Source organism: Coregonus clupeaformis, chromosome 29 (genome assembly GCF_020615455.1).
Source record: "Coregonus clupeaformis isolate EN_2021a chromosome 29, ASM2061545v1, whole genome shotgun sequence".
In the NCBI taxonomy this organism is placed as follows: Eukaryota; Metazoa; Chordata; class Actinopteri; order Salmoniformes; family Salmonidae; genus Coregonus; species Coregonus clupeaformis.
Window position 1 is genome coordinate 35,005,416 of NC_059220.1, and position 72,089 is coordinate 35,077,504.

Here is a 72,089-nt window from a genome sequence, read left to right on the forward strand (position 1 = left end):
CTAAAATAACACATCCTGAATGAATGAAATAATCTTATTAAATACTTTTTTCTTTACATAGTTGAATGTGCTGACACATCTGTTTCTGACCGTTTGAGCAGACACATGCACATTTGTGGCCTGCTGGAGGTCATTTTGCAGGGCTCTGGCAGTGCTCCTCCTGCTCCTCCTTGCACAAAGGCGGAGGTAGCAGTCCTGCTGCTGGGTTGTTGCCCTCCTACGGCCTCCTCCACGTCTCCTGATGTACTGGCCTGTCTCCTGGTAGCGCCTTCATGCTCTGGACACTACACTGACAGACACAGGAAACCTTCTTGCCACAGCTCGCATTGATGTGCCATCCTGGATGAGCTGCACTACCTGAGCCACTTGTGTGGGTTGTAGACTCCGTCTCATGCTACCACTAGAGTGAAAGCACCGCCAGCATTCAAAAGTGACCAAAACATCAGCCAGGAAGCATAGGAACTGAGAAGTGGTTTGTGGTCACCACCTGCAAAACCAGTCCTTTATTGGGGGTGTCTCGCTAATTGCCTATAATTTCCACCTGTTGTCTATTCCATTTGCACAACAGCATGTGAAATGTATTGTCAATCAGTGTTGCTTCCTAAGTGGACAGTTTGATTTCACAGAAGTGTGATTGACTTGGAGTTACATTGTGTTGTTTAAGTGTTCCCTTTATTTTTTTGAGCAGTGTGTGTTATATATATATATATATATATATATATATATATATATATATATATATACAGTGGGGGAAAAAAAAGTATTTAGTCAGCCACCAATTGTGCAAGTTCTCCCACTTAAAAAGATGAGAGAGGCCTGTAATTTTCATCATAGGTACACGTCAACTATGACAGACAAAATGAGAAAAAAAATCCGGAAAATCACATTGTAGGATTTTTTAATGAATTTATTTCCAAATTATGGTGGAAAATAAGTATTTGGTCACCTACAAACAAGCAAGATTTCTGGCTCTCACAGACCTGTAACTTCTTCTTTAAGAGGCTCCTCTGTCCTCCACTCGTTACCTGTATTAATGGCACCTGTTTGAACTTGTTTTCAGTATAAAAGACACCTGTCCACAACCTCAAACAGTCACACTCCAAACTCCACTATGGCCAAGACCAAAGAGCTGTCAAAGGACACCAGAAACAAAATTGTAGACCTGCACCAGGCTGGGAAGACTGAATCTGCAATAGGTAAGCAGCTTGGTTTGAAGAAATCAACTGTGGGAGCAATTATTAGGAAATGGAAGACATACAAGACCACTGATAATCTACCTCGATCTGGGGCTCCACGCAAGTTCTCACCCCGTGGGGTCAAAATGATCACAAGAACGGTGAGCAAAAATCCCAGAACCACACAGGGGGACCTAGTGAATGACCTGCAGAGAGCTGGGACCAAAGTAACAAAGCCTACCATAAGTAACACACTACGCCGCCAGGGACTCAAATCCTGCAGTACAAAACGTGTCCCCCTGCTTAAGCCAGTACATGTCCAGGCCCGTCTGAAGTTTGCTAGAGTGCATTTGGATGATCCAGAAGAGGATTGGGAGAATGTCATATGGTCAGATGAAACCAAAATAGAACTTTTAGGTAAAAACTCGTCGTGTTTGGAGGACAAAGAATGCTGAGTTGCATCCAAAGAACACCATACCTACTGTGAAGCATGGGGGTGGAAACATCATGCTTTGGGGCTGTTTTTCTGCAAAGGGACCAGGACGACTGATCCATGTAAAGGAAAGAATGAATGGGGCCATGTATCGTGAGATTTTCAGTGAAAACCTCCTTCCATCAGCAAGGGCATTGAAGTAGAAACGTGGCTGGGTCTTTCAGCATGTCAATGATCCCAAACACACCGCCCGGGCAAAGAAGGAGTGGCTTCGTAAGAAGCATTTCAAGGTCCTGGAGTGGCCTAGCCATTCTCCAGATCTCAACCCCATAGAAAATCTTTGGAGGGAGTTGAAAGTCTGTGTTGCCCAGCGACAGCCCCAAAACATCACTGCTCTAGAGGAGATCTGCATGGAGGAATGGGCCAAAATACCAGCAACAGTGTGTGAAACCCTCGTGAAGACTTACAGAAAACGTTTGACCTGTGTCATTGCCAACAAAGGGTATATAACAAAGTATTGAGAAACTTTTGTTATTGACCAAATACTAATTTTCCACCATAATTTGCAAATAAATTCATAAAAAATCCTACAATGTGATTTTCTGGATTTTTTTCTTCTCATTTTGTCTGTCATAGTTGACGTGTACCTATGATGAATATTACAGGCCTCTCTCATCTTTTTAAGTGGGAGAACTTGCACAATTGGTGGCTGACTAAATACTTGTTTTCCCCACTGTATATATTTGTGAGAAAAAAAAAACATATGGGGGTTTGGAAGTGATGCAGACAATTACATTGATGGAAGTTACAATCTATCTGAAATATTAAAGCTGATCTAGCCCCCAAAAAATATATATACAGTGGGGAGAACAAGTATTTGATACACTGCCGATTTTGCAGGTTTTCCTACTTACAAAGCATGTAGAGGTCTGTATTTTTATCATAGGTACACTTCAATTGTGAGAGACGGAATCTAAAACAAAAATCCAGAAAATCACATTGTATGATTTTTAAGTAATTAATATGCATTTTATTGCATGACATAAGTATTTGATACATCAGAAAAGCAGAACTTAATATTTGGTACAGAAACCTTTGTTTGCAATTACAGAGATCATACGTTTCCTGCAGGTCTTGACCAGGTTTGCACACACTGCAGCAGGGATTTTGGCCCACTCCTCCATACAAACCTTCTCCAGATCCTTCAGGTTTCGGGGCTGTCGCTGGGCAATATGGACTTTTAGCTCCCTCCAGGACCTTGAGATGCTTCTTACGGAGTCACTCCTTAGTTGCCCTGGCTGTGTGTTTTGGGTCGTTGTCATGCTGGAAGACCCAGCCACGACCCATTTTCAATGCTCTTACTGAGGGAAGGAGGTTGTTGGCCAAGATCTCGCGATACATGGCCCCATCCATCCTCCCCTCAATACGGTGCAGTCGTCCTGTCCCCTTTGCAGAAAAGCATCCCCAAAGAATGATGTTTCCACCTCCATGCTTCACGGTTGGGATGGTGTTCTTGGGGTTGTACTCATCCTTCTTCTTCCTCCAAACACGGCGAGTGGAGTTTAGACCAAAAAGCTCTATTTTTGTCTCATCAGACCACATGACCTTCTCCCATTCCTCCTCTGGATCATCCAGGTTGTCATTGGTAAACTTCAGACGGGCCTGGACATGCGCTGGCTTGAGCAGGGGGACCTTGCGTGCGCTGCAGGATTTTAATCCTTGACGGTGTAGTGTGTTACTAATGGTTTTCTTTGAGACTGTGGTCCCAGCTCTCTTCAGGTCATTGACCAGATCCTGCCGTGTAGTTCTGGGCTGATCCCTCACCTTCCTCATGATCATTGATGCCCCACGAGGTGAGATATTGCATGGAGCCCCAGACCGAGGGTGATTGACCGTCATCTTGAACTTCTTCCATTTTCTAATAATTGCGCCAACAGTTGTTGCTTGCCTATTGTCCTGTAGCCCATCCCAGCCTTGTGCAGGTCTACAATTTTATCCCTGATGTCCTTACACAGCTCTCTGGTCTTGGCCATTGTGGAGAGGTTGGAGTCTGTTTGATTGAGTGTGTGGACAGGTGTCTTTTATACAGGTAACGAGTTCAAAGAGGTGCAGTTAATACAGGTAATGAGTGGAGAACAGGAGGGCTTCTTAAAGAAAAACTAACAGGTCTGTGAGAGCCGGAATTCTTACTGGTTGGTAGGTGATCAAATACTTATGCCATGCAATAAAATGCAAATGAATTACTTAAAAATCATACAATGTGATTTTCTGGATTTTCGTTTTAGATTCCGTCTCCCACAGTTGAAGTGTACCTATGATAAAAATTACAGACCTCTACATGCTTTGTAAGAAGGAAAACCTGCAAAATCGTCAGTGTATCAAATACTTGTTCTCCCCACTGTATATATACAAAAATAAAGAGTGGTCTTGAGGTTTGACACTCTGTCCTTCAGAATGCCTCTCCCACATACAGTACAATAGAGCCATAGATGCGGTAAAGACGTCAATGGAATGCAGACCGTGGGGGATAGAAGAAGGACGCCGGATTGGGGCACGTTCAACAAATATTAGTCAAATCCGTCATGATTGATGTATTGTAACAGGCCCACAATGTGGTTACTTACCAATTTGTAAGTCGCTCTGGATAAGAGCGTCTGCTAAATGATGTAAATGTAAATGTTACTAAAGTCCGATTTGGATATATTTGGCTATTTTCGCTGCCATATCATTTAGAAGTTGTTCCTTTTCAGGTATAGAAGAAGTGACTGATAAATGATAACTCCCTTTCGTATAAGCTGGTACCATAGCTAGCATACAGAAATCGGTGGTGGTAGTCAAAGTCGTTTTTAACTGCAATGCAGTTGATTGGTGATGATGACATGAACATGTATTGGGGTTGACATCCATAAATGTAGGCACATTTTACTAGGGGGCAATGAGGAGATTCGAGATCTTTCCCCCACGCGTTTCCATGGCATTTCCATTTTTTGGGTCAAGTTCCATTGACCTCTTTACCGCGTCTAATTAAGTGCATCTTGACATTTTAACATTGCAAACAACAGAATGCTGAATAACAGTTTCTATGCAATCTGTGTCATGTAATTCTATTGAGGGTGAGGGAGAACAGACCAGAGCGGTTGGCCTGTCTGGTGTTGTTGTTATTGTGATCAGAGCTCAGAGCAGAGACCAGTCTGTATCTCAGCATCAGTCATTGGTAAAGGATGACTCCTCACCTCATCTCCTAATACTAGCCATGTCCTCTTTTCAACCAGGATGATGTCAGCTAACCAACCCTCTACCTTGAGACTGTCATGCACACACAGAACTAGAATGAGATATCTCTATGCATGCACACTCAAATTTATCCAAAATACTCTAGAATCTAGATCATGGCAGGAGTACTTTCCCTGAGCTACACGTCCACTCTTTTGTTCTCTCACACATTCTGTTGTTGTGGACCATATGATCTTTCATCTCACTGCTTTCTGCTGCCAGTTGGAAAGAATTAGGAAATATTCAATGTGACTGCTGGATACTCTGACATATGATTTGGGTTATGTTATTGTGATATTAACAGTGGAGAGATACTAGTGGGACAGAGAGAGAGAGAGAGAGCGAGAGAGAGAGAGAGAGTCTGGATCTGATGGTGTGCTGCTCAGAGACACTTGGAGGACATTATGGCTGCAGCCCTACTGCACTTTTCTGTGTTAGCTATCTGAGAGGAGAGGAAACAGGATCAAAGACCTGTCTGTGTGCCTGTCTGCGTGCCTGTCAGTCTGTCTGTCAGAGTCTATCCACAGCAGCTAAGGAGACACCTGAGGATTCAATGCATTTAATGAGTTTTGAATGGCAAGAGTGATGGAATTCTAGAACTCAATACATTGCTCTGGAATGCAATGCTCTGTCTAGAATGTTATGAAAGATAATATGACGATAATACGGGATTCTACGCTATGACGAATCTGACTCATAACAACAGGGCATGCCACACAATACATTCCTGAGTGCATTATTGTCTCAGCGTATATCATGTGATATCTTTATACAAAACATTGGATATGTAAGGAAATAATGAACGACGTGGAAGGTGTGTTCAACGACGCGCTAGCGGAGTGGAACTGAGTTACATTATTTTCCAGAGAACACATAGAATCCGGAGTTGATGATCCCTTTTATACCATGGCTATAATTTAACACATTTGCTGCTATAAATGTGTTCATCTGCCGGTATAAATGTGTTCAACATCTACTGAAGTAGCTAGCAAGTTTACTAGATTGTTACAGTAGTTGCCGTGGTAACCAAACAAACAGACTTGCTAGTTTAGCTAACTAAACCATCAGTCCGGCTGCGTTTCAAACTCAAAGTAGACAGCCCTCGGCCCTAAACCCTCAGCCCTTGAATGACGTTTTACATCGTCACATTCGAGTGTACCAAATGCCCCTTGCCTAAGCGAGGGAGAGTGGTGATCGGAGAGGCAACGTCCTTGGTGGAAATCTGGAAGTTGAGCTTAAAAACAACCAACCTAAAGCTATTCATGTACCTAGTAAGCTAACATATCTAGCTAGCACTCCTGTCCGGTAGCTAGCTACAGTTACCCATAGCGGGCTAGCTAGTTTTATAGTTTGGTCATTTATTCCAATGAATTTCTGAATTCCCAAAAATGTGTTTATGAATCTAGTTACGTTTTATAGGCTCCTCACTACGAGGCTAACTAATTTGCCAACGATAAAATCAATGTATATATATATATATATATTTAGCAAGCTAGCTTCATAGTTTGACATGTGACTACATACATCATTTTTTGTCATTTTTAGCAGACGCTCTTATTCAGAGCGACTTTCAGTTAGTGAGTGCATACATTTGTTGTTGTTTTGTTTTCTTCTTTTTTCATACTGGCCCGCCATGGGAAACGAACCCACAACCCTGACATTTGCGTTCAATTGTGGGTCATATCAATCCCGCAAGTAACCAAAGTTCTTCACTCGCTAAATCGAGGTCCGAGGGGGCAACGTAAGTGAATTGAACCTCCACTTAAGGTGGCAATCAAACTGCATCTGGTTTCGACGGGTATTCCCCGGAGGGAAAGTGGCTAACGCCAGCTTAATTTTTTAATTTTGTATTATTATTTATTGCAACAATAATAACAATATTACACATCAGTACAGGGACATTCCTGTGAGTACAATGAAAAAAGAAAATAATAACCCCCCCATTATTAATAGTTATGATCGGAATTACAAGGAGAAGCATAATGCCATTTAACATCATCAAAGGTAAACATAGGTAATTCTGGAGATTTTATACACAACCATTCATGAATTTCAATCCATAGTTTACTAGAATGGCGACATGAAAAAAATAAAACCCCTCTATAGATTCTGAATCAGAGGAACAAAAAACACAAGGCATTTTGTCAAAATTGAATATTTTCTGCAAGAAATCATTAACAGGGTACATGGAAGAAAATATTTTAAAATGAGTTTCTTTAACTTTTGGGATAACTGGACAATTAAGGTAAAAGGTAGTCACTTTTGACCATAGTATGGGTTGGTCACTTCCATAGCAATGTAATTATAATCACCAAAAATTACTTCATTTACTGCCAATCGTATCCACTTATTGTTCAATTTTTTTATCCAAATGTTTCAAGTCATTAATTTGTAAACTTGGAAAAGTGGGAACAACCTCATAATATAACAAAGTGTTCTTAATAAGTACAAGTAAAGGAAGTGGAATTGCTTTGCAATCCTTCATATATTCTCTCTGAGTAATAGAACCATGAAATTTACCAATGAACTCATCAAACGGCAGAAACTCCCCAGTGTTGTCTAACAAATCACATACAAAATTAATACCCCTGTCAAACCAAAGGCCTTTCAAAATGGCTAGTGCAAGAGCTGAGGGGCTAAAAATAACATGTTTGGACTGCAGTCCTAGCTTGCCATTATGAAAATCGAATTCAACAATGTCAATAATGTTTTCAATTCGACTTTTGCTTTCATAAGCAGCTCAAACATAGAACATGTAAGAATTAACTATAGCCATTGAATTCTACTGTACAAATATATACTGTGCTTTATATGGAATTATAAACTGGGTGGTTTGAGCCCTGAATGCTGATTGGTTGAAAGCTGTGGTATATTTAAGCAATAAGGCCAGAGGGGGTGTGGTATATGGCCAATATACCACGGCTAAGGGCTGTTCTTATGCACGACGCAATGCAGAGTGCCTGGACACAGCCCTTAGCCGTGGTATATTGGCCATATAGCACAAACCCCTGAGGTGCCTTATTGCTATTATGAACTGGTTACCAACGTAATTAGAGCAGTAGAAATAAATGTTTTGTCATACCCTTGGTATACGGTCTGCTATACCACGGCTGTCAGCCAATCAGCATTCAGGGCTCGAACCACCTAGTTTAAAACAGACTGCATACCATGGGTATGATAAAACATTGAATTTTACTGCTCTAATTTGGTTGGTAACCAGTTTATAATAGCAATAAGACACCTCGGGGGTTTGTTGTATATGGCCAATATACCACAGCTAAGGGCTTTATCCAGGCACTCTGCATTTCGTCGCGCTAAGAACAGCCCTTAGCAATGGTAGATTGGCCATATACCACACCCCCTCAGGCATTATTGCTTAAATAATGCAAGCTCTAGAATGCCCTTCAAGCCAATCAGAAACAAGTATTCAACAATGCCATGGTATAAATACAGATACAGTTGAAGTCGGAAGGTTACATACACCTTAGCCAAATACATTTAAACTCAGTTTTTCACAATTCCTGACATTTAATCTTAGTAAAAATTCCCTGTCTTAGGTCAGTTAGGATCACCACTTTATTTTAAGAATGTGAAATGTCAGAATAATAGTAGAGAGAATGATGTATTTCAGCTTTTATTTCTTTCATCACATTCCCAGTGGGTCAGAAGTTTACATACACTCAATTAGTATTTGGTAGCATTGCCTTTAAAGTGTTTAACTTGGGTCAAACGTTTCTGGTAGCCTTCCACAAGCTTCCCACAATAAGTTGGGTGAATTTTGGCCCATTCATCCTGACAGAGCTGGTATAACTGAGTCAGGTTTGTAGGCCTCCTTGCTCGCACACGCTTTTTCAGTTCTGCCCACAAATGTTCTATAGGATTGATGTCAGGGCTTTGTGATGGCCACTCCAATACCTTGACTTTGTTGTCCAAGCTTTAACTTCCTGACTGATGTCTTGAGATGTTGTTTCAATATATCCACAGAATTTTCCTTCCTCATGATGCCATCTATTTTGTGAAGTGCACCAGTCCCTCCTGCAGCAAAGCACCCCCACAGCATGATGCTGCCACCCCCGTGCTTCACGGTTGGGATGGTGTTCTTTGGCTTGCAAGCGACCCCCTTTTTCCTCCAAACATAACGATGGTCATTATGGCCAAACAGTTCTATTTTTGATTCATCAGACCAGAGGACATTTCTCCAAAAAGTACCATCTTTGTCCCCATGTGCAGTTGCAAACTGTAGTCTGGCTTTTTTATGGCGGTTTTGGAGCAGTGGCTTCTTCCTTGCTGAGCGGCCTTTCAGGTTATGTCGATATAGGACTCGTTTTACTGTGGATATAGATACTTTTGTACCTGTTTCCTCCAGCATCTTCACAAGGTCCTTTGCTGTTGTTCTGGGATTGATTTGCACTTTTCGCACCAAAGTACATTAATCTCTAGGAGACAGAATGCGTCTCCTTCCTGAGCGGTGTGACGGCTGCGTGGTCCCATGGTGTTTATACTTGCGTACTATTGTTTGTACAGATGAACGTGGTACCTTCAGGCGTTTGGAAATTTCTCCCAAGGATGAACAAGACTTGTGGAGGTCTACAAACTTGTCTGATTTCTTTTGATTTCCCCATGATGTCAAGCAAAGAGGCACCGAGTTTGAAGGTAGGCCTTGAAATGCATCCACAGGTACACCTCCAATTGACTCAAATGATGTCAATTAACCTATCAGAAGCTTCTAAAGCCATGACATCATTTTCTGGAATTCTCCAAGCTGTTTAAAGGCACAGTCAACTTAGGGTATGTACATTTCTGATCCACTGGAATTGTGATACAGTGAATTATAAGTGAAATAATCTGTCTGTAAACAATTGTTGGAAAAATTACTTGTGTCATGCACAAAGTAGATGTCCTAACCGACTTGCCAAAACTCTAGTTTGTTATCAAGAAATTTGTGGAGTGGTTGAAAAACGAGTTTTAATGACTCCAACCTAAGTGTATGTAAACGTCCGACTTCAACTGTAACTGCCTAAATAAAGGAAACACCAACATACAGTGTCTTAATAAGGCGTTGGGCCACCACGAGCCGCCAGAACAGCTTCAATGTGCCTTGGCATAGATTCTACAAGTGTCTGGATGCGACACCATTCTTCCACGAGAAATTACATAATTTGGTGTTTTGTTGATGGTGGTGGAAAACGCTGTCTCAGGCGCCGCTCCAGAATCTCCCAGGAGTGGTTGAGATCTGGTGACTGAGACGCACACACCATAAGATCTCTTCTTCTAGCCATGGTAGCCAAAATAATGGGCAACTGGGCATTTTTATACATGACCCTAAGCATGATGGGATGTTTTTAATTGCTTAATTAACTCAGGAACCAGACATGCGAAGAAGCACAAGCTTTCAATATACTTTGTATCCCAGAGCCCTGCATATTTATAGTGCACAAGCTGTTAAAAAGAGTTTTTACGAGGTGTGGGTTATAAAGGTTAGTCATTTCCCCTCTCTCCAGCATGGCAGTTCCGCACAGATGCAGAAGCTTGACAAAACAAACCTTTTGGACAGCAGGAAGCTGGCAAAGCAAAATCTTTTCACACGTGGTAATGGAAAGATACCCTGATGGAGAGGACTGGGGAGAGGGTGGGGGGCAGTGGGAGAGAGGGGACAGGGAGAGAGAGGCTAGCTCAGGAGGGCCATGTGGTTTCTTCACAGGGAGAGGAACAGCTAGAAATAGACCCATCCACAGGAGGGACAGCAGAGCAGAGATCAGCCAAGCACACAGAGCCCTGACCTTCATTACAGCAACACACAAACAGTGCATACACTACCACACACACATGACACTTACCCTCTACATCAGGGATGGGCAACTTGCTTTTTGTAGGCCCACGGACCAATACAAAAATGAGTTCCGTTTTTTTGTGGCCCCCACCCCCATCAAAGTTGCCCATCCCTACTATACATGATAATCAATAGCTTCCCAACAGAGACGGACATGGTTCACTGTAACATCATTTGGGAACTGCATTCTCCCAGGACGAGTTGTATTTTAATGATGCGTAGCTAAATCATGCTGGAATGAAGGCATGTGCAACACGGTGCAGATTACATGGTTGTCTAGCCCTCCTCTTCGACATGTGGAAAAACCTTCTACTGCAGGCTACTGGTGAAATGGCTCTCATTTAAAAAGTGAAATGTCACCATTCACCGCAGGAGCTTAAAAAACAGCTCTTACCCAATGTTCCCTCTCTCATCAGAACCTGCAGCACTGTTAATAGTTTACTACAATGGCATCTCAGCGCAGAAGAAAGGGACTAATCACAGAAACACAATAATGAGTCATTGATTACCATTACAGAAAATGTTTTATTCAGCAACCTTTGATAAATTACTACCTGCGTTGTTCACACACACTGCTCAGCTAGGCTTGGTCTCTGTTGTCCATTCATACAGGGTTAATTTCACAGCGGCCATAATGTCTTTACCACACAGAGGAATAAAAAGGTAAAAGGAAAAAATGTATTTAGTCAACCACCAATTGTGCAAGTTCTCCCACTTAAAAAGATGAGAGAGGCCTGTAATTTTCATCATAGGTACACATCAACTATGACAGACAAATTGAGAAACATTTTTCCAGAAAATCACATTGTAGGATTTTTAATGAATTTATTTGCAAATTATGGTGGAAAATAAGTATTTGGTCACCTACAAACAAGCAAGATTTCTGGCTCTCACAGACCTGTAACTTCTTCTTTAAGAGGCTCCTCTGTCCTCCACTCGTTACCTGTATTAATGACACCTGTTTGAACTTGTTATCAGTATAAAATACACCTGTCCACAACCTCAAACAGTCACACTCCAAACTCCACTATGGCCAAGACCAAAGAGCTGTCAAAGGACACCAGAAACAAAATTGTAGACCTGCACCAGGCTGGGAAGACTGAATCTGCAATAGGTAAGCAGCTTGGTTTGAAGAAATCAACTGTGGGAGCAATTATTAGGAAATGGAAGACATACAAGACCACTGATAATCTCCCTCGATCTGGGGCTCCACGCAAGATCTCACCCCGTGGGGTCAAAATGATCACAAGAACGGTGAGCAAAAATCCCAGAACCACACGGGGGGACCTAGTGAATGACCTGCAAAGAGCTGGGACCAAAGTAACAAAGCCTACCATCAGTAACACACTACGCCGCCAGGGACTCAAATCCTGCAGTGCCAGACGTGTCCCCCTGCTTAAGCCAGTACATGTCCAGGCCCGTCTGAAGTTTGCTAGAGTGCATTTGGATGATCCAGAAGAGGATTGGGAGAATGTCATATGGTCAGATGAAACCAAAATAGAACTTTTTTGGTAAAAACTCAACTCGTCGTGTTTGGAGGACAAAGAATGCTGAGTTGCATCCAAAGAACACCATAACTACTGTGAAGCATGGGGGTGGAAACATCATGCTTTGGGGCTGTTTTTCTGCAAAGGGACCAGGACGACTGATCCGTGTAAAGGAAAGAATGAATGGGGCCATGTATCGTGAGATTTTGAGTGAAAACCTCCTTCCATCAGCAAGGGCATTGAAGATGAAACGTGGCTGGGTCTTTCAGCATGACAATGATCCCAAACACACCGCCCGGGCAACGAAGGAGTGGCTTCGTAAGAAGCATTTCAAGATCCTGGTGTGGCCTAGCCATTCTCCAGATCTCAACCCCATAGAAAATCTTTGGAGGGAGTTGAAAGTCTGTGTTGCCCAGCGACAGCCCCAAAACATCACTGCTCTAGAGGAGATCTGCATGGAGGAATGGGCCAAAATACCAGCAACAGTGTGTGAAAACCTTGTGAAGACTTACAGAAAACGTTTGACCTGTGTCATTGCCAACAAAGGGTATATAACAAAGTATTGAGAAACTTTTGTTATTGACCAAATACGTATTTTCCACCATAATTTGCAAATAAATTCATTAAAAATCCTACAATGTGATTTTCTGGATTTTTTTTTCTCATTTTGTCTGTCATAGTTGACGTGTACCTATGATGAATATTACAGGCCTCTCATCTTTTTAAGTGGGAGAACTTGCACAATTGGTGGCTGACTAAATACTTTTTTCCCCCACTGTATATGTTTTAATTAGTTATTCTATGGAATATTATTATCTTGTATCTTATGGTATAGTGTATTTACAACAGACTGTACAGTAGACATGTTGACTTTTATAAAGCTATAACTACAGGTGACCTTCAACTTGAAAGATAACCTTTCCTGAACGAGGATTCGGAATAGTCCATTGGTGCAGTAGGACTGCTTCTGGGGATGGTAATGTGTTAGGGCTAGAATAAATAGATCTGTAGTATACTGTAGTCCAGGAGGTCAGAGGGGTGATGGGGGCTGTAGTTTTTATTAGCGGCGTTGGTCTTTATCCAGTATGTCCTTAGCCTCATTGATCTTGGCGGCCATGTATGGAGATCCACCTGGAGAGAGAATACACATCCGCTTCTCATCAATACCGGTCTGTTTCACCCCCCCCCCTCCATCCCTCACACCCCTCTATCTATTCCATGTGAAAACAATATAACGCAGTCTACACATGACATGCAAGCTGTTTCCCAGACATTCAGTCACACCAACCCAATGCCCTCTCAAAACCCCCTCAGTGACATCTACTGACTGACACAACCAGTCTATGTAGAGGTCAGGTGTAGAGGACTACAGTAGGCTCAGTCATTACCCGTCTCAGTCACATCCAATCACCTTCTATAGCTGCTTGGCCTGCCGGCACTGTGCATTAACACACGGTGGAACACTAATCACTATAGAGCACAGGGAATAGGTGTATGCTGAGCTAGCACAAACTGAGGTTGGGTTGCATCCTAATAGTCTAAAGTGACTTCCTCTCCTCGTCTCTTACCCTTCACCACACTGCTCTGAAAACACATGCTAGAGGTGTGTGTGTCCTGAGGCAGAGTGGTCTGCTCAGCTCACAGGGTCAATGAGTACAGCATCCTGGGAGTAGTAGTCTGCTGTGTGACACTACCAAGACAGCCTGAAGGGCACAGGTGTGTGTGTGTGGCACAACACTTCCTTAGTAGCCATGTGTGTATACTGCCCTCTCTAGGTGGTGTGTAGTGTGTCAGCAGAAGCAGTACTGTGTGTGTGTGTGTTTAGGGTAATAAATGAGACTGTTAGGGAGTGTTTGCAGTGACAGAGAGCAGGGCCTGATGAAGGCCTCAACTAGTCTGCTAATCAGTCACTGACACACAGAGCCGGCCCGGTACGGCCTTCAGCACTCACAAGGAAAGAAAGATACTAAAAACAGGGCTAGAGGGCCTAGAGAGGCAGAAATAGAGAGCAGTCTGTCGAATCACTTCCTGAAATCTCGTCATCTTGCTCACTGAACCTTATTGGCTCACAGACAGGAACTAATGAGAGGTAATTAGCCAAATCATTCCAACACATTACTCTGACCAGGAATCAGTCAACTCTTTCCTGCCCAGACCCAGCTGACTGACAGACCATCTGTGGGTTATTACCCTCTCTCCTCTATCGATGTCCCAGTAACCAAACACATGCAAATTAACTATAATTTAAACTGTGCTACCTCCTACTGAAACAGAACACAAAAATCCATATCCAAGGATGACAGTATTGATGGATGTGACTACAGGTGACCCTACAGAGCTTATAGCCCCATATTTCATCCCCCTATTTATTATTTGTCCCCATCTTCCGCTTTCTCTCTAACTCCTCCCTCGCTCTGTCACCTCAGCTCTTATCGCCCAGTCAGAGAGGAATCCCACAGGCCATTTCTCATTTCACACAGAGTAAAACTACCCGCTGTGTGTGTGTGTGTGTTCCTCTCAGGAGAGGGAAAAACACAGTGTGGACAAGTGTGTAAAACTAACTGCTGTGTATGTGCGTGACTTTGTATGTGTGTGTGTGTGTACACCTCTCAGGAGAGGGAGACTGAGGGAGGCCATTAACCTTGATAGAGGAGAGAGGGGCCGAGTGCACAAGCCTGACGCTGGGGAAAAACACCTTGTATATGGGTTCAATAAAGACAGGTGATATGCTGTTCACACGTGAACCAGTAATAGGAGATTATCACTGTATAATTAATTCAGTCGTCTCCAATCAATCCTTTCGCATGTCCAGTAAATATGGATTAAACTGTCAACTGACCTTTATCTGGGTGGTTGAGGACCATGATCCTCCGGTGGGCATCTCTCACCTTGGACTTGGTGCTGGTCGGGCTACAGGGGGAGAGAGATACAGGATTGGGGTTAGAAGAATGTACTACATATGGCTACACACAGACAACACATATTTAGAGCAGGATTACACCACCACCTAGTGGTCAAATCACATATTCACAAGTTGCAGTAAGAACATCCAGTTCTTCTGACCACTAAACTATTCAGAGGTGTTCTGTTCTCTCCCTAATGTGATTGACAGTGTGAAATTAAACTAAACCAGGAAGAGAGATGACTAATATAAACCCACCAAAGACCCAGAGAAATCAAACGCAGACTGAAATAGAAACATGTGCGCACACACCCTCACAAACAGGCGAGCATGACACACACACACTTTCGCCAGTCTTACCTGATACCAAGGATGAGGCTAGCTTCTCTTTTAGTCATCTTCTGGTCAAACCCTCCTTTATAGTAGTGGGATGAGAAGGCCTGGAGAGAGAGGAGAGATATTAGTACTGAAAGTACACACACACACACACACACACACACACCTAGAAATCATTCAACTCACCCACTAGAAAGGTATCCTTTTTTACTCAGTGTAAATACTTAGAGTAAGAAGGGTGGAAGTGCATTCTGTGGTACATAGGGTTCAATAACTCCCTTCGGTCACGCACTGCCTCATTGTCACACAGTACACACTGGGAGAAACTGCCAGACATACACACACACAGTGTGAGATCTGATCACTTATCCATCTCACGTCACGCACTGCTTTAATCATACACACACACTAGAAGGAATGACTGTTTCTCTCTCACACACACACACACACACACACAAAGTGAGTCATCAAGAAGTGCAGCTATGCATCTGCCCTTTCTGACCCCTTCCTGTCCTCCAACTGAACATGGCTACACAAAACACGCCAGGGTCAGGGGGAGGTGAGAGAGGGCAGTGGGTGCATCACCCTGTCTGGGAACCTGATGTGGAGCCTTTGGTCTGTGGAGTAATAACTCAGGTGCAGTAGGGGGAAACTGAAGACCATGATTCAGTCCACCCACTAACCACCCTACAGACAGTCAGTGGAATAAATACTACACCACAAACATGCAACCAAACATTGGTGCTTGGTGACTATCTGATGGGGCAATACATGAAACCCCCAGATTTGCAAATGTGCGTCCGTAGGGTGGTGGGAGAGTTTTCTGCAAAACCAGTGGGTGTCATCGTTGATCATGCATAGTTTTAGAATACAGTGTACCAAGACATGCAAACAATTAGTAGGAGTTCATTAGAAGTTGCCCCAAAAAACATATAGGTCTACATGGTTAGATATGTTTTCATCTCCTCTTAGGATTGCGGTACCGTCCTAGACGTGTGGTTCACCACATAACCAAGTTAGTCGCTTACTTACTGAGGTGGGCATCTTCTTAGCAGTCTGTGACAGGACCTGTCCTAGAGGCTTCCACAACTGGAAGGCATAACGACCTGAAACATAAACACAGTACATATTTGTCCTACACACACAGACCCCTTTTCACTGGTCACCACAGTTCTATGTTCTTGTCCTGTCTAATATGTATCGGAGTGTGTGTGTGTTATCGGTGTGTACTGGGTCAGTGTTTGTGTTGGTAAACTGTCATAAGCTGTGGTCACTCTCCAAACCCACATACAGCCAGTCAGCATCTACACCCTGCCAAACATTTTCTGTTTATATACTCCACACACACACACACAGACACACACAGCAGAAAACATCTCTGGAGGAGCTGCTTTCCAAGAGAAAAACACTAAACCACTCAGTCACGTATGAGAGCCACGCTGCTAAGCTCAGGGAGTAATCAGGGCATTATTTATAACCTGATGACTGACATGTTCTGAGTGGGCGGAGTAAATCCACTACTCCACCTCCAGGAAGTTCTGTTTTCCTAAAACTACAAAGCTGAAAGTCCTTCAACCGTGGAGGGACCGCACACACGCACGTGCACGGCTGGCCTGCTGCTGGCCTTTCCATGTACATAGAGAGGATAATTAGACTGTGCTGTTCCTCAAAGCCGCCACAACAACTAATGACCTCACATCACTCGAACCCTGTGGCAACTGGCAGACCACACACTGCCTTACTATTAACCATGATACAATACGGCTGTGCTGACTGACACTCTTGTACCAATGCTGATAATGGCATAGTGCCTATTCACTGCTGCGCTCTGCAAGATAACCCGATAACGGCACTTTATCACTATACAGAATGACTGGAAGATCATAATATACTGTTTTGTAAGACATCTAACTTCCTGAATAACCAAATAACCTGGGTGTGTGATTGCTACAGATTGTACGCCAGATAATGTGATAACCAAAGATTTTTGGTGTCTATTACTGGACGTTACAGGTTTGTCCATACAAACCGCTGCCATAAATTCGACAACTAACCTGGTATTGGCGATACACTCTTCGTTCTCGATTCTGGAAAACGTATATTATATGTGTCAGTGTACAGTTGCAGGTGGTTCTACAAACACCAGAGAAAACTCAGAAAGATAGTAAATCCATGTTTTGTGTCGAGTGAGATATCCTTCTTGCATGTGTGTAGCGTTGCATAAAAATGATTAGTTCCTGCAAAATGCTGGGAAATGCTAGATGTGTGGCAGCTAAGATGGTGAGGAACGGCCTCTTGCGGTACAAAACATGGATTTATCACCTGCAACTGTACACTGACATTTGTGACTTGTTTCAGGGAACTAGGCGTTAGTCGCACGTCACTACTTCACAGGAGAGGCATTTGAACATAAGCATTTATTTTTGATCAAAATAAACTGGAACATGTTAACTTTCATGAGCCTTAATAACAAACTTGCATGCCATCTGTACATACGAATAAAACATTTCAATTGTGAGTCTGGTTGGTTTAGCCAGTGAAAAAGACAGGAACCTTCCCGCTAGCCATGATTGGCTGAGAAAATGGATGGGCTGGACATGCCGAGAGAGGAGTTCGGATTGGTCTGCCATGTAGCTTGCTACTGTCTATAACATGAGCTGCTCAGTATGTGTAGGTAAGCCTTTCTAACGCGGCTTTTTTGAAAGATGTCACGAAAAACTGCAAAAGTGTTGCTAATGCTCTCCACTTCTCTCTGACTCTGAAAATGAATCAGACGATGAGGAAATCCCTGATTTAGGTAAAAACATTTTTCATTGAACCAGACAGTCTTCTGAAACGGCGATCAAGTGTTGTCAAGGAAGAAGTTGACCAAGTTTTAAAATCAGTGGAATGCCCGGAGTATGATAGCAGAGTATGATAGCTAAGGAGATGAAGAAAATTCTGGCGTTTGATTGCAAATATGCGGAGGGAGTTGAAAAAAGAACACACAGAAGGCTGTTGTATAAAACACCTGTCTCCAGATTACATCTTCAAACTAACCGCAACCATGGCATCTGTAACAGAGAGGGAGAAGCGTTCATCCATGTATACGGGTAAGAGATTCTAGCTAGCTACATTTTCGGAGATTATACATATCTAATTTTGTCAGAAAGTCATTTTCATTGCAAGTTAAAGTGTACTGTTAGCTAGCTAGCTAACGTTAGCTGGCTGGCTCGCTAGCTAACTTCACGTGTATGATCTGTGTAGTAATATTATTTTTATCTCAAAAAGCATTGCTAGTTATAGCCTAATGTTAGCTAGCTAACATTGAACCTAGTTGGTTAGCTTTAGCTACCTGCAGATTCATGCATGGTAGTAATGTTATGAGTTGGGATTATGGTTAATTGTAGCCTAATGTTAGCTAGCTAACATTGAACCTAGTTGGTTAGCTTTAGCTACCTGCAGATTCATGCATGGTAGTAATGTTATGAGTTGGGATTATGGTTAATTGTTTAGCTTGCTAGCTACATGTCTAAACAAAAGACTCCACTATGCAAGTAACCATTTCACTGTACCGTTTACACCTTCTGTATCCTGTGCATGTGACAAATAACATTGATTTTATATAGTGTGTGTTTACCAGAGACGGTAATGTGAAGAACAACATGACCTGCATCAAAGTCAAATTAGGATGTAATTAAATTTGTCATTTAGCAGACGCTCTTATCCAGAGCGACTTACATTATTATTATTATTTTATTTTTTTTCATACTGGCCCCCCGTGGGAATCGAACCCACAACCCTACATCCCTGCCAGCCATTCCCTCCCCTACCCTGGACGACGCTGGGCCAATTGTGCGCCGCCCCATGGGTCTCCCGGGCGTGGCCGGCTACGACAGAGCCTGGATTCGAACCAGGATCTCTAGTGGCACAGCTAGCACTGCGATGCAGTGCCTTAGACCACTGCACCACTCGGGAGAACGTAATGTTCGGCCAACGAGACAGTGTCCAAGTTCTAAAATTCTCTGGTAGAATGCCCTGCTTTTATTTCGTCACACTCACAACCGTAAGCTATTTCTGCAATTAGCTTGGCATTAACTTGTAAATAAGCTAAAGTTAAGACGTTGTCAGCTATGATATGGTCATTATTTGAACTGGCTAACCAGCTAACTTAACGTTAGCTAACAAGCTAGAAATGAACAATTTTTTTGTTTTACAAAGTTGCCTTTAGTTGCCTGGTTTGCTAGATTGACATATACTAAATTCATTTTTAAACAGATGGGTTTATTAGTGTTAAAATACAGTAGTTATGCTATTTTGGACCACCAGGCTGCTGATGTCATGCAGCCTGTCTTTTTCATAACGACAACGACAAGTTTGATGTCGGATGACAATAGAATGTTCATGATGTCACTGCGACAACTGTCTGCAGACATGTCGCTAGACGTAGTATAAACCAGCCTTTAGACTTGAAATCTTTGGTCGTTTAGTACACTACCTTACTCACTCTGTTTAGCACATGTGAATCCTTAAAGAGATGGGTGGAGCTAAGGCTTAAGAGGGTGTGAACGTTGATGAATGTGTGTAGACAAAGAAAAGCTCTCCAGTAGGTGTACCAAAACATTCAAAGGCCATTTTCTCAAAAGTGTGGTTACAAGTTTAACTTTCAAAGCAGAATTACTTTCCCATTGTTCCTCAACTGTAGTGTATGATATACCATTTTCTAGCTCTTTTATCCAATGTAAAAAAACACTTTCAAATTTTGCTACATAAGACCCAATCTGTCACATTTATAAGAAAACTGTTTTCCAGAATCGAGAACGAAGTGAGTATCGCCAATACAAGGTAAGTTAAAGAATTTATGGCAGCGGTTTGTATGGGCAAACTTGTAATGAACACCAAAAATCTTTGGTTATATCACATTATCTGGCGTACAAACTGTAGCAAGGTGTGTGAGTGTGCATATTATATGTTTGCTATTTCTTACCTGCAAAGCCTGCAGCAGCAACACCAAGGCCAACCGCTATCAGAGTACCACCCTGAATATACAGAACAATATCAATACAACAATCCATCAGTCAACAACAGTGGTGTAAAATACTTCAGTGAATATAATTTAAAGTTCTACTTAAGTAGTTTTTTTAGGGTATCTGTACTTTACTATTTATATTTCTGACAACTTTTACTTCACTACATTCCTAAAGAAAATCATGTACTTTTTACTCCATACATTTTGCCTGATACCCAAAAGTATTCGTTACAATTTTTTTTAATGCTTAGCAGGACTGGAAAATGGTTCAATTCACGCACTTCTCAAGAGAACATCCTGGTCATCCCTACTGCCTCTGATCTGGCGGACAAACTAAACACACATGCTTCGTTTGTTAATTATGTCTGAGTGTTGCTGTTGGGAGTGTGCCCCTGGCTATCCGTAAATACAATTTTAAAAAAGAAAAATGGTTCCGTCTGGTTTGCTTAATATAAGGAATTTGAAATGATTTATACTTTTACTTTTGATACTTAAGTATCAAAAGTAAATGTAATTGCTAAAATATACTTAAGTATATTTAAAACCAAATACTTTTCCTCAAGTAGAATTTTACCGGGTGACTTTCAATTTTACTTGAGTCATTTTCTATTAAGGTATCTTGACTTTTACTCATGTATGACAATTGGGTACTTTTCCCACCGGTCAACAACAACAACGGAAAAAAAAAATAACGCTGTTTTCTTTGCAAGCCTGAGTCACTCAGCCGGCTGATTAAATCACAGTATGTTACATGACATTCAACTTACTGGCGATTGCTAGATTCATCACCGTGAATGCACAACCTTGATCACATTGTTGTCTGTGATGGGGAACCAACATTTGCTTTCTGTTGCTAGTACTGTAGCTATCCACCAGCTAATTGCTAGTCAATAGAAGGTTCTGGCATTAGCTAGCTAGCTTAGCTGCAGGCTTGTGTAATAACCAGAGCTTGTTATCCACCAAAAAATCTAACAACAAAAGAACGTATATACTTACAAGTCTTTTGTCGATTTCTGTTTCGCTCCTGATTTGAGATTGAGAATTGTATTCAGTGTATCGCATAGTTTCGCCTTCAACAGATACCCTGCTTCCAGCATTCGCCATGCTGCCGCTGTCACTTGAAGGACACAACTATGGAGCGTCTGAGGGGACAACCAGAGTCAATTGAAAAACCATTTCGTAATACAGAATGAACAGGTGATCTACCTTGCGCAAGATTGTGGAAATCTGCTAAATGTAAATAAATCAATGAACCACATAAAAACAAACAAGTTAAATGTTATAAAATATACAGGTGACATAGTGGGATAATTCGCATAGATGGCAGTAGCCTAATACATTTTTATTTGCTCCTAGGGAATTTTTATCTTGCCAAACATTGATTTTCAAAAGTTTTAATTAGGCTTCAGTAATATATATATTACCCAATTGTCATATTTTTTACGATTATGCTTCCGTTGTAAAATAAAAAATAAAAAATAATGATAAACTTTCATAGCGGGTTGGGCTGTCTATGGGTGATGCTCGTTTTTGGATAGAGAAGTTTCCAATACACCGGTTTGCCACAGGGGACGTCCAATAAATACACCGGTGTTTACTGACAAGACAAGTCAGTAGGATATAGGCTGGCATGGACGACCAGGGGTATTATAGGAATAATATAATCAATTATACCAATTCAGGTGCTAATCAGAGAACAAATAGACAGTCGGAAAATAATTCATGGCACGGACCCGGTGATGCCAACCCTGATGCCAACGCTAACCCACCTGACAACGCAAACACCGACCCACAAACACAGCAGGATCCAACTCAGCCTCGATAGTGAGCAGGCTAGCCAAAATACATGTATCTTCATTATTTACTTATTCAGTAAGATAACTATGTTTTAAAATGTTTCGAGGGGACATTCAATAGTCATTCGGGATATTATGGATATAATATTATCTTCTTCAACTGCAGTATCAAAAAAAGGGCGGAAAATGTGTCAGGCGAGGGTAGTCTTATGTAAAATTATGGAATATAAATTATTATATTAAATAGGTATACAACATTATATTCCCGCATACTGTAAGTTTCAGTTTCGTTTCATCCTCTGTTCTGGTCATAATATTCCAGTATTTCTGGTTCCCGTGACCGGGAAGGGATAGATGCACGCATGTGCACACGGACAAACGTTTTTGTTATTTTTGGGTGTACAAGAATAGTGTGTGCATGCATTAATGAGTTTCAATACCACACCTCTAGTCTGGTAAACCCCCTTGGCACAGAAAATTATGAGGCTTATTAAATGTTTAAGTAGGGGGAGGCATTTACATTTCCCTCTCTCTCCTCTCTCTCACTCAGTTCAGATGGGTTCACCATGATACCACCAATTGAATGTTGACGGAGTAAACTACACATGAGTAAATCTCATTATAGCATTGTTATGATATCTCTCCATCTATCCCTCCCTCCACCCCTCCATCTATACCTCTATTACCTATTACCCCTCCTTCCTTCCCTCCATCCCTCCCTCTAGTCTTGTTACTGGTAATAGTAGTAGTAATAAAATATTGTAATATACTCACCCTGCTGTCTAACCCTGCAGTGGTTCAGAAAGAAGAGGAGGACTTACAGAGATGGAAGGAAGTAAACAGACCTGGCCCTGTCCAAATCGCCCCAGAGAAGCTAGGTACACACACACACACACACACACACAATCTTGTACAGCTAATCTTGTGGGGACATACAATTCAGTTCCATTGAAAATACTATTTTCCCTAACCCCTAACCCTAAACCCAACCCTTACCCTAACCCTAATCTTAACCTTAACCCTAACCCTAACCTTAACCCAAAAACCTAACCTTAACCCTAAACATAACCCTATCTCCTAACTCTAACCCTAAACCTAAACCTAATTCTAACCCTAACACTAACACTAATTCTAACCTTAACCATACACTCCCTAGAAATAGTATTTGACCTTGTGAGGACCAACAAAATGTCTGCAGTTGGTCATTTCTTTCCACACACACACACACACATTAATAATATCATCCTCTAATACATGTATCTCTATAAGGTGGTGCTGTGTCATTGGCTGAGGCCAGGGAGAGGCAGCTGGTGGAGTTACGCCAAGCTAAACTGCAGAAACAGGTACTCCATCGTCACATTTTAAAGTAGAGACTTACTTATTAGATTATGTCCCAAGATATTGCATATACCATCCAACTTGTGCAATGTGCATGGCATGTAAAACACTCACATTCTGCTCATCTTTTGATGATGCCTTCTAAATAGCCTTTAACAGACAGTATGAGCAAGTTGTCTACTTGTGTTGTGTGTGTTAAGCTGAGAAAAGAGGAGATGGACCGGCAACGGAGACAGGCAGAGGAAAATGAGTATGAGAGGATGAAGGCTAAACAGCGGGAGAAGGTAAGAAAGGGATGGAGAGAGTGTTAGCACTGTACAAATAAATCACTTATTTATTATGGACATCACTGTATTGTTAGTTAGGTACTAAAATGTAAATGTAAATGTATTGTTTCTCTCTGTAATACCATTTCAAGCCAATAGAAGTCACTGCAGAGAGCTGGCACACTGAAACAATCCTAGATGTGGTGATTGAATGAGAGAGAAAGAGAGAGCAAAAGAGAGAGAAAGAGACATATCCACTCCCATAGGAGAGTTTCCAGGAATCACATGTTACAGCAGAGAGCGCTGTTAGACATGCTCGGTCCTGGCCTCCCGAGTGGCGCAGCGTTCTAAGGCACTGCATCGCCCGGGTTTGATCCCAGGCTGTGTCACAGCCGGCCGTGACCGGGAGACCCATGAGGCGGCACACAATTGACCCAGTGCCGTCGCTCTAGCGACTCCTTGTGGTGGGCTGGGCGCCTGCAAGCTGACTTCGGTCGCCAGCTGGACAGTGTTTCCTCTGACACATTGGTGCGTCTGGCTTCCGGGTTAAGCGAGCAGTGTGTCAAGAAGCAGTGCGGCTTGGCAGGGTTGTGTTTCGGAGGACGCATGGCTCTTGACCTTCGCCTCTCCCGAGTCCGTAGGGGAGTTGCAGCGATGGGACAAGACTGTAACTACCAATTGGGGAGAAAAAGAGAGTCTTGCTCTCTCTGGAACAGCGGTTAATACTGACAGAGCTTTCCTACAATTTATTTTAATCACTTTGGTACCATTTTCACAAGTATGTGGTGAATTTTCAAAACTCATAGTACAAAACTCCAAACTGGTAACACCAGCCAGTCTTACATTCAAAACCTTTCATTGTGCATTTTGTTTGTAGACATCTTTCATGACACAACCATTGATCCAAAATATAAGTTTATAATGAGTACATTGGTTTAATTACCAAAACACAACATAATGATATCTTCTCAATTTAGTTATTTTAACAACCCAGTTAATCCAATAGCAAAAAAATATAAGATACATGTTTCAAAATTGCCATTTGAATTTAGTATGCTACAGTACTGTTAATTACAGTACATTACACTGTTTTCACATTAGGCAATACAGTTGCACTACCCATTAAAATTGTCTGAACATCACATTTTCATAATTTCTATCCCATGTGTGATCATTGAAAACATATTTCACAATGTAATCAAATGAAAGAAACATAATGTTTAGCAGGCACTAGTTTGCATCAAGCCTGTCTTGAGCATTTGGCCATAGGTTCTCATCGAAATCGCAGTAAATATCCTAATTTTTCATGCACCTGGGGAAAAACCTTTTAGCATGGCGAATCCAAGCCTGACATAGGTCTGGATTGAAGTCATTGCATGCCTCATCCATGGCCTGAAGGAGGGTAGTACGCTCATGGGGATCATCCACCTGTATAGTAATGGTATTGTATTTTACAGTATTGTATTGTACGTATTTATTGTAGTGGTCCTGTACGTGTCTCAGTTCATAAGAGCATGGCACTAGCAACCCCAGAGTTGTGGGTTTGATTCCCACTGGGGTCACATACCAAAATGTATTACAGTACTGTATTGGCCAATACAATTTTAATAAAGAAGTGTGAACCCCCACCCCCATCAAAAAGACCCCAGCAACTTCATTTTGGATACATGTTTACTGTATAGGGGATGCATTTCTTTCTTGTTTGGGACTTTCTGGATAATTGGTATTGTATTGATATTGTATTACTGCACTGTAGGAGCTAGAAACACAATCATTTTGCTGCACCTGCTGTAACATCTGCTAATCTGTGTACCCAACCAATACACTTTGATTTGATTTGATTGGTAACATACAGTACATCTCTGATCTTGTCAATATCTGAAGAAAAAAAAACGTATTGTGAAGTAAAATCATAATAGTCATCATCAAAGTAGTACATTCGAGTTTATATCATAATTGTTATGTTTCTACTTTACAGGCATACATTTTCAGTATATAGTTCTCAAAATCTGTAGTAGACAAACCAGTTTACATGTAAAATCTATAGGTTTACCAAACGTTTAAGTGATCATTAATTAAGAGCAGTTGGGTTAAGTAATAGTAAAATGTATTTTAACAAAAGACAAGAGAATCATATCAAAAGTAATGTGAGCATTGCATTGTGAAAGGCAATTACTTTATATGAACATGTATTGCAATGTGAAACATGTATTTCTAGATGAAACACTGATTTAATCTAGAAATAAGTGTAATACACTTATTCACAAGTTACATTTCACATCACTCTGCCCCGATTTACATGAATCACTCAACCATGTAAATTCAGTATTCAGACCCCTTGACTTTTTCCACATTTTGTTATGTTACAGCCTTATTCTAAAATGAAAAAAAAATAAAATCCCTCATCAATACTACATAATGACAAAGCAAAAACAGGTTTTTAGAAATGTTTGCAAATACACTGCTAAAAAAAATAAAGGGAACACTTAAACAACACAATGTAACTCCAAGTCAATCACACTTCTGTGAAATCAAACTGTCCACTTAGGAAGCAACACTGATTGACAATAAATGTCACATGCTGTTGTGCAAATGGAATAGACAACAGGTGGAAATTATAGGCAATTAGCAAGACACCCCCAATAAAGGACTGGTTTGCAGGTGGTGACCACAGACCACTTCTCAGTTCCTATGCTTCCTGGCTGATGTTTTGGTCACTTTTGAATGCTGGCGGTGCTTTCACTCTAGTGGTAGCATGAGACGGAGTCTACAACCCACACAAGTGGCACAGGTAGTGCAGCTCATCCAGGATGGCAGCGTAGTGTCCAGAGCATGGAGGCGCTACCAGGAAACAGGCCAGTACATCAGGAGACGTGGAGGAGGCAGTAGGAGGGCAACAACCCAGCAGCAGGACTGCTACCGCCGCCTTTGTGCAAGGAGGAGCAGGAGGAGCACTGCCAGAGCCCTGCAAAATGACCTCCAGCAGGCCACAAATGTGCATGTCAGAAACAGACTCCATGAGGGTGGTATGAGGGCCCGACGTCCACAGGTGGGGGTTGTGCTTACAGCCCAACACCGTGCAGGATGTTTGGCATTTGCCAGAGAACACCAAGATTGGCAAATTCGCCACTGGCGCCCTGTGCTCTTCACAGATGAAAGCAGGTTCACACTGAGCACGTGACAGACATGACAGAGTCTGGAGATGCCGTGGAGAACGTTCTGCTGCCTGCAACATCCTCCAGCATGACCTGGTTTGGCGGTTGGTCAGTCATGGTGTGGGGTGGCATTTCTTGGAGGGCCGCATTTCATGGAGGGCCGCACAGCCCTCCATGTGCTCGCCAGAGGTAGCCTGACTGCCATTAGGTACCGAGATGAGATCCTCAGACCCATTGTGAGACCATATGCTGGTGCGGTTGGCCCTGGGTTCCTCCTAATGCAAGACAATGCTAGACCTCATGTGGCTGGAGTGTGTCAGCAGTTCCTGCAAGAGGAAGGCATTGATGCTATGGACTGGCCCGCCAGTTCCCCAGACCTGAATCCAATTGAGCACATCTGGGACATCATGTCTCGCTCCATCCACCAATGCCACGTTGCACCACAGACTGTCCAGGAGTTGGCGGATGCTTTAGTCCAGGTCTGGGAGGAGATCCCTCAGGAGACCATCCGCCACCTCATCAGGAGCATGCCCAGGCGTTGTAGGGAGGTCATACAGGCACGTGGAGGCCACACACACTACTGAGCCTCATTTTGACTTGTTTTAAGGACATTACATCAAAGTTGGATCAGCCTGTAGTGTGGTTTTCCACTTTAATTTTGAGGGTGACTCCAAATCCAGACCTCCATGGGTTGATACATTTGATTTCCATTGATAATTTTTGTGTGATTTTGTTGCCAGCACATTCAACTATGTAAAGAAAAAAGTATTTAATAAGATTATTTCATTCATTCAGATCTAGGATGTGTTATTTTAGTGTTCCCTTTATTTTTTTGAGCAGGGTATATTAAAAATAAATAACTGAAATATCACATTTACATAAGTAATCAGATCCTTTACTCAGTACTTTGTTGAAGCACCTTTGGCAGCAATTACAGCCTCGAGTCTTCTTGGGTATGACGCTACAAGCTTGGCACACCTGTATTTGGGGAGTTTCTCCCATTCTTCTCTGCAGATCCTCTCAAGCTCTGTCAGATTGGATGGGGAGCGTCGCGGCACAGCTATTTTCAGGTCTCTCCAGAGATGTTCGATCGGGTTCAAGTCCAGGCTCTGGCTGGGCCACTCAAGGACATTCAAAGACTTGTCCCGAAGCCACTCCTCTATTGTCTTGGCTGTGTGCTTAGGGTCGTTGTCCTGTTGGAAGGTGAACCTTCGCCCCAGTCTGAGGTCCTGAGCACTCTGGAGCAGGTTTTCATCAAGGATCTCTGTGTACTGTGCTCCGTTCATCTTTCCCTCAATCCTGACTAGTCTCCCAGTCCCTGCCACTGAAAAATATCCCCACAGTATGATGCTGCCACCACCATGCTTCACCGTAGGGATGGTGCCAGGTTTCCTCCAGACGTGATGCTTGTCATTCAGGCCAAAGAGTTCAATCTTGGTTTCATCAGACCAGAGAATCTTGTTTCTCATAGTCTGAAAGTCCTTTAGGTGCCTTTTGGCAAACTCCAAGTGGGCTGTCATGTGCCTTTTACTGAGGAGTGGTTTCCGTCTGGCCACTCTACCATAAAGGCCTGATTGGTGGAGTGCTGCAGAGATGGTTGTCCTTCTGGAAGGTTCTCCCATCTCCACAGAGGAACTCTGGAGCTCTGTCAGAGTGACCATTGGGTTCTTGGTCACTTCCCTGACCAAGGTCCTTATCCCCCGATTTCTCAGTTTGGCCGGGCGGCCAGCTCTAGGAAGAGTCTTGGTGGTTTCAAACTTCTTCCATTTGAGAATGATGGAGGCCACTGTGTTCTTGGGGACCTTCAATGCTAGAGCTTTGTCATAATGGTGTATTGTGTGACGATTGATGAGGGATAAAAAATAAAATAATAATCAATTTTAGAATAAGGATGTAATGTCACAAAATGTCTGAATAATTCTGCATCCACTGTCTTATTGCAGGTGCGTAGGAACATAAAAAAAAAAGTAGACTGCAGAAACATTGCACTTTAATGGATGTTTATTTGAAAGTACAGAGTGTCATGTGCAGGAATCTCTTCTCCAAAAGCATAATAATATTAATGCCGGGCCAAACCACTAGCCCTAAAGCACCACATGTAGTTTTGTGTTATTGGAACCCTGACTACTCTCCAACCCCTCTGGAGGAACAGTTCTGTTTGATGTCTCACCACTGGCATCAGCCCAAGAACAACAAACATGGCACAACAACACACTTGGAGAACTGTACAATGCAAACATGTAGAAACACTACAGACAGTGGGAGCACGGTGGAGTCAGGGGTAGAGAGAGGAGAGGAGGTTACAGAGAACAGATTATCAGACCCTAGAGAGAGATATTGGGCTAGAGATGGGACAGAGACGGTGACAGAGGATAGGACAGAGGATGAGGACAGTAATAGTCAGACCAGGACAAACAAACTGGACGACTCCTCCGTTAAACAGCATCGTGCTGTGGGCAGAATCAGGAGTGTCTGCAGAAATCATTAACAACACAACACCACATCTCCATTACAAAGCTGTAATGTGTGTGTGTGTGTGTGCGTGGGCATATTCTTCAGGACGACAGAGCAGTTCCTTAAGAGGGTGGAGAGGTCAGATGCAGCTCCAGGCATCGACTAGTGCCTCACACACATCACCCTTGGTAAGACTGCTGTGTGTGTTACTGTGTTTTTGTGTGTGTGTGTATCCTCGACAGGGCCCTGGGTTCAGGCCTGTCTCTCAGAGCTGTGGCTGTGAGGCCAGGGGTAATTTACACCAATGGATTCGTCTGATCCGTTAATAAATATGCTCTGGAGCGCTCATCGACTGGGGTGGAGTGGTGATAAACTCAGCCCCAGAACGGTTGGTCCAGCCCAGCCTGGGGAGAGGACCACTACTATTATCCACTGGTCAGAGCCAGAGGACACTGTGTGTGTGTGTGTGTGTGTGTGTGTTTAAGAGAGAGAGAGAGAGAGAGAGAGAGATATAGCCAGGGCATAGAGGGGCTTTAGAGGGTATGATTGAATTTGAGTAAGTGTAAATAAATACGCACTAGAAACCGTGCAATTTCTGTCTCTATCTCCCTTAATCTCTGTGTCTGTCCTTCTTTCTTTACCCTCACACTCCTCCTAGCTGTCTCTCTCTCTCTCTCTCTCTCTCTCTCTCTCTCTCTCTCTCTCTCTCTCTCTCTCTCTCTCTCTCTCTCTCTCTCTCTCTCTCTCTCTCTCTCTCTCTCTCTCTCTCTCTCTCTCTCTCTCTCTCTCTCTCTCTCTCTCTCTCTCTCTCTATCACCCCCCTCTTTTCATAATTTGATGGTTAGAGGAATGGAGTTAGTGGGCTGAGACGCTCACAGAGTTCAAGGGACTTCCCAGAGTTCACAGAAAGTACAGAGAGATGGATAGAGACATAGAAAGAGAGCGAGAAAGAGAGAGAGAGATGAAGAGAGGGAGAGAGAGAGAGAGAGAGCAGGAGTCTGCAGACAGACCAAGGGTGGAATAACCTGCATAGTTCTGGTGAAAGTACCTGGAAGGAAGCCAGGCTGTCAGCCAACGAGAGACGAGGATGCAGGAAGACCTACCAATCACAGAGGTCATCCATGGTATGTCATCCAGGTTGCTATGTCAACCAGCTCCAGAACAACCAATCAATCTACCTTGAGAGGAATGAGTGATAGACCACAAGCCATCATAGCTTAATGTGTGTAACATACTATTATTAGCATGTAGTGTGCTAATAATAGTTTTGTTGATGTCTCCTTTCAGCGCTAGCCTGGTTTCAGAGGTGTTGTGTCGTGGTGATGCTGCAGACAGCAGACAGGGAAGAGCAGGAAAGAAGGGCCCCAGGGCAGGGTTTAAGTATGTGTTGTTAGGGAGGGGTTTCATACTGTACCGACTGACCACAGTGTTATGTGGCAACTGACATTTTTGTTGAAATCGCACACGCAGCTCCTGTGGTAGATAGACAGATGGACAGACACATAGACAGACAAAGGAAATGTTATCTTGTGTGGCTTTTCTCACTGTTGTACAAATTACTCTCTTTTCCATTAGAGTTAGCAGTGCCAGAAGGGAGAGAGCGAGAGAGAGAGAGAGAGAGAGAGAGAGAGAGAGAGAGAGAGAGAGAGAGAGAGAGAGAGAGAGAGAGAGAGAGAGAGAGAGAGAGAGAGAGAGAGAGAGAGAGAGAGAGAGAGAGAGAGAGAGAGAGAGAGTGAGAAACAGGACAGGGAGAGAGAGAGAGAGAAACAGGACAGGGAGAGAGTGTTACCAGAAGAGAAAGGAGGATTCCTCTCACTGACAGAAAGTGTAGGATAACCAAACATAATAGTAACATCACTACAGTAGGTACAACACCCTTGTCAGCTCTGTGGAGACATACAGACAGACAAACAAACAAAGTAATGTGTGTAGTAGTAGAGATCCTACATTCTATTAATATATTATCTGCTGGTTTTCTCTGAGAACATGGTACACTCTTAAAAAAAAGGTGCTATCTAGAACCTAAAAGGGTTCTTCGGCTGTCCTCATAGGATAACCCTTTAAATAATAATTTCTGGTTCCTGGTAGAACCATTTTGGTTCAAAGTAGAACCCTTTTTGGTTCCATGCAGAACCCTTTCCACAGAGGGCTCTACATGGAACCCAAAATGATTGTACCTAGAACCAAAAAGGGTTCTCCTCTGGGGACAGCCAAATAACCATTTTGGAACCCTTGTAGTGAAGGAGTGTCAGGATGTATGTGTGTGTTCCTGCTTCACTCTACTGAACTAGTCCTCTGGAGGTACTCCAGACTACAGTACTGGATCTCTCCAAGCTAAACCAACGTCACAGACCCAGCGATCAAAGCCTCCGAACAGGAGGGGGGAGAGCAGGGGGAAGAGAGTGTGGTTGATGTGGTCTCTACAGCGTTACTGGGGGATTTGTTGTTCTTTCAGAGATGGTTCCTTAAAGCAGATTCATATTCCTCATATCCTCTAGTGAGGAGTGTGTGTGTGCATTCGATAGAGGAGTCTGAGGTCAGAGAACAGAGATAGTGTCAAAGCGACGTGTATGCGGTAGGCGAAGTCAAGAGCAGGACACCGAGCTACTGGCAGATACTTTACTGGATACAGTGCAAATCCAAAGTACAAAGGCAACCTCATACGGAGAGGAGCGATACAACCCGCACACATGGGCAACTGCCGAAAAGACCAAAACAATTACGCACAATACACAATGAGAAACAGAGGGTTATAAAGGGAACACAATAAAACATAATGGGAAACAGGTGTAAACAATAAAGACCAAACAAGACAAACACCGAAACATAGATCGGCAGCAGCTAGTACTCCGGGGACGACGAACGCCGAAGCCTGTCCGAGCAAGGAGGAGGAGCAGCCTCGGCTGAATCCGTGACATTACCCCCCCCTTGACGCGCGGTACCAGCCGTGCGCCGACCCCGGCCTCTGGGACGGCCAGGAGGACGCGGAGCAGGGCGAGTCGGATGACTTCGGTGGAAATCCCTCAACATGGAGGGATCTAGGATGTCCCTCCTAGGGACCCAGCACCGTTCCTCCGGACCGTACCCCTCCCACTCCACGAGATACTGCAGGCCCCCCATCCGACGCCTCGAATCCAAGATGGAACGGACTGAGTAGGCCGGAGCCCCCTCGATGTCCAACAGGGGCGGAGGAGCCTCTCGTACCTCACTCTCCTGGAGTGGACCAGCTACTACCGGCCTGAGGACAGACACATGGAACGAGGGGTTAATGCGGTAATTAATGGGCAGTTGTAACCTATAACATACCTCGTTCAATCTCCTCAGGACTTTAAATGGCCCCACAAACCGCCGAGCCAGCTTCCGGCAGGGCAGGCGAAGGGGCAGGTTTCGGGTCGAGAGCCAGACCCGATCTCCCCGTGCATACACCGGAGCCTCACTGCGGTGGCGATCGGCGCTCGCCTTTTGCCGCCTGATCGCTCGCTGTAGATGGACATGCGCAGCGTTCCAGGTTTCTTCTGAGCGCCGAAACCACTCGTCCACCGCAGGGGCTTCGATCTGGCTCTGATGCCAAGGTGCCAGGACCGGCTGATAACCTAGCACACACTGAAAAGGTGTAAGGTTAGTTGAGGAGTGGCGGAGTGAGTTTTGGGCTATCTCTGCCTTGGGTATATATTCCGACCACTCCCCCTGCCGGTCCTGGCAATAGGACCTCAGAAACCTACCCACATCCTGGTTCACTCTCTCCACCTGCCCATTACTCTCGGGGTGAAAACCTGAGGTAAGGCTAATCGAGACCCCCAGACGTTCCATAAACGCCCTCCAGACTCTAGAGGTGAACTGGGGACCCCGATCAGACACTATATCCTCAGGTACCCCGTAGTGCCGGAAGACGTGTGTAAACAGGGCGTCAGCAGTTTGTAGGGCTGTAGGGAGACCTGGCATAGGAATGAGACAGCAGGCCTTTGAAAACCAATCCACAACGACCGAGATCGTTATGTTCCCCTGGGAGGGGGGAAGGTCCGTGACAAAATCCACCGAGAGGTGAGACCACGGTCGTTGTGGAATGGGTAGGGGTTGTAATTTCCCTCTGGGTAGGTGTCTAGGCGCCTTACACTGGGCGCACACCGAGCAGGAGGAAACAGGTAGCTTAGTGGGTAAGAGCATTGTGCCAGTAACCGAAAGGTCGCTGGTTCTAATCCCCGAGCCGACTAGGTGAAATATCTGTCGATGTGCCCTTGAGCAAGGCACTTAACCCTAATTGCTCCTGTAAGTCGCTCTGGATAAGAGCGTCTGCTAAATGACCAAAAAATAAATAAAAAAAAAGAAACATAAACCCTCACGTCCTTAGCTAAAGTGGGCCACCAGTACTTTCCACTAAGGCAGTGCACTGTCCGACCAATACCAGGATGGCCAGAGGAAGGTGACATGTGAGCCCAATATATTAATCGATCACGAACCTCGAGCGGCACGTACTTCCGACCCTCTGGACACTGTGGGGGAGTAGGATCGGTACGTAAAGCCCGCTCGATGTCCGCATCAACCTCCCATACCACCGGTGCCACCAGACAAGACTCCAGAAGTATGGGAGTAGGCTCAATGGACCTCTCCTCTGTGTCATATAGTCTGCCTTAGCGTCTGCCCTAGCGTTCTGTGACCCTGGTCTATAGGTGAGCGTAAATACAAATCGGGTGAAAAACATAGCCCACCTAGCCTGGCGAGGGTTCAGCCTCCTCGCCGCCCGGATGTACTCCAGGTTACGATGGTCAGTCAAAATGAGAAAAGGGTGTTTAGCCCCCTCAAGCCAATGCCTCCACACCTTCAGGGCTTGCACCACAGCTAACAGCTCCCTGTCCCCCACATCATAATTGCGCTCCGCTGGACTGAGCTTCTTAGAAAAGAAAGCACAGGGGCGGAGTTTAGGTGGCGTACCCGAGCGCTGAGACAGTACAGCACCGATCCCAGCCTCGGACGCATCCACCTCAACTTGGAACGCCAAAGAGGGATCCGGATGTGCCAGCACCGGAACCGAGGTAAACAGGTCCTTCAGATGCCTAAAAGCCCTGTCTGCCTCAGCCGACCATTGCAGACGCACCAGACCCCCCCTTTAGCTGGGAGGTAATGGGAGCTGCTACCTGCCCAAAGCCCCAGATAAACCTCCGGTAGAAATTGGCAAAACCCAAGAACCGCTGCACCTCCTTCACCGTGGAGGGAGTCTGCCAATTGCGCATGGCTGAAACACGGTCAATCTCCATCTCCACCCCTGACGCGGACAACCGGTGTCCCAGGAAGGAGAATGACTCCTGGAAGAACAGACATTTCTCCGCCTTTGCATACAGGTCATTCTCCAACAGTCTACCAAGAACCCGACAAACCAGGGACACATGCTCTGCGCGGGTAGCGGAGTATATTAGAATGTCATCAATATACACCACTACACCCTGTCCATGCAAGTCCCGGAAAATCTCATCCACAAACAATTGGAAGACTGAAGGAGCATTCATTAAACCGTATGGCATGACGAGGTACTCATAGTGACCCAAGGTGGTACTGAATGCTGTCTTCCACTCATCTCCCTCCCTAATGCGCACCAGGTTGTACGCGCTCCTGAGATCCAATTTTGTGAAGAATCGCGCCCTGTGTAATGACTCTGTCATACTAGCAATCAGAGGGAGAGGATAGCTGTATTTGATGGTGATCTGATTGAGACCACGGTAGTCAATACACGGGCGTAAACCCCCATCTTTCTTCTTCACAAAAAAGAAACTTGAGGATGCAGGGAAAGTGGACGGCCGTATGTATCCCTGTCTCAGCGATTCGGCGACATATGTTTCCATAGCCGCCGTCTCCTCCTGAGACAGAGGATACACATGACTACGGGGAAGCGCAGCGCCTACTTGGAGGTTTATTGCACAATCCCCCTGTCAATGGGGGGGTCATTGAGTCGCCTTCTTTTTACAGAAGGCGAGAGCCAAATTGGCATATTCAGGTGGAATGTGCATGGTGGGAACTTGGTTCGGACTTTCCACCGTCGTGGCCCCTACGGTAACACCCACACACCTCCCGACACACTGATCAGACCACCCCTTGAGAGCCCTCTGTTGCCATGAAATGTTGGGGTCATGAGACGTCAACCAGGGAAGCCCCAACACCACGGGAAACGCAGGAGAGTCAATCAAATACAAACAAATTATCTCCTCATGGCCCTCCTGCATTTTCATCCTGAGAGGCGCCGTGACCTCCCTAATCAACACAGACCCCAAAGGGCGGCTATCTAGGGCATGGATAGGGAAGGGCACATCCACTGGAACAATAGGAATCCTTAACTTATGGGTGAACTGGCGATCGATAAAATTCCCAGCTGCGCCTGAATTCGACTAGCGCCTTATGCTGGGAATGAGGAGAAACCTCGGGAAACACAACTTTAATACACATATGCGCAACAGGGAGCTCTGGGTGAGTTGGGCGCCTACTCACCTGAAATGACTCATCAGTGCGCGGCCTACTGCCTCGATTCCGAGGAGACCCTCCCCAGCACCGACCAGCAGTGTGTCCTCTGCGGCCACAGTTGGTGCAGGGGACGGCCTCTCTCCTGGTCTCTCTCCTAGTACCAGCACCTCCGAGCACCATAGGGGTCGGCTCGGAAGTGCTGGGGGATGGAATGGACGGCCCCGAGTCCGGACGTCCGCGGGTAGCCAACAGGGTGTCCAGGCAAATCGACATGTCCACCAGTTGATTGAAGTTTAGGTTGGTGTCCCTGCAGGCCAATTCCCGACGCACGTCCTCCCTCAGCCTACATCTGTAGTGGTCGATGAGGGCCCTCTCATTCCATCCCGTGTTGGCAGCCAGCGTCCGGAAGTCCAGTGCGAACTCCTGCGCGCTCCTCTTCCCCTGTCGGAGGTGGAATAGACGCTCACCCGCCGCTTTACCCTCTGGTGGATGATCGAATACTGCCCTGAAGCGGCGGGTGAACTCTGCATAGTTGACAGTAGAAGCGTCTATTCCCCCCCACTCGGCGTTGGCCCACTCCAGCGCCTTGCCAGACAGACAGGAGATGAGGGCGGACACACTCTCGTATCCCGAGGGCGCCGGGTGGATGATTGCCAGGTAGAGTTCCACCTGGAGCAGGAAACCCTGACACCCGGCAGCTGTGCCATCATAAGCCCTCGGGAGCGAGAGCCGAATCCCACTGGACCCCGGAGATGAAGCGATGGACATAGCTGATGGTGGTGGTATCGTCGGAGGAGGTGTAGGCAAACCTCTTCTTTCCCATCGCTCCATGGTGTTCACCACCCGTTCCATGGCGGTGCCGAGAGCCTGGATCATGGCCGCTTGTTGTTCTACGCGCTCTTCCATTGATCCAGCTGGCACCGCCGCTCCTGCTGACTCCATGTCTTATGGTGCGTAATTCTGTCAAAGCGACGTGTATGCGGTAGGCGAAGTCAAGAGCAGGACACCGAGCTACTGGCAGATACTTTACTGGATACAGTGCAAATCCAAAATACAAAGGCAACCTCATACGGAGAGGAACGATACAACCCGCACACATGGGCAACTGCCGAAAAGACCAAAACAATTATGCACAATACACAATGAGAAACAGAGGGTTATAAAGGGAACACAATAAAACATAATGGAAAACAGGTGTAAACAATAAAGACCAAACAAGACAAACACCGAAACAGTAGTACTCCGGGGACGACGAACGCCGAAGCCTGCCCGAGCAAGGAGGAGGAGCAGCCTCGGCTGAATCCGTGACAGATAGATGTCAGAACGCTGAGTGTGGATGTGGTGCAGGGAATCAAGCGCAGGAACAAGGGTGTTCGTCAACAGACTTTAGTAATCCAAAAATAGTAACTCCACACAGGTGAAATAGCCAACCCGACAGGGAGGCATAAACAAATTACGCACACACACAACAGTGCGCAAAAACAAGAAAAGGCGCACGCAGTGCGGACTCTCGAATACAAACAACACGAGAGAGAAAACCCATCAATGGCAACAGCTGAAAATAATAATCACACATAACACCTGACCCAACACACGATAACTAAATAGGAAACAAAATCAAACACTAACAAGGGACAGGTGTACAAACAGACAAAACCAAACAAGCAAGAAACATCGAACGGTGGTAGCTAGTACTCCGGGGACGACGACCGCCGAAGCCTGCCCGAACAAGGAGGAGGAGCAGCCTCGGCCGAAACCGTGACAGTACCCCCCCTTGACGCGCGGCTCCAGCCGTGCGCCGATCCCGGCCTCGGGGACGACCAGGACGATGCGGAGCAGGGCGAGTAGGATGACCCCGATGGAACTCGGTCAGCAGGGACAGGTCTAATATGTCCCTCCTCGGCACCCAGCACCGCTCCTCCGGGCCGTACCCCTCCCACTCCACGAGATATTGGAGACCCCCCATCCGGCGTCTCGAATCAAGGATGGACCTCATAGTGTACGCCGGAGCCCCCTCGATGTCCAACGGGGGCGGAGGAATCTCCTCTATCTCATAATCCTGGAGTGGACCAGCTACCACCGGCCTGAGGAGAGACACATGGAACGAGGGGTTAATATTCCTGTAATCAATAGGCAGTCCTAACCTGTAACACACCTCGTTCAACCTCCTCAGGACTTCGAATGGCCCCACAAACCGCCGACCCAGCTTCCGGCAGGGCAGGCGGAGGGGCAGGTTTCTGGTCGAGAGCCAGACTCGATCTCCAGGTGCGTATACAGGCCCCTCACTCCGGTGGAGATCGGCGCTCGTCTTATGCCGACGGATGGCCCGCTGCAGATGGACGTGGGCAGCGTTCCATGTCTCCTCCGAGCGCCGCACCCACTCATCCACCGCAGGGGCCTCGATCTGGCTCTCGTGCCAAGGTGCCAGAACCGGCTGGTACCTAACACACACTGGAAAGGGGTTAGTTGGGTGGAGGAGTGGCGGAGAGAGTTCTGCGCCATCTCGGCCCACGGAACGTATCTCGCCCACTCCTCCGGCCGGCCCTGGCAATAAGACCTCAGAAACCTACCCACATCCTGGTTGACACGTTCAACCTGCCCATTACTCTCCGGGTGGTAACCCGAGGTAAGGCTCACCGAAACCCCCAACCGTTCCATAAAGGCTCTCCACACTCTGGAGGTGAACTGGGGGCCTCGATCAGACACTATATCCTCGGGTACCCCGTAATGCCGGAAGACATGGGTAAACAGAGCCTCAGCGGTCTGTAGGGCAGTAGGGAGACCCGGCATGGGAAGGAGACGACAGGCCTTCGAGAACCGATCCACAACGACCAGGATGGTAGTATTCCCCTGTGAGGGGGGAAGGTCTGTAACAAAGTCCACCGAGAGGTGGGACCAGGGTCGTTGTGGAACGGGCAGGGGTTGTAGCTTACCCCTGGGCAAATGTCTGGGCGCCTTACACTGTGCACACACCGAACAGGAGGAGACATAAACCCTCACATCCCTGGCTAACGTTGGCCACCAGTACTTAGTGCTAAGGCAGTGAACTGTCCGGCCGATACCTGGATGTCCAGAGGAGGAGGACGTATGAGCCCAATAAATGAGGCGATCGCGTACCTCGAGCGGAACGTACGTCCGACCCACTGGACACTGTGGAGGACTTGGGTCGGTGCGTAACGCCCGCTCGATCTCTGCATCGACCTCCCATACCACCGGTGCCACCAGACAAGACTTTGGTAGTATGGGAGTGGGCTCAACGGACCTCTCCTCCGTGTCATACCGCCGAGACAGGGCATCTGCCTTCCCGTTCTGGGACCCAGGGATGTAAGTGATTTTAAACACAAACCGGGCTAGAAACATAGTCCAGCGGGCCTGGCGAGGATTCAGTCTCCTAGCTGCCCGGATGTACTCCAGGTTACGGTGGTCCGTCAAAATGAGGAAAGGGTGTTGAGCCCCCTCAAGCCAATGCCTCCACACCTTTAGGGCCTGTACCACGGCTAACAGCTCCCTGTCCCCTACGTCATAATTCCGCTCCGACGGACTGAGCTTCTTAGAATAAAAGGCACAGGGGCGGAGCTTAGGTGGTGTGCCAGACCGTTGTGAGAGGACGGCCCCAATACCGGCCTCGGACGCGTCTACCTCTACCTGGAATGGTAAAGCGGGATCCGGATGCGCCAACACCGGCGCCGAGGTAAACAGGTCCTTCAGTCTCCCAAAAGCCCTGTCCGCCTCAGCTGACCACCGCAAGCGCACCGGACCCCCCTTCAACAGAGACGTTATGGGAGCTGCCACCTGTCCAAAACCCCCGGATAAACCTCCGGTAATAATTCGCAAAACCCAAGAACTGTTGCACCTCTTTCACAGTGGTTGGGGTTTGCCAATTACGCACAGCTGACACCCGGTCAACCTCCATCTTCACCCCTGATGCAGACAACTGATAACCCAAAAAGGAGACCGACTTCTGAAAGAACAGGCATTTCTCTGCCTTGACATATAGGTCATGCTCCAACAGTCTCCTCAACACTCGGCGCACCAGGGCTACATGCTCAGCTCGGGTAGAACTGTACACCAGAATATCGTCTATGTACACGACTACTCCCTGCCCCTGCATGTCCCGGAAAATCTCATCTACAAAGGATTGGAAGACTGAGGGAGCATTCATTAACCCATATGGCATGACGAGATACTCGTAATGACCGGAGGTCGTGCTAAATGCTGTCTTCCATTCATCGCCCTCTCTAATGCGCACCAAGTTATATGCGCTCCTGAGATCCAATTTTGTGAAGAACTGAGCACCGTGTAATGACTCCGTCATAGTCGCAATCAGAGGAAGTGGATAACTGTACTTCACCGTAATCTGATTGAGACCGCGGTAATCAATACATGGGCGCAAACCTCCATCTTTTTCTTCACAAAAAGAAGCTTGAGGAAGCGGGTGAAGTGGAGGCCCGTATGTATCCCTGTCTCAGAGACTCGGCGATGTAAGTTTCCATCGCTTTCCTCTCCTCTTGAGACAAGGGATACACATGGCTCCGCGGGAGTGCTGCTCCTAACTGGAGATCTATCGCACAATCCCCCTGTCTATGAGGCGGCAGCTGCGCCGCCCTTGTCTTACTAAACACCAGTGTCAAATCCTCATACTGGGGGAATATGCAGTGCGGGCATTTGATTTGGACTCTCCACCGAGGTCGCCCCTATGGAAACACCCAGACATAGCCCCTCACACTGAACAGACCACCCTTTAAGAGCTTTCTCACACGGAATAGTAGGATCATGGGTAACTAACCAGGGAAGTCCCAGCACCACCGGATACGCAGGAGAGTCAATCAGATAGAGCTGAATCGTCTCCTCATGACCCCCCTGCGTCTTCATCCTAAGGGGCGCTGTGACCTCCCTAATCAACCCAGATCCTAACGGACGGCTATCTAGGGCATGTACAGGGAAAGGCTTATCAACGGGAAGGAGAGGAATCCCTAACTCTACACAGAACTGGCGATCTACAAAATTCCCAGCTGCGCCTGAATCTACGAGCGCCTTATGCTGGGAACGAGGTGCAACCTGTGGGAAACAAACAGGCAAGGTTATGTGAACGACAGAAAGCTCTGGGTAAGTAGGGCGCCTACTCACCTGGGAGGACTCCCCAATGCGTGGCCTGCCTTCACCTCCACCGGGGGACCTTCCCCAACACCTAGCCGCGGTGTGCCCTCCACGGCCACAGTTGGTGCAGGGAACGGCCCCCTCAGGTTCCTACTCCTCCGTTTCTCTAGCGCCAGCACCTCCGAGCTCCATAGGGCTCGGCTCGGAGGTGCCGGAAGGTGGAATGGGCAACCCCCACCCGGGACGTCCACGGGTGGCGAGCAGGGTGTCCAGCCGAATGGCCATGTCGACCAGTTGGTCAAACGACAACGTGGTATCCCTGCACGCCAACTCTCTCTGGACGTCCTCCCGGAGGCTGCAGCGGAAGTGGTCTATGAGGGCCCGCTCATTCCACCCTGCATCTGCCGCTAGAGTCCGGAACTCCAAAGCAAAATCCTGTGCGCTCCTCATCCCCTGTCGGAGGTAGAACAGACGCTCCCCCGCCGCCTTCCCTTCTGGTGGATGGTCAAACACGGCACGGAAGCGGCGGGAGAACTGCGCATAGGTAATAGTAGCGGCGTCTATTCTCCTCCATTCGGCGTTGGCCCACTCCAACGCCTTGCCGGTGAGACAGGAGATGAGGGCGGAGACGCTCTCGTGTCCCGAGGGCGCCGGGTGTACGGTGGCGAGGTAGAGCTCCACTTGCAGCAGGAACCCTTGACACCCGGCAGCGGAGCCGTCGTACGCCCTCGGGAGCGAGAGCCGAATCCCGCTGGGTTCCGGAAGGGAGACAGGAGGACTGACCGATGGGGATGGTCCGGTAGGTGGGGGCGTGGGTACCCCACTGCTCTCCCATCGGTGGAGAGTGTTCATCACCCGATCCAGGGCGTGACCGATCTGGTTGATCCTGTCCTCCTGCCCACGAAGACGGTCCTCCATAATGTCCGTTGGCGCGGTTGCTCCTGCTGATTCCATAGTGTGATGTGTGATTCTGTCAGAACGCTGAGTGTGGATGTGGTGCAGGGAATCAAGCGCAGGAACAAGGGTGTTCGTCAACAGACTTTAGTAATCCAAAAATAGTAACTCCACACAGGTGAAATAGCCAACCCGACCGGGAGGCATGAACAAATTACGCACACACACAACAGTGCGCAAAAACAAGAAAAGGCGCACGCAGTGCGGACTCTCGAATACAAACAACACGAGAGAGAAAACCCATCAATGGCAACAGCTGACAATAATAATCACACATAACACCTGACCCAACACACGATAACTAAATAGGAAACAAAATCAAACACTAACAAGGGACAGGTGTACAAACAGACAAAACCAAACAAACAAGAGACATCGAACAGTGGTAGCTAGTACTCCGGGGACGACGACCGCCGAAGCCTGCCCGAACAAGGAGGAGGAGCAGCCTCGGCTGAATCCGTGACAGATAGAGAGAAAGCCTGACTCCAGAACACAACATACTGTATCCTATCAACTCCACCCCCCCACATTTGGGGGACTTAACTATTTTTTATTATCAAAACATTTATTTATTATATTTTATTTTGTAAATATCTTTGTTTTGCTTGGAAACATTTTTTTCTTCTTCAATTATCGGCATTTAATACCATTGACAGCCATTACAAATAACCATCCCACTATAGGAAAGTGGGAGCTAAAGGTTCATGGTCCCCCAGACTACCCGCCACACCTCCCCCAGAACACCCCACCCTCTTCAGCATACTACCCTCTTCCTTGTGTTCCTCTCCTACAGGCCAGAGCCCAGGAGTATAGGGAGGGGATGAGAGAGGAGGAGAACACAGCTTCTTCAGACAGCTGAAGAAGGGGGAACAGAGGATGAAGGTACCTTGTCAAATATACATCTGCTTTTCTAATTTGTTGTACATTTACAATGATATAAATATGGTCAATAACCAGATGGTTTTATCCAAAATTACTTACAGTTAACACACATATGTTGACTATACACTACCGGTCAAACGTTTTAGAACACCTACTCATTCAAGGGTTTTTCTTTATTTTTTACTATTTTCTACATTGTAGAATAATAGTGAAGACATCAAAACTATGAAATAACACATATGGAATCATGTAGTAACCAAAGAAGTGTTAAACAAATCAAAATATATTTTATATTTGAGATTCTTCAAATAGCCACCCTTTGCCTTGATGACAGCTTTGCACACTCTTGGCATTCTCTCAACCAGCTTCATGAGGTAGTCACCTGGAATGCATTTCAATTAACAGGTGTGCCTTGTTAAAAGTTAATTTGTGGAATTTCTTTCCTTCTTAATGCCTTTGAGCCAATCAGTTGTGTTGTGACAAGGTAGGGGTGGTATACAGAAGATAGCCCTATTTGGTAAAAGACCAAGTCCATATTATGGTAAGAACAGCTCAAATTAGCAAAGAGAAACGACAGTCCATCATTACCTTAAGACATGAAGGTCAGTCAATACGGAAAATCTCTAGAACTTTGAAAGTTTCTTCAAGTGCAGTCGCAAAAACCATCAAGCGCTATGATGAAACTGGCTCTCATGACGACCGCCACAGGAATGGAAGACCCAGAGTTACCTCTGCTGCAGAGGATAAGTTAATTATAATATATAATAATGTAATATGCCATTTAGCAGACGCTTTTATCCAAAACGACATACAGTCATGCGTGCATACATTTTTGTGTATGGGTCCCGGGGATCGAACCCACTACCTTGGCGTTACAAGCGCCGTGCTCTACCAGCTGAGCTGCAGAGGATCACATTAGAGTTACCAGCCTCAGAAATTGCAGCCCAAATAAATGCTTCACAGAGTTCAAGTAACAGACACATCTCAACATCAACTGTTCAGAGGAGACTGTGTGAATCAGGCCTTCATGGTCGAATTGCTGCAAAGAAACCACTACTGAAGGACACCAATAAGAAGAGGAGACTTGCTTGGGTCAAGAAACACGAGCTATGGACATTAGACTGGTGAAAATGTGTCCTTTGGTCTGGAGTCCAAATTGGAGATTTTTGGTGAACGGATGATCTCCGCATTTCTCTCTCTCTCTCTCTCTCTCTCTCTCTCTCTCTCTCTCTACCTTTCTCTCTCTCTCCTCCTCTCTCTCTCTCTCTCTCTCTCTCTCTCTCTCTCTCTCTCTCTCTCTCTTCTCTCTCTCTCTCTCTCTCTCTCTCTCTCTCTCTCTCTCTGTCTGTCTGTCTGTCTGTCTGTCTGTCTGTCTGTCTGTCTGTCTGTCTGTCTGTCTGTCTGTCTGTCTTCCTCTCCTCTCTGTGTTTGTATCTCCCTCCCTCTGCCCCCCCTTTCTCTCTCTCTCTCTCTCTCTCTCTCTGTGTCTCTCTCTCTCTCTCTCTCTCTCTCTCTCTCTCTCTCTCTCTCTCTCTCTCTCTCTCTCTCTATCTCTATCTCTCTCTTATGTTCTTCCCCTCAGAGTGAGGTCTTGGAAGATAAAGCGAGAGATCAGGAGGAGGAGAGGAGGAGAGAACTGAGAAGGTGTGCACCTATTTACAATAATGCTAAAAACATAATTTAATTGTTGAATGTTGAGTGATCTGTTTAGGCATTGATCCCTTGTATTTGTTGCTCCAGCAGTTGGCTGGACGGCCTGTAGTTTATTGATATTGCTAATCTCTTTTTAAGTTTAGAGTACGTTTTATACCTGTAAAGGAGGTGTGGCTTGCAGCATTACAAACATTAGCATAGAAACATACTGAATACATTCCAGAGAAACATTCAGACATTTTATAATACACACATGTGTCGTTGCAGGGGGAGATCAGCCTTCCTGGACCGACTTTAGGGTGGGGGCACAGGGATTGCTGGGGGGCAGATGGAGGTACAGCACCCCCCTGTGGCCGTGGAAGAAGACAGCAGAGTCTGATAGACCCATAGCCAGACCTTCAGACCACAGGACACCTTTACATTCCCAGAGCCTGACCCAGCACACATCACCTCAGAGTGGCGAGAGGAGACCGGTAAGACATGCACGCACGCACACACACACACACACGCGCAAGCACGCACGCACGCACACACACACACACACACACTTGCACACTGGGTACCGTTAATTACAATGTGTCAGTAAGGGAGTAAAATTCTTTCCCATTCAGTCTGACATTCTGGTGGCTCTGAGCCAAGCTGTCAGGTAGAAATAAAAATCTCCTCGTTGTGATTCTGTCAGAGAGAGAGAGTGGTGAATGACTGGTATACTGTGTGATTGACAGCTGGCTGCTTTGCGTGTGTGCTCGAGCCATTTCACGGCACTAAGCTAGATGTTGTGGGGTTTGCTTTCCCATGCCACCCCATGGCTCTCAACTCACCCACCATGGAACATTTTGACCCCTGCCCCTATCTACAAAAAAATAAGGTGTGACGAAAATAAAATCCCAAATGAATTTCTGAAACAATGTGTCAGAGAAATACCAGTAGTCAGGGCTTGGAACACTGCCTAGAGATGCTGCCTGCTGGCATTATTTACTGTTCTCTGTGCCAAAGCATGCAGTCCTCAGATCAGACATGTCTCTGGTGTGTGTTTGTGTGTGTGTGCAGAAGACTGAATTCCTTAAATGATCCCATCAATGACAGCAGCCAAAGCCCACATAGCAGCAGCAGGACAGGAGCAGATGTTCTGTAGACTAGAGTTACCTCATATCAAAGGTACGCTTTGATTCACTTCCCGTGTTCCTGGGCTTCTGTAGCTGATGCGACTAACACTTACACTATATATACAAAAGTATGTGGACAGACATTAAAATTTGTGGATTTGGCTATTTCAGCCACACCCGTTGCTGACAAGTGTATAAAATCGAGCACACAGCCAATCTACATAGACAAATATTGGCAGTAGAATGGCCTTACTGAAGAGCTCAGTGACTTTCAATGTGTGACCGTAATAGGATGCCACCTTTCCAACAAGTCAGTTTGTCAAATTTCTGCCCTGCTAGAACTGCCCCGGTCAACTGTAAGTGCTGTTATTGTGAAATGGAAACATCTAGGAGCAACAACGGCTCAGCCGCAAAGTGGTGGGCCACACAAGCTCACAGAATGGGACCGCCGAGTGCTGAAGCACGTAGCGCGTAAAAATCGTCTGTCTTCGGTTGCAACACTCACTTCTAGTTCCAAACTCCCTCTGGGAGCAACGTCAGCACAATAACTGTTCATCGGGAGCTTCATGAAATGGGTTTCCATGACCGAGCAGCTTCACACAAGCCTAAGATCACCATGCGCAATGCCAAGCGTCGGCTGGAGTGGTGTGAAGCTCGCCGCCATTGGACTGTGGAGCAGTGGAAACGCGTTCTCTGGAGTGATGAATCACGCTTCACCATCTGGAAGTCCGATGGACAAATCTGGGTTTGGCGGATGCCAGGAGAGCGCTACCTGCCCCAATGCATAGTGCCAACTGTAAAGTTTGGTGGAGGAGGAATAATGGCCTGGGGCTGTTTTTCATGGTTCGGGCTAGGACCCTTAGTTCCAGTGAAGGGAAATCTTAATGCTCCAGTATACAATGACATTCTAGATTATTCTGTGCTTCCAACTTTGTGGCTACAGTTTGGGGAAGGCCCTTTCCTGTTTCAGCATGACAATGCCCCCGTTCACAAAGCGAGGCCTATACAGGAATGGTTTGTTGAGATCGGTGTGGAAGAACTTGACTGGCCTGCACAGAGCCCTGACCTCAACCCCATCAAACAACTTTGGGATGAATTGGAATGCCGACTGCGAGCCAGGCCTAATCGCCCAACATCAGTGCCCAACCTCACTAATGCTCTTGTGGCTGAATGGAAGCAAGTCCCTGCAGCAATGTTCCAACATCTAGTGGAAAGCCTTCCCAGAAGAGTGGAGGCTGTTATAGCAGCAAACTCCATATTAATGCCCATGATTTTGGAATGGGATGTTCTACGAGCAGGTGTCCACATACCTTTGGTCATGTAGTGTATTTCTGTTGGATTTCACTGTTCACTTCAAGACCTACTGCTACTTGTCATGACCATCTGTCTCACAGTCACACAACAGCCCTGAAAACTTGTGTTAGTTACCCAAGGTAATGCCTTTAGCTCAGTGGGCTTACGCAGGAGACCTTGGTCTGGTTTGAACCCATCTGCCATCATAGTCATACATAGTTATCTGTCCGTCAGTGCAGAACTGACTTTGCCTGGCCACACTATCTCAGCCATCATATCTGGCTAACCAGCGCCATTCATCCTCTCCATCTGTCATGAACCCTGCGTCCTGAGTCTGTTCCTGCCTATGTTGCCGTTTTTCTGCTCTGTATCTCCTGTTTCCCGAAGGTGCCTGAATGCACCCTGTCCGGTTACCGGGCGACGTTGCTAGGCGGGTGATCTCTCGATTACCCGCACCTGCTTCTCATCAGCTTCGGCACACCTGGTCCTGATCATCACCCCTTCATAAGCTCTGACCTGACATCCATTCCCTGCCGGATCGTTAGCCATAAACATCATTCTCCCGGAACCTTCACCCAACCCCTGCCGTGCCATCAGTTCATCTGCCACTTCACCACCACCTACTCATCTCCGCCACCCGCTCCGTCTCCTGGACTATTCTGCATCTTTTATCTGTAAATAAACACTCACATTCGTTCAACTCACCTTGTCCTGGTCTGCTTCTGGGTTCGGTCTTAGAGAACCGTGACAGAACGATCCGGCCATAAATGAACCCAGCGGACCTGGACTCTGTTCGCCATGCCATTACCCATCAGGAGATGATGTTGGGACAACACAGCACGGCGCTACAGGAGATAGCGTTATCGGTTCAGAACTTTTCTACCAGTCTGACGAAGATCCAGGCTCAGCTCAGTTTGCCGGTGGAGAATCCACCACCGGTTTCACCTCTCTCGCCTGCCGCTTCTGGAGCTGTGCCCTTCAGTGAGCCCAAGGTTCCGACGCCTGAGAAGTATGAAGGGGATTTGGGAAGATGCCGTTCCTTTCTTATGCAGTGTGGATTAGTGTTCGATCTACAGCCCCACTCTTACGCCACAGACAAGGCTAGGATAGCCTTTGTTATTGAATTGCTGCGTGGTAGAGCCCTGGAGTGGGCTTCAGCCGTATGGGAACGACAGGACACCTGCATGGAGTCATACCAGCAGTTCACGGCAGAGATGAGGAAGCTGTTTGACCATCCAGTCCGAGGTAAGGACGCAGCTAAGCGCCTGTTTTCTCTTCGCCAAGGAACTCGCAGCGTTGCCGACTTCGTAGTCGAATTCAGGACATTGGCTGTGGAGAGTGGGTGGAATGAGGAGTCACTGCAAGCGGCCTTTTACCAGGGGCTGTCGGAGCAACTCAAGGATGAGTTGATCTCCTATCCGGAGCCTAGTGACCTGGACAGTTTGGTAGCTTTGTCTATTCGGGTGGATAACAGAGTTCGAGAGAGAAGGAGGGAGAAGCAATGGGGCCCGTCCAATCAATCAGCTTCTCAGTTTCCAGTCGGGTCAGGAGGTGGACCAGAATGTGTCGATCATTGTCCACCACACGGGATTAGTGGAGAGGTCCTGCCTCCAGATTCTGAACCCATGCAAGTGGGGCGGCACGGATTAACCAAGGAGGAGCGCCAACATAGACGTAAGACCAACCGCTGCCTCTACTGTGGTAGTTCGGGACATTACATCTCCACTTGTTCCCAGCGGCCGTCAAATTGCTCGGCTCGCTAAAGTTGGGAGGACTTTTAGCGAGCCAGTTTCAACCTCTCAATACCCCTGTCAGACCCCGTTTCCCGGCTACTCTCATGAACAGGAATCAGAGTTTAGCGATTAACGCTTTCATCGATTCAGGTGCCGATGGAAGCTTTATTGATGCCGACGTGGTGGAGCAGCTGGGGCTTTCCAAGGAGCGATTACCGGAAGCCATTGAAGCTACCACTCTGAACGGCAGTAGTCTGGCACGTATCACGATGAGGACTGAACCGGTTAAGATGCTGTTGTCAGGGAATCATTCTGAGGTTATCTCATTCTTCATTCTGCCTTCTTCCCATGTTCCTCTGGTCCTTGGATACCCCTGGCTGAAAGAACACAATCCCACGTTCGATTGGGTGACTGGCAAGGTAACTAGTTGGAGCATTGATTGTCATGCTAACTGCCTCAAGACTGCCTGTTCCCATTCTGTTCCCAGTCAGGTGATTGAGGCTAACCCCCCAGATTTGTCCCTGGTTCCCGAGACATATCACGATTTGGGGGAAGTGTTCAGTAAGCAGAGGGCTCTGTCACTCCCTCCCCACCGACCATATGATTGTGCCATAAACCTGTTCCCTGGAGCTGCCTATCCCAAGGGACGGTTATACAGCATCTCCCGACCTGAACGTGAGGCTTTGGAGACCTACATAAAGGAGTCCCTTGCTGCTGGTCTCATTCGTCCCTCGTCATCACCCCTGGGGGCAGGATTCTTCTTTGTGAGTAAAAAGGATGGCTCTCTTTGACCTTGTATTGATTATCGGGGGTTGAATGATATCACGGTCAAGAACAAGTATCCCCTGCCCTTGATGAGCTCTGCTTTCGACTCCTTACAGGGTGCTACTGTATTCACCAAGCTGGACCTACGCAACGCGTATCATCTGGTCCGGATCAGAGAGGGGGACGAGTGGTTGACTGGTTTCAATACACCAATGAGTCATTTCGAGTATCAGGTGATGCCGTTTGGACTGACCAATGCCCCAGCAGTCTTCCAGAGTATGGTGAATGACGTCCTGAGAGATATGATCGGTCTTTTTGTGTTCGTTTACCTGGATGACATTCTTATCTTCTCGAAGGAGCCTTCCAGCCACGTCCAGCATGTCAAGCAGGTTCTGCAGCGATTGCTGGAGAATCGCCTGTTTGTGAAGGCCGAGAAGTGTGAATTTCACGCCCACACTACATCCTTCCTCGGGTACATCATCTCCAGGGGAGAGATTAGGATGGACCAAGAGAAGGTTAGGGCGGTTCTGGATTGGGCCCAGCCCGGTACGAGATTGCAGCTCCAGAGGTTTCTGGGGTTTGCGAATTTCTATCGGAGATTTATCCGTGATTACAGCCGTGTGGCCGCTCCTTTAACTGCCCTGACTTCTAGTACCAGAACCTTCAGTTGGAATCCTGAGGCGGACCGAGCATTTCTGGATTTGAAGAGGCGATTCACCAACGCTCCGATTCTCTCTCAACCTGACACTGCCCGTCAGTTTGTCGTTGAAGTGGATGCGTCTGATGTGGGGGTTGGCGCCATCCTGTCCCAGTGATGCTCCACTGACGGTAAACTCCATCCCTGCGCCTACTACTCTCGTCGTCTTTCGTCTACGGAGAGGAACTACGATGTGGGTAACCGGGAGCTTCTCGCGGTGAAACTTGCCTTGGAGGAGTGGCGCCACTGGTTGGAGGGGGCGGAGCAACCGTTTGTTGTCTGGACTGACCACAAGAATCTTGCTTACGTGCAATCGGCTAAACTTCTCAACTCCCGTCAGGCCAGGTGGTCGTTGTTTTTTGGACGCTTTAATTTTTCCTTGACGTTCCGACCGGGGTCTAAGAACGGCAAGGCGGACGCCTTGTCCCGGATGTTCTCCAAGACGGAGGAGAGTGGGGCCAAGACTGAGACGATTCTTCCCCGGAACCTTGTCGTGGGAGCCGTTATGTGGAGGATTGAGGAGGAGGTTATGGCGGCCCTTCGGACGCAGCCCGGCCCCGGTAACGGTCCACCCGGTTGGTTGTTTGTGCCTGAGTCGGTTCGTTCGGCTGTCCTCCAATGGTCCCACGCCAGCAAGATGGCTTGTCACCCTGGCATGGCTCGGACGATGGCGCTTCTACGCAGACGATTTTGGTGGCCTGCCATGGGAAAAGATACTCTGAGGTTTGTTGCTGCCTGTCCAGTTTGTGCGCAGAACAAGAGTGCCAATCGGCCCAGCTCTGGACTTCTTCACCCCCTACCGATCCCCCGGCGACCATGGTCGCATCTGGCTCTGGACTTTGTCACTGGGTTGCCCTCTTCTGAGGGGAACACGGTCATTCTGACTATTGTGGACCGATTCAGCAAGTTCGCCAACTTTGTGCCCATCTCCAAGCTTCCCTCTGCCTCTGAGACATCCAAGATCCTGGTTAGGGAGGTTTTCAGGGTCCACGGATTGCCCAGTGACATAGTTTCCGACCGTGGCCCTCAGTTCACCTCTGCTGTCTGGAAATCCTTCTGTTTGGCCATTGGAGCTACAGTCAGTCTTACATCTGGATTTCACCCCCAATCTAATGGACAGGCGGAGGGAGCCAACCAGAAGATGGAATCCACGCTGCGCTGCCTTGTTTCCTCCAACCCCACCTCTTGGGCCTCTCAGTTGCCTTGGGTTGAGTATGCTCACAATACTCTCCCTACTTCTGCCACTGGGATGTCTCCCTTCCAGTGCCTATACGGCTACCAACCCCCCTTGTTTCCTTCTCAGGAGAAAGATCTCTCGGTTCCCTCTGTCCAGGCCCACATTTGTCGTTGCCACCGGACCTGGCATCGGGCCAGAAAGGCCCTCCTTAGAGTTTCTGACCGGTATCAGCTCCAGGCGAATCGTCGCCGTATTCCAGCCCCCGCTTATGCAATCGGAGATAGGGTCTGGTTGGCTACACGGGACCTTCCTCTGCGGACTGAGTCAAGGAAACTGTCGCCGAGGTTCATTGGTCCGTTTGTGGTGTAGAGAGTTATTAATCCTGTTGTGGTTCGACTCAAGTTGCCTACTACGCTCAGAGTCCATCCCACCTTCCATGTCTCCTGCCTCAAGCCTGTTCTCCTCAGCCCTCTGTTGCCCCCTCCACCTCCTCCTCCTCCTCCTCGGATGATCGGAGGAGGTCCTGTCTACACGGTGCGCCGCATCATGGATTCCAGACGGCGGGGCCGGGGTTTCCAGTATCTCGTGGACTGGGAGGGGTATGGTCCTGAGGAGAGGAGTTGGATTCCTCAGCGTCAGATCCTTGATGCTGACCTCCTTCGTGACTTCTACCGCCTCCATCCTGGCGCTCCGGGTAGTCCGCCCGGTGGCGTTCGTCAGAGGGGGGGTACTGTCATGAACCCTGCGTCCTGAGTCTGTTCCTGCCTGTGTTGCCGTTTTTCTGCTCTGTATCTCCTGTTTCCCGAAGGTGCCTGAACGCACCCTGTCCGGTTCCCGGGCGACGTTGCTAGGCGGGTGATCTCTCGATTACCCGCACCTGCTTTTCATCAGCTTCGGCACACCTGGTCCTGATCATCACCCCTTCATTAGCTCTGACCTGACATCCATTCCCTGCCGGATCGTTAGCCATAAACATCATTCTCCCTGAACCTTCACCCAACCCCTGCCGTGCCATCAGTTCATCTGCCACTTCACCACCACCTACTCATCTCCGCCACCCGCTCCGTCTCCTGGACTATTCTGTATCTTTTATCTGTAAATAAACACTCACATTCGTTCAACTCACCTTGTCCTGGTCTGCTTCTGGGTTCGGTCTTAGAGAACCGTGACACCATCCATCCAGCAGCAGACTGTCAACTGGCTTTGATGGCTCAGAGGTTTGGAGCAGGGGGCTGGCAATGCCAGGGTTGTGGGTTCAATGCTAGTGTTGTGGGTTCAATGCCAGGTTTGTGGGTTCAATGCCAGTGTTGTGGGTTCAATGCTAGGGTTGTGGGTTCAATGCCAGGGTTGTGGGTTCAATGCTAGGGTTGTGGGGTCAATGCCAGGGTTGTCGGTTCAATGCCAGGGTTGTGGGTTCAATGCTAGGGTTGTGGGTTCAATGCCAGTGTTGTGGGTTCAATGCCAGGGTTGTGGGGTCAATGCCAGGGTTGTGGGTTTGTCCTGAATACACCCATCAGCTTGCATTCGGTAGCTGTTGTAAATGGCCATGTTCCGCAACCACCCTTATTAGGAGTACAGTTGTCAACTGGAAGTCGTTTAGGAGAAAAGCGTTCCGTTGGCTAAATGGCCGTGGTGATTAGGATGTTAGGAGGATGTTAGTCCTTCACCAACCTGACACTCCCAATCTCCTCCTGGTTGGATGATGCCCTCTCCCTGCAGGCTGCTGTCTGCCCAGATGTGTGTGTGTATGTGTATGTGTGTGACCAACCAGGTACACTCTTAGAAAAAAGGGTTCCAAAAGGGTTCTTCAGCTGTCCACATAGGATAACCCTTTGTGGTTACAGGTAGAACCCTTTTGGGTTCCATGGAGAACCCTCTGTGGAAAGGGTTCTACCTGGGACAAAAAAATGGTTATTCAAAGGGTTCTCCTATGGGGACAGTCGAAGAACCCTTTTAGGTCCTAGATAGCACCTTTTTTTCTAAGAGTGTACCGGTAGAGTGTGGTTAGTTGGAGGATCAGGTTGGCAGAGCCAGGCTGGCAGAACGACTGTGGTGGAAGACCAGTGTTTTCTCTTTTCTCTCTCTCTGTCTCTTTCTCTTTCTCTCCATCCCTCTCTTTTTCTCTATTTTCCAGTCATCTGTCCTTCCAGGCTGAACCACATGACCCAGCAGAGAGCATCATGGGAGTGTCCTGTCTGACTGAGGTGAACGGGCTTGGTCTGGGATGAGACTGTCATCCTAATGTCTCATTTGTGTGTGTGTGCACGTGTGTGTGTGTGTGTGTGTGTTTGTGCGTGCGTGTGTGGGATCAGATGAGGCTGTGGCGTTTAGAACACAAAGCAGGGCTCTGTGTGTCTGTCATCGTTTCTCATTACAAGGAACATTCACTCCAAAATCAAAGTTTTCAGAAGGTTTCATAACTCATAAAGGGGTCTAAAGTTGAGTCAATTTCCACGCCATCTGTTGCGCAGATCCTGCTGTATGCAGAAGAAATATACAGCTTTTATTTAGGGTTTGATAGGCCAGGATATGGTACGTCTGTCTCCTAAACCCCATCTTTTAGAGACCTAAAGGATCACACACTGTGTGTGGCATAAAACTCAATGAGAGGAGTTGTCTTGCTTTCCCAGGCTTGTCAAGAGACCGCAACAAAGGCTTTCTTTGTTACCTAATATGAAAGGAAAAATCATAAATATGGATGATTGTAAAATGTAGTCATTGCACGAACAACTGTCTTATAAACACTGAACTGTATGTGTTTCTCTCCTGTAGATCCAGACATTGAGTGGGCTGTGCTGAAGCTTCAGGATAGCTTCCCATTCTGTGAGAGACCCTTTCTGGAGGACATCATCATTCAGTGTAACGGAGACTATCAACAGGCCTATGACTTACTTATCTAGTGTTGCATAGACTACCAACAGGCATGTGTGCTAGTCTAATGACAACCCTTGTCATTCAGTGTTTCCAACATGTACATTGGTAACTTCAAGGGTACCTACTCTGTCATTCAGTATTACAGAGACAATCATTGTGACACTTTCTTTTGAGTGATAATTACTCAACATTTTATGTAAAGGTCTGCCAAAAAGCTGCTTTTAAGCCATTATTAGTGTGTTAGCTGTTAGTACTGAATCTTTGTCATATCTTAGTAATAATAATATTGCAAAATAATAATAATAATACTGTGATACTAGATAATTTCTTGGCACACAAATGAGTCATATTTTCCATTGTCTCTGACAGTGATTTAGGATGATGTGCGTTTTACAAAATAACTGTAGGTCACTGGGATGAGTCATCATCTTTATATCCGTTTGGCTTTTAACAAGTTCAATGTGTTGGGAAGGAAACATCTGTCCAGGGAGAGATGCTGTTTTCTGTTTGTCTGTATAAAGACTAATCCCAATAATATGTTGGCTATCCATTACAAGGGCTTCCTAGCTGGAAGAATGGATGACAATGTATCCTATTAGATAATATAAATGTATTAGGTCTTTATTTTTAAAAAAACATTTTAGTCATTTAGCAGACGCTCTTATCCAGAGCAACTAACAGTTAGTGAGTGCATACATTATTTTTTAAATTTTTCATACTGGCCCCCTGTGGGAATCAAACCCACAACCCTGGCGTTGCAAACGCCATGCTCTACCAACTGAGCTACATCCCTGCCGGCCATTCCCTCCCCTACACCACCCCATGGGTCTCCCGGTCACGGCCGGCTACGACAGAGCCTGGATTCGAACCAGGATCTCTAGTGGCACAGCTAGCACTGCGATGCACCACTGCGCCACTCGGGAGATAATGATCAGTGTGATCTCTGGTTTTACTGAGATGTTTGGTTTTCACTTTGTTTTCTTCCAATGTTTCCTTGTTTGAATCAGTATTGTAATGTTTGGTTCAGCTATCCAGGGCTGTGTTTAATAAATGAGTGTTAAAATCAAATCAACATTTATTTGTCACATGTGCCGAATACACCGGGTGTAGACTTTACCGTGAAATGCTTGCTTACGAGCCCTTCCCAACGATGCATAGTAAAAAAATAATACACAAGAATGAAGCTATATAAAGGGAGTACCAGTCCCACATCAATGTGCAGAGGTACAAGGTATTTGAGGTGCGACACTGCACGGTTGAAGAAGCTTTGTCTTTCTATGATTCTGTACTTAGTTTTATTTAAGGGTACTTCCAAACAGGTCTTTGTCAGTTGACCCGAGAATGTCACTTCCACTCATTATTTATCGGACAATAGCAATGTCATCACCTTTTTATGAATGAACAGAACAAAGAACAGAGTGGTACTTTCACATGGCACAGTGTTGTGTTACTGCCAACCAAAATCCCCCTCAGTCGTAATGGAAGTACACATGGTAAATGTGACAGCACAAAGTCTTCAGAGATGACCTGGAGATCTTCCTGTTCCCATTGCTCAACTGGGTCGGGTTGAGATAACTAAACAACCAATGTCATACCTCCTCAGCTTTACTGTGGTGATGGGAGTACACCTGAACACACCTGCCATGGTTGAAGCAGCTTGTGTGTGTGTGTGTGTGTGTGTGTGTGTATAAACTGTATATAGTTTCCAATGTGCTTTTGTTTGCTATCCCTTTGCTCATTATATTGTGTGTGCGTGTCACCAAGTGACAGAGGGAAAAATGAATACTCTGTCCCTAGATGAATGGTGTGTGCACATACAGTTGACTACATTGTGGTACAAACCACCACCCTCAGTATAATCAAACCAGTATTGCACAAAGCTTTGTCTTGATGAGACCATGCTGTAATAAGGTATCACATGATGCTCCTCGGGCGGTGTATTTGTATCTGTTACAGGATCACACGCACGCACACACACACACACACACACACACACACACACACACACACACACACACACACACACACACACACACACACACACACACACACACACACACACACACACACATACACACGCAGTAAGCACTACCAGCAGACTGGATGATGTGTATGATCGCTGACAGGCCTTGCATACACAGGAAACGTGGGATGGTTAGCTACAAAGAAGAAAGAAACTAGAACCAACCCAAAACTAGTCAATAATGACAAAAACAAAGTTATTCTCAGGGATATTAAATATAGTTAGCCTTAACGTAACAGTACCTGGATGCATTTAGTTTGACAAAAAGTGATACTATATCTCCTCAACTCTCACTTTGAATGTACAGTATCTTGATGTCTTTCAAACCGCTTGACTCAAAGCAACTAGTCCTCTCCTCGTTACACCCTGGTGTGCTTCTCCTCTGACCCAGAATCAGGGCGAGGGAGAAAAGGAAGAGGCTGGTAGCAAGACAGTTCCGAAGCTAGCGGGGAGGGAAAGATGGAGAGAGTGAGGGAGGTAGCAGATAGACATTAGGGAGGGAATTTATTCATGTCCAATCTGACCTTTATATCTGACAGTGTGAGACTCTCCCACTTTTCCCAGGGCTTCAAAGTTGATATAGCTCCTCTCACTCATATCCAAACTACACACACACACACGCACGCACGCAACCACACAGGCACACACACACACGCACGCACGCACACTCTCTCTCTCTCTCTCTCTCTCTCTCTCTCTCTCTCTCTCTCTCTCTCTCTCTCTCTCTCTCTCTCTCTCTCTCTCTGTCTGCTGTTACTGGTGTCCCAACAGCAAACAGCTCAGTATCAATCACCCTGCCTGTGTGTGCATGCGTGTTTATTTATTCCCATGAAATAGGACTCTAGTATAAGATCGAAAAGTTGAATTTGTTAAAAAATATATATATAATGGAGAGAACTTGAAAGGTGTCCCTCTTCAACTTTCCACCTCCACAGCTAGCCATCACAGCTGCTGAAACAGAAAGAGAAAGAGCAGGTCAATGCTTGCCCTCCACTAAATATAAATGTTTTATTAGTGAAGGGGCTGCATAGTGGCCATAAATATCCATACTAAATCAGCATTTAATCACCTCAATATTAGCTGGGACTCAATCACGCACTCATGCACTCATGTACCTCAGTATGAGTCGGGGGGATTCCCCATGGGTGGTTCCCACCCTGAATGAGGTCACAGCATTACACTGGCAGAAAACACAATAAAGGCTATCAACCACAAACAACACAGCCCTACAGATCTGGATAATATATAATGTCGGTTTTTGAAAAACAAAATATATTGATACGTCGGAAATCATTTCCATTTGTTTTAGTTTGGACTATTAACCTAATGTTTTCATGTTTTAGTTTTGACTATTAGCTTAATGTTATGTTTTAGTTTTGACTATCAACTCCATTCTCTCTAATGAGAGGAGGGTTAGCTAACAGATGAAATACTACTCTAGAGAATAACGAACACAAAGTCCAAGCAATGAGAGCTTGTTGAACACACACACACACACACACAAACACACACACACACACACACACACACACACACACTTGACCCTGTTTCATACAGCATCCATTTCAAAGACAGATCCTCATTCAGAGTACAGAGTGAGTAATGTAATGATGATGTGTGTGTGTGTGTTTGTGTGTGTGTGTGTTTGCTTGTGTGTGCGTTTGTTCTTGAACTCTCTGATCTAGGTTCTTTGCTCTCTGAAGCAGCAACAGAACTGAAAAAGCATACCGTGCAATCTGTTACTGCAATAATCCATGAATGTCGTTCAAATGAAATAGAATGTCAACAATGTAGCCTAAATGGACTATTATCAACCCCAAATCTTAGTTACAAATAAAATCACTCCTTCAGTAAAGGTAGCTGTAGGCCAGGGTTCCTCAACTGGCAGCCCTATTTGGCCCCCCAAGTTTTCTGAGCAAAAAAAGACGGTAAAAACACCAGCAAATCAGCTCCAAGTGATTTTAATTTGGGAAATCTGTTCCAAATTCTGACGAGTTTCCCAGTCCCTGCCGATGAAAAACATCCCCACAGCATGATGCTGCCACCACCATGCTTCACTGTGGGGATGGTGTTCTCGGGGTGATGAGAGGTGTTGGGTTTGCGCCAGACATAGCGTTGTCCTTGATGGCCAAAAAGCTCAATTTTAGTCTCATCTAACCAGAGTACCTTCTTCCATATGTTTGGGGAGTCTCCCACATGCCTTTTGGCGAACACCAAACGTGTTTGCTTATTTTTTTCTTTAAGCAATGGCTTCTTTCTGGCCACTCTTCAGTAAAGCCCAGCTCTGTGGAGTGTATGGCTTAAAGTGGTCCTATGGACAGATACTCCAATCTCCACTGTGGAGCTTTGCAGCCTCTCTGATTAATGCCCTCCTTGCCTGGTCCGTGAGTTTTGGTGGGCGGCCCTCTCTTGGCAGGTTTGTTGTGGTGCCATATTCTTTAAAAAAATGTAATAATGGATTTAATGGTACTCCGTGGGATGTTCAAAGTTTCTGATATTTTTTTTATAACCCAACCCTGATCTGTACTTCTCCACAACTTTGTCCCTGACCTGTTTGGAGAGCTCTTTGGTCTTCATGGTGCCGCTTGCTTGGTGGTGCCCCTTGCTTAGTGGTGTTGCAGACTCTGGGTCCTTTCAGAACAGGTGTATATATACTGAGATCATGTGACAGATCATGTGACACTTAGATTGCACACAGGTGGACTTTATTTAACTAATTATGTGACTTCTGAAGGTAATTGGTTGCAGCAGATCTTATTTAGGGGCTTCATAGCAAAGGGGGTGAATACATATGCACGCACCACTTTTCCGTTATACATTTTCTTGAATGTTCTGAAACAAATTATTTTTTTAATTTCACTTCACCAATTTGGACTATTTTGTGTAAGTCCATTACATGAAATCCAAATAAAAATCCATTTAAATTACAGGTTGTAATGCAACAAAATAGGAAAAACGGCAAGGTGGATGAATACTTTTGCAAGGCACTGTACTGGTAGAATCCTGTACTGGGGGAGTGTCGGTGTCTTGACTGATTTGTGGAGAGATAGAGGGGGTGAGAGAGAGAGAGAGAGAGAGAGAGAGGTGGGGAGAAAGGGCAGGAGAGGTTACAGCATTGGTTAGTCTCTCCACTACTTCCTACAGCCTGACGTTCCTGTGTTTTGGGGTTGGACCCTGGCACCGACCAGCCTCTGTCTTGCTCTCTCTCTCACAAAGGTGTGACTTTAGTTAACTTCTGCTCTCTCCCTGCTGAACTTTGAAAGAATAGAAATACTGTTTGAACCCAGGTCTGATCATTCTATTGAGTGCCCTGAATTCTCTCCTGTGGCGTAAAGACAGGAAAAACATAAACAACTCACAGTACAATGAACCCACAACCACCATCGGTCAGCTCACTCTTCCCAAAACATCCCCTCCAATAAACTCACTGACTTCATTTATCCGCTCCACAGGACTGTGACCTGACCGTGACTTGATCGTGTCTTGACCAAGCCTGTGGTCACTCTGTGTCTCTGTAGTATTCTCACTGATGAGTCTGAACTCCCAACAAAGCTTTGTTTTATACCAGCTTAATCAGCCTAGGAGCCTGGGAAACACACACACATGCATACGCAATAACACGCTTATACACAATCATACATAATTACTACACAATGCTCCCATCAAAACTGCTGCTGCTGCGTAAAGGCCAATTCAGGCCAATATGTAATTGTGGTCTTCCTCCCCTACAGGTCTCTATAGACCATGTCTCTCCAAGTCCACAATGCACACACACACACACACACACACACACACACACACACATTCTACACAAAGACAACAAAGTGTTCCCTTCCACTGGATCCATCCCATAATTATCACATAAATCATGGAATATTGTAGGATAATTGTGATGTACCCATGTAGGATCTTAATTTGAGCCAGTTTTCTACAGCAAGAAAAGTGGTCCTCTGTAGCTCAGCTGGTAGAGCACGGCGCTTGTAACGCCAAGGTAGTGGGTTCGATCCCTGGGACCACCCATACACAAAAAATTTATGCACGCATGACTGTAAGTCGCTTTGGATAAAAGCGTCTGCTAAATGGCATATTATTATTATAAAAGAATCGTGCAGCAACAGGAAATTCAAATTATTATGTGGATTATAATTAATGGACATTTATGTAGGGGTTGATACGTTTAAGTAGGGGTTGATACAAGTCTGACATTTCAAAGTGGAAATTACAAACTTCAAAAGCATTTTTAAACCTCAAACACATTACAAATGTTACATTTCCTGTATTGCAGGAATGTTCTCCTGCAACAGGGTGATCAAATTAAGATCCTACACCTGTATGTGTTCCAGTGATGTAATAACATGATGGGGGACTGGTATGATATCGATATACCTATGTTTTTCACACGGTCAGTGTCTTATGTGTGTTTGTTTGTGTGTGTGTGTGTGTGTGTGTGTGCATATTGTATGTAAGTGTCTTCTACCTGTGTTTACAGTATTAAAGGGATACTTGGCCCTTTATCTACTTCCCCAGAGTTAGATGAACCCATGGATACCATTTTTATGTCTCTGCGTACAGTTTGAAGGCCAACAGGAAAGGATGGAAATCAGCTGCCTTACGGAAAAAATAAACATTATTTCACATGTGGAAAATCACATGGAAATGTCAAATGTGAAATCATGTTGTTTCTTTCCCGTAAGGCAACTGATTTCCATCCTTTCCTGTCGGTTTACAGTGTGGTTGTCTTCTCTCTGCTTCAGGAAGTTGAAGTGAGTGGCATGTCTGTGTGTGTCTGTGTGTAATTCAGCTGCTTGTGTCGTTTGTGTGTTGGACACAGTACAGCGACCATAATCAGCTCATCTAAACAAACACAACTCAAGCATGAACACACAGACTCACACACACACACACACACTAGCTCCTCAGATAGACAACACCGCAGGGATCAAGCCTTCCACTCAAGCATTTTATTTTCAGAGAGAAGGCTCTCCGCTCCTGACTGAGATCATGTTGGTTAAAGTCCCTCTGATCTGCCTAAACAGTAACCAAGCTTCCTGCATTCTGTGAGTGTGATCTAACCCAGCAGGCTTACTGTGTACTGGGTGTGGCTGGGGTGGTGTAGACAGATGTTTCTTACAGTATCAAGAGTTTTAGAGATCTAATGTATGAGATGATAACTGGTGTGGCTGTGGTCAAGTTGCTTATCAGCAGCTGTTTTTGTGATTTCATTGTGTGTGTATGTGTGTGTGTGTGTCGTCCTTGCTATTGATTGACCACTCAACCAGACATCGAAGAACAAAATAAGGAATAATGAAATCCAGCAGGCACTGCAGTTCTCCAGTAATGGAACCCTCATCACCATTCTATTTAGTTTCTAAACTAATCTACTGTAGTAGGAAAACACCAGTTTCCAAGGCGATAACAGTCTTTTAAAATCCTAGTGATGGAGTTGTTGTTATGACTGCCACGGCTGATTGGATGTCTGGATCTGAGAAACTCGGCCTGAGAACAACCACTCAGACACACCTTGGAAAATAAGTGTTTCTGAACACAGACCGAGACGGGGAATTCAGTCAGAGTGTGGGTGTGAGTGTGTGCGTGCGTGTGTGTGCGTTCATGTGCATCAATCTGTGTGTGTATGTGTGTCTGTATGTGTTTTTGTGTGTGTGTCTGTCTGTGTGTGTGTCTGCATATTGTATGTGTTTATGTTGATTGTATGTGTGCATTCATGAGTGTTTGTGTGTGTGTGTGTGTCCGCGTGAACGTGTGTGCGTGCGCGAGCGTGTGTGTACAGTGTGTGTGCGTGTTTGAACAGTCTGCAGACGCAGATGTATAAGCAACACCCACAATGGAGATTAATAGCTAATGATGTTCTGAAAAAAGGGATGTCCCGCTCACCCACACAGCCACCACACAGACACATTTCCCGGCCTGTTGCTCATCTGAAGGAGAGGTTTACCAGAAGTCTGTCCAGATGAGGTTGGAGGTACAGTACTCAACCGTACAGTAAGATTTTTCTATTATCTACTTCAAGACAAGGCCCTCCCCTACTGCCTTCTCTGTCTAGACCCTAGTATGGCGCCGTCAACGATTAGCATTGACTGGAAATGGGTGGACCATACTGCTAACATTTAGGATAACCTCCTATTGGTTTATGGAGCCTGTGATGATGAAACAGGCACTAACTCTCTCTCCACCTGCCATCACCTCTCTTTCTCTTCTTTTTTTTTCTTCCCACAGGAAATGGGACAGGAAGTCCCTGGGTCATCAGAACGCGATTTCAGCTTTGCAACCATTGTGTAACCGCTCACACTGTTACACAATACACACACAGCTTAAAACTGCCTGTGCACAATAAACACACCACTTTAACCTGCCTGTACACAAAACAATCACAGTCTGCATTTCAACAGGGGTCCTCTACCCTGATCCTAGAGCTATAAGGTGTGCATGGTTTTATTCCAGCTCAGCACGAACACATCTAATTCAGCTAATCAAGGTATGATATGTTGCAAGCCTGCACAACCTGTGGGTTCCCTGGACCAGAGTTGGTGACCATTGATGTTGAGCTAAATTTGTTCAGCAGTCATTCTGTATCTGCAGTGTTGTGTACTACTTTATACAGGACCGAGGTTAAGGATAATCCATGCAGCGGTTTGTTTGATTGAACACAGCCTTTTATTTGACTTTGTGGTGAATAATACAAATTATGTGCACAGTACAGTGGGAAAATGTCAGACTCCAACAAACCCATAACTAATGTTCAGTAATCATCCGTCAAACTGGAGTAACGCCTTGTCAGCATCAACAGGACACACACAGACGCATGCAGGCACACACGCACACACGCACGCACACACACACGCACGCACACACACAGACGCACACACGCATGCTAATGATGCGCAGGTTGACTCATAAACTGCAGTCTCCGCAGTTATATCCGCGGGTGGGCGGGTCTAGGGTCATGAATTATTGTGTGGATGAAAGGCGGGTGGTTGGTTGAATCTTAATGGTTAATTCTGTTAAGATTGCAATGTGTGTGTGTAGGTTTATAGAGAAAGCAATACCTTAAAAATCCATAAATGTATCATTCTTGAGCAATTTATCTATCTATAGGCTATATTGAGGTTTTTCTTTCATAATTTTAGACTATCTGGCATTAGTTTGTAAACCTAAACTTTAGGGCCTAAAGGCTGGTTTACAGTTGGTCTATCGACATTCTATAGTCCTGTAAACATATATGTATATGTAAACATTTTGATGAATACTTTGTTGGGGGAAAATGTACTTGATACGATAGTGATATGTTGTTGTCTCACCTAGCTACTGTATCATAAGATTAATGCACTAATTGAAAATCACTCTGTATAAGAGCGTCTGCTAAATGACAAAAATGTAAATGTAAATGTCAAAATGAACAATTGCAAAGCATGCTGAGTATTATTCTAATAATTCCCAGTGTGCTTTGCAGTTCATTTGGTATGTTCATTTTCACATATACATTTACATTTTAGTCATCAGCAGACACTCTTATCCAGAGTGACTTGCTCAACTAAGGTAGGTAAACAACAACATATCACAGTCATAGCAACAAATATGTTTTTGTAACCATTACTGAGAATGTTGTTGCTGTTCAGGCCGGCTACATGCCAATGTATTTTTGTATTTTAAAATACAAAAATACATTTATTTTAATTAAATACATGACAAAATACAAGTATTTTGTAGTTTATTTTGATACATATATTTGTATGGTATTTAGTAATTGTATTTTGTAATTTTTGCCCCTCCCTGTGCACGTGTGTGACTGCGTGTTTGTGTGTGTGAGTGCGTGCGTGCTTTAATTGTGCGCAGGTCAGCTGTTTGTTCACCCACACCCGCCCGCAATTCCTAATAACCCATCTGCAACCGCCCGATTATATGCGATACAGTGAAAATCTAATTCCAGCACCCAACCCTAACCCACTAATATAGAAAATGCTCTGTAGGCTACAGTCAGAGACATCATTATTTTTTTTGACAGGGGGTGCAGGATTGTTTTGCCTGATTTAGATATGTTTCTGCTTACACAGATAGAAAAAAAGGTTCCTTATAGAACCCAAAAGGGTTCTATCGCTTGCTTCATATAATGGAACCCCTGAAAATTCGATATAGAACCATTTTATAGGGTCCTTTGATCAGAACCCTAGAGGTTCTTCTACACTGAACCAAAATGGTCCCATATAGAACCATGCATGGTTTCATTCATGAATTATAGCCACTACTATTAAATTATGGACAAAATAACACCAGCATCGTTTTTAGAATGTGTCTTCTGCTCCATTCTCAACCCCCCCCAAACAGCAGACCTTACACATACAGTTGAGACAAGCACAGGTTCAAGCTACTGTACATGCAGCACCACAGGATGGAGAGCATGTTGTGGGGTTAAGGGGCCTTGCTCAAGGGCCCAATGGTAGAGGAATGTTTTGAGGATGTAAACCCAGCAACCTTGCAGTTGTCAGATCAATTCCGCCTGTTTTTCCCAGCACCCAGCCAAGGATTCAAACCAGACACCGTTTGGCCACAGGTCTTTCTTTTGTTACAGGTCCAACTCCTTCGCCACTGGGCTACCTGCTTGACTGGTTCCAGAGAAGAAGAAGAAATTAGCAAAAACATGAGTTAATCTTCAAAATAAAGACAAAATGCTATGCAGACATATAATTATTATGATGTAGAAGTACAACTTACATGCAGTTGTTGTCAGCAGCAGCCAAAAGAGAGATCTTCTGCCTCTGATAGTTCTGGGTTACTGCCAGACTGAGAAAAACATAGATAATCATTACATGACTTTTAACGCACTAACTAGGCTATTGAATCACCAAGATTTATTATAAATAATTTATACAGTCAGCAACAGTCTTCTAATGGCTTCATGAAACATAGGCTAGTCCCCTCAATTGACTCCACACTGCAATACTGAAATAAAAGAAACAATTAGCTAATTGTGTCACATTCGTTGTGTAAAGGATTGAACCAAGGTGCAGCGTGGTATGCGTACATGTTTAATGTTAATAATAAACACTTGACAAAATAACAAAGCAACTGAACGTGAAGTTCTAAAGGCTATACATCAAACAAGCCAAACAAACAGAAACAAGATCCCACAACATAGGTAGGCAAAATGGCTACCTAAGTATGATCCCCAATCAGAGACAACGATCGACAGCTGCCTCTGATTGGGAACCACACCCGGCCAACATAGAAATACACATACTAGATATTCACACCCATATATATTCACACCCTGACCAAACCAACTAGAGATCTCAATGTCAGGGCGTGACGCATTCCCCACACTGGAGCAGCTGACCGGAGCTGGACTTGGCACCGGTGGAGAAGACTGCTCTGGCACTAGAGTGGAGCAGCTGACCGGAGCTGAACTTGGCACCGGTGGAGTGGACTGCTCTGGCACTAGAGTGGAGCAGCCGACCGGAGCTGGACTTGGCACCGGTGGAGCGGACTGCTCTGGCACTGGAGTGGAGCAGCTGACCGGAGCTGGACTAGGCACCGGTGGAGCGGACTGCTCTGGCACTGGAGTGGAGCAGCTGAACGGAGCAGGACTGGGCACCGGTGAAGCGGACTGCTCTGGCACAGGAGTGGAGCCGCTGACCGGAGCTGAACTGGACCCCGGTGGAGCGGACTGCTCTGGCACCGGACTGGAGAAGTTGAACGGAGCAGGGCTAGGCTCCGGTGGAGCGGACTGCTCTGTCACAGGAGTGGTGCATAGGACCCTCACTGGTGGTCTGGTGCGAGGAGCAGGCACGGGCCGTGCCGGACTGGAGACACGCACCACTGGTTTGGTGCATGGAGCAGGTACGGGCTGTACAGGACTGGAGACACGCACCACTGGTTTGGTGCTGGGAGCAGGTACGGGGCGTACTGGGCTGGCGACACGCACCACTGGTTTGGTGCGAGGAGCAGGTACAGGACTGGAGACACGCACCACTGGTTTGGTGCGGGGAGCAGGTACGAGGCGTACCGGGCTGGCGATACGCACCACTGGTTTGGTGCGAGGAGCAGGCACGGGCCGTGCCGGACTGGAGACACGCACCACTGGTTTGGTGCGAGGAGCAGGCACGTGCCGTGCTGGACTGGAGACACGCACCACAGGTTTGGTGTGAGGAGCAGGCATGGGCCGTACCGGACTGGGGACACGCACCACGGGTCTGTGAAGGCGCCCTGGCGGCACAGTGCGCAACGCCGGTGCATAGCCTGGTGCCTGCACGTTCACACACTCCTCAAAGCGAGTGCGGGGAGTTGGCTCTGCTCTGCAACCTGGCTTCGCCAGCCTCTGCTCTAAGTACTGAGCTCTCTGCTGCTGAAGGGTTAACTCCTCTCTCAGCTTCTCCTGTTGCCTGGCCAACTCCTCTCTCAGTGCATCCACTGACTTCTTCTCCCTGTGAGCCTCCTGTAGCGCCTCCCTCTGAAGGGAGAACTTCTGCTCCCTCTGAGCTAACAGCCCCCGCAATGTGGTGGTCTCCTCTCTCAGACTGCTGAGCTGCAGGTCTTGGAGGGCCTCTACTATAGCGGCCTCCTCCTCCTCCACAGTCAGCTTTTTCACGGCCTCCTGCTGCTTCGTCGACCACCCCGTATGCCCCCCCAAAATTTTACTCTTGGGGTTGCCTCTCGGGCCTCATTCGTCGTCAGCACCTTCGGCGTCGCCGTTGATCCTCACCTGCCTGGGCTTCTTCCTTCGCCCAGGGTCCCTTACCAGCTAATATCTCCTCCCATGTCCAAAATGTCTTCCCCACCTGTGTCCAGGGTGTCTTCTCCTCCTGGCCACACCGCTTGGTCCATTGGTGGTGGGATCTTCTGTCACGTTCGTTGTGTAAAGGATTGGACCAAGGTGCAGCGTGGTATGCGTACATGTTTAATGTTAATAATAAACACTTGACAAAATAACAAAGCAACTGAACGTGATGTTCTAAGGCTATACATCAAACAAGCCAAACAAACCGAAACAAGATCCCACAACATAGGTAGGCAACATGGCTACCTAAGTATGATCCCCAATCAGAGACAACGATCGACAGCTGCCTCTGATTGGGAACCACACCCGGCCAACATAGAAATACACATACTAGATATTCACACCCATATATATTCACACCCTGACCAAACCAACTAGAGATCTCTATGTCAGGGCGTGACAAATTGCCAATATCAGTCTGGGTCTGTAGCTCTTTTTGGCATATTCCATAACAAAAAAAGTATGTTTATTTGAAAGAGTTAGCTGGTGTAGTGTCTGAAGGTCTATGATTTTGCTGACATTTGCAAATGGTGTAATAGATTAACTTTACTCTGCTTTGCTGAAACATCTGGAAAGCATTACTACATAGGCTTCTTGGAATAGAGGACATTTGGAGATATGTGGAGGCCAGGGATTGGTCTGTCAAAAACCACCCATCTTATGTTACATAGGATAAATACCATGTTTTGAACAAAGGACAGGGAGAAATAACATATTAGGGATTGGGTCCGGTTATTCTCCAGATATCTGCAGATGTCTGTAAATTGATACTGTGATCTTTGATACAATAAACCTTTATAATCAAAGTACAGCGTCAGCGGAATTCTTATCATCACAGCATAATCAGCATCGTTGTCTCGGACACCACAGAATGGCGACGAGGATTTGGGACGTATTGCGTCTTTTCTCAGCATTCCATTCATGGGCTGCGAAGTGACTCCCGCTCAAGACGCCGGCAGATAAGGTGAGATTTCTCACAGCTTTGGGCGCTGGTCGGTTCGTGTGCTTGTGTATGTGTGTGCGTTCAGATGTACCGTCAAAGGACTTGTGTGTGCGCTTTGCTGTTATTTGCTGTGTGATGAGAATCCGTTCTAAATTTTCTAAATTTGTTTGCGTTGGGAACAATGCAAACAGGGGGAGTGTCTATAGGAATTGTTAACACCCGGAGCACACCCGATATTTGGCTTGAATAAAATTAAAAAGGGAGTGTCCAGGAAAAGCATGAAGGAATAAGGCCAGGGAAATAAGGAAAAAGTATACTTTTAGGACGTTGCTGATTTTAAGGAAGCCCTCAAACGAGGCGATCATTAAGATGGGCCATAAATCCTAGGAGAGTCATTAGGTTGACTTTCGGGTCAGTTCTGGGAACTGTGAGTTTGTGGAAGATACATTCAATTGCACGTTACCTCTCTGAATATAGTTGACGGAGTATATGTTCGAAGTAACCTCTCATTGAATGTCTGCAACTCGAGGTAGCACAAATTTAGGAAGGAACAATGAGAAATAAGGAGCGATGGTAGCATGCTTAGTGTATTGTATGAACGGATTCATTCTTGTTTAAACTGTGTATGTGTGTGTGTGTGGGAGAGAGAAAAATAGTAAAATAAAGACGTCTCTGTGTTATGTGGGCAGCTTGTCTCTCCCTTTTCTGTTTCCCTTCCTCCTTGTTTTGTCCCCTCTTTGTCTGTTGTATCTGTATGTGTGTTTGTCCCCTTGTGTGGGTGTGTCTGGAGTGGATCAGGGGCGTGCTCAGGGATCTGCCTCTCCTGTGCAGCTGCGGGTTGTTTCCAGTGATTCCTGCCTACGCAGCTGCATCCTATTCTCTCATCAACCTGCACTACTAATTCCTGGGCATGGCTCCCCACCGGCGCCAGATCGTTGTTCTTACTAGAGCGGTAACTTGGCTCACTCAGTAAAGTTATATTATCTTAGTCTTCAGCCTGGCTTTTTTACTCTCCCTTAACCTGTCGTTTGTTTTTGTCTTCAGTTCAGACATACCTCCTGCCTGCCTGCCTTCGTGCCTGCCTGCCTGCCTGCCTGCCTGCCTCAGCCTCTCCTTCCTCCGGAGCTCGACTAGCCCACTCTGTTCCTTTTCTTCAGTTGTTTTTTTGGACTAAGACAAATTGAACTTTTATAAAAAGAATTTTTTGTTTCCTCCACTCCCTTAGTCGTGTTTGTTTCTCTGAGTGCTGGGTTGAACCATAGCGTAACAGAACGATCTGGCCATGGACCCAACAGAGAAACAGCACGGGGCAAACGAAGACAGCTTCCAACAAGCTATCCAGGCTCAAGGAACGTTGCTAGGACAGCATGACCAATTGATTCGGACTCTTGTGGAAGATAATCATCAATTGCTGAACCAGGTGACTCGAGTTAACTACACAAGTCTCTAAATTGTCTGTTATCAGTTCTCCATCTCTCTCTGACCCCAGTTTGATGCACCCCAAGTTGTTTCCTCTGACATTATGCAGGCTTCGTTCGTCGGAACCCCCTGTCACGTCGCCTGAACCGTTCAATGGAGAATTGGACAAGTGCGGGGATTTTTGCTTCAGTGTGACTTGATTTTTTCGGCAGAGACCACTGTCGTTTTCTACTGATTCCTCTAAGGTACATTATGTTCTGGGGCTGTTAAGAGGGGAGAGCTCTGGTTTGGGCTGAGGCTGTGCTCAGATCAAATTTTGACTGGATTGACTTTTGCAGATTTTTCTGCTAAATTGAAGACTGTTTTTGACCATCCTGACCATGTGGGTAATTCCTCCAAGATACTTTTTAATTTGAGGCAGGGGTTCTAACATGTGGCAGAGTACTCTATTGAGTTCTGGACGTTGGCAGCCGGACTCCAAGTGGAACAATGTGGCACTTCAAGGAGCATTTCTAAACGGTTTGAATGAAGCCATTAGGATGAACTGGCTGCTCGTGATGAGCCACATGATTTACATTCTCTCGCTTTCCCTGTCCATTAAGCTAGACAACCGGTTGCGGGAGAGGCGTCGGGAGAGAGGCGGTCGGCCACATCTAGGAGGACGAGTTCCCAGCCTTCAACCACTCGAGACTCGCCTCCCGGAGCCGGCAGCTTCTTGTTCCTGATCCCATCCCGAGCACAGAGGAGGAACCAATGCAAGTGGGTCGAGCTCAACTACCTCCAGCAGAGCGGCAACGGCGCCTCCAGGCAGGTGAGTGCCTGTACTGTGGAGACGCACACACATTCTGGCTACATGCCCTAAGCGACCCAAAAGACAAGGCTCGCTCGTAACGGTGGGTCTACTTGCGAGCCCAGAGTTAGATCCGGAACCCGTCATTCCCGATTACAAGTACCTGTAACCTTACGTTTCAGAGTCATTCCCTGCCACTCTCAGCTCTCATAGACTCAGGTGCAGAAGACAACTTTATGTAGCCACCAGTTGTTCACACAAGCTCGTATCCCCATGGAGCCACTACCTACCCCCATTCGGGTCACAGCCCTTGATGGGCGCCTCCTTGCGGAGATAACTCATCAAACCTCCCCGTTTTCCCTAGTGATTTCTGGCAATCATTGTGAAAGCATTCAGTTAAGAGTTATGTCTGGCTCAGCTACCTTCCTAATCCTTGGCTTCCCCTGGTTGGCTCTTCACAACCCACAAATTGATTGGACACGTCACACCATTCTCAGTTGGAGCACTAACTGCCATTCAGAGTGCCTTAGATCAGCGGTTCCCCCACTAAGTGTAACCCAACTCATCCCTCAGCTCCTCTCGATCTGTCATCTGTCCCCAAAGAATACCATGACTTAGCGGAGGGTTTTCAGTAAGGACAAGGCTCTGTCTCTACCACCACATAGGCCTTATGATTGCCCTATTGAACTGCTTCCTGGTGCTCCCTTGCCCTCTAGTCGCTTATACAATCTGTCCCGACCCGGAAAGAGAGGCAATGGAGCAGTATATTGGGATTCTCTGGCCTCGGGCATAATCTGTCCCTCGTCGTCTCCTTTGGGTGCAGGGTTCTTTTCGTGAAAAGAAAGACAAGTCGTTACGCCCCCTGTATCGATTTCAGGGGTTTAAACAACATAACTGTTAAAAACAAGTATCCCCTTCCACTCATCAACTCAGCTTTTTGAACCTCTGCATGGCGCCACAGTTTTTTCCAAGCTCGACCTCAGGAACGCTTATCACCTTGTCCGAATCCGAAAGGGAGATGAGTGGAAAACCGCTCAACACTCCACTGGGACATTTTGAGTATTTGGTCATGCCTTTGGGCTCTCAAACGCCCCTGCTGTTTTCCAAGCCATGGTGAACGATGTTCTTAGGGATTTTGAACCGTTTTGTCTTTGTATACCTGGATGATATTCTTGTTTTTTTCCAAGTCACCCGAGGAGCATGAGTCACACATCCGTCAAGTCCTTCAACGGCTCTTGGAGAACAAGCTGTACGTCAAAGCAGAAAAGTGTGAGTTCCACAAACAGTCTACATCGTTCCTTGGTTTCATAATTGAGAGCGGGCAGGTGAAAGGCGGACCCGAGAAGATCCGGGCAGTGACGGAATGGCCCACACCCACCACCCGTAAAGCAACTCAACGATTTTTGGGCTTTGCTAACTTCTACCGTAGATTCATTAAGGGTTTTAGTAAAGTGGTGGCACCCCTTACTAGACTCACATCCCCAAAAGTCCCTTTTCTGTGGTCCCCTGAGGCGGAGCAGGCGGTAGGGGTTTTGAAGGAACTGTTTTCCACCTCCCCCGTGTTGATACACCCCAATACCCCTCTCTGCAGTTTGTTGTGGAGGTGGACGCGTCGAACTCGAGGTGTGGGAGCAGTCCTCTCCCAGCGCTCCCCCACTGACCAAAAGCTTCACCCCTGTGCTTTTTTCTCCAAGAAATTGTCACCCACAGAACGGAATTACGACGTTGGAAACCGGGAACTGCTGGCGGTCAAGCTAGCACTGGAAGAATGGCGGCACTGGCTGGATGGAGCTGAACTGCCGTTTGTGGTCTGGACAGACCACAAAAACTTGGCTTACATCCAAGCCACTAAGAGACTCAACTCACGCCAAGCCAGATGGGCCCTGTTTTTTTAGTAGGTTTAACTTTATTCTTACATACAGACCGGGTCAAGAAATGTTAAACCAGATGCTTTGTCCCGCCAGTTTGCTGACCCTTCGGAGACCAGCGAGCCT

The 72,089-nt window shown here is 46.2% G+C and overlaps 2 protein-coding genes across 2 annotated transcripts; one reads left to right on the forward strand and one right to left on the reverse strand.

Annotated features, from left to right (window-relative positions):
- Positions 1–12,913: 12,913 nt before the first annotated feature.
- On the reverse strand, positions 12,914–21,580 carry LOC121572834 (dnaJ homolog subfamily C member 15). Its single transcript, XM_041884866.2, has 6 exons — positions 21,441–21,580; positions 20,403–20,454; positions 16,469–16,542; positions 15,461–15,540; positions 15,038–15,108; positions 12,914–13,329 (listed from the first exon to the last, which is right to left on the reverse strand). The coding sequence occupies exons 1-6, from the start codon at positions 21,546–21,548 to the stop codon at positions 13,259–13,261; spliced, it is 456 nt and encodes a 151-aa protein (XP_041740800.1). The 5' UTR covers positions 21,549–21,580; the 3' UTR covers positions 12,914–13,258.
- A 1,265-nt stretch (positions 21,581–22,845) lies between these two features.
- On the forward strand, positions 22,846–42,920 carry LOC121572529 (epithelial-stromal interaction protein 1-like). Its single transcript, XM_041884583.1, has 5 exons — positions 22,846–22,849; positions 23,035–23,118; positions 23,510–23,583; positions 23,779–23,862; positions 42,745–42,920. Exons 1-5 carry the CDS (start codon positions 22,846–22,848, stop codon positions 42,808–42,810), a joined length of 312 nt encoding a protein of 103 aa, XP_041740517.1. The 3' UTR covers positions 42,811–42,920.
- The last annotated feature ends 29,169 nt before the right edge of the window (positions 42,921–72,089 follow it).

What these genes read in the sequence shown, in the direction of transcription:
- LOC121572529 (XM_041884583.1), top strand. An exon ending in AATCGCCCCAGAGAAGCTAG is followed by an intron (nt 23,119 to 23,509) that starts GTACACACACAC and finishes TATCTCTATAAG; the next exon opens with GTGGTGCTGTGTCATTGGCT. An exon ending in AAGCTAAACTGCAGAAACAG is followed by an intron (nt 23,584 to 23,778) that starts GTACTCCATCGT and finishes GTGTGTGTTAAG; the next exon opens with CTGAGAAAAGAGGAGATGGA.
- LOC121572834 (XM_041884866.2), bottom strand. Translation starts at nt 21,548, where the DNA reads ATGGCGAATGCTGGAAGCAGGGTATCTGTTGAAGGCGAAACTATGCGA. An exon ending in CAGAAATCGACAAAAGACTT is followed by an intron (nt 20,455 to 21,440) that starts GTAAGTATATAC and finishes CTGTATATTCAG; the next exon opens with GGTGGTACTCTGATAGCGGT. An exon ending in AGCCTCATCCTTGGTATCAG is followed by an intron (nt 15,109 to 15,460) that starts GTAAGACTGGCG and finishes CTCCCCCTGTAG; the next exon opens with CCCGACCAGCACCAAGTCCA.